Source organism: Peromyscus maniculatus, chromosome 8 (assembly GCF_049852395.1).
Source record: "Peromyscus maniculatus bairdii isolate BWxNUB_F1_BW_parent chromosome 8, HU_Pman_BW_mat_3.1, whole genome shotgun sequence".
NCBI classification, from domain to species: domain Eukaryota; kingdom Metazoa; phylum Chordata; class Mammalia; order Rodentia; family Cricetidae; genus Peromyscus; species Peromyscus maniculatus.
Window position 1 is genome coordinate 84828101 of NC_134859.1, and position 54811 is coordinate 84882911.

General features: G+C 41.5%; 1 protein-coding gene across 5 annotated transcripts; it reads right to left on the reverse strand.

Moving 5' to 3' along the window:
- Positions 1-268: 268 nt before the first annotated feature.
- Positions 269-33645, reverse strand: Fbxo47 (F-box protein 47). 5 transcript variants are annotated; one of them, XM_042282719.2, is made up of 12 exons: positions 33362-33645; positions 30856-30927; positions 29913-30120; positions 28152-28322; positions 21546-21622; positions 16843-16920; positions 13556-13664; positions 11490-11666; positions 7757-7903; positions 6133-6275; positions 5441-5600; positions 269-4233 (listed from the first exon to the last, which is right to left on the reverse strand). In XM_042282719.2, the coding sequence occupies exons 3-12, from the start codon at positions 30094-30096 to the stop codon at positions 4121-4123; spliced, it is 1359 nt and encodes a 452-aa protein (XP_042138653.1). In that variant the 5' UTR covers positions 30097-30120; positions 30856-30927; positions 33362-33645; the 3' UTR covers positions 269-4120. The 5 variants fall into 5 exon arrangements, with proteins under 5 accessions (XP_042138653.1, XP_042138652.1, XP_042138654.1 ...); XM_042282718.2 differs by lacking the exon at positions 30856-30927; XM_042282720.2 differs by lacking the exons at positions 30856-30927; positions 33362-33645 and adding an exon at positions 32873-33027.
- Positions 33646-54811: the final 21166 nt, after the last annotated feature.

Below are 54811 nucleotides of genomic sequence, written 5' to 3' on the forward strand. Positions count from 1 at the left end.
TTCTGTTTTTAAAATCACTGTAGAGCTTAATTGATAGCTTAGCCAGGCATGGTGGCACAAACCTTCAGTTTTGGTATTCAGGAGGCAGAGGTGGATCTCTGTGAGTTTGAAGCCAGCCTAGTCTACATAGTTCCCAGCCAGCAAGAGCTACATAGTAAGACCCTGTCTAAAAAAGGAGAAAAAAAAATTTAACAGTTTAAAGAAAGAGAAGTACATTCAAGAAAATTAATGACTGGAATAATAACAAACTCTAAACATATTTGAAGTATTCCCAGTTTAAACTTAATTTTATTAAGATGAATAAGAAATAAAGTTTAACAAATACAATATTAGGTATCAAAAATGTTTAGCACAACACAATGCTTTTGAGATAACAGTGCACACTGCTAGTGGAGTGCTAATAAGGTTTCCAGTAAGCACAGAGGCTGTCAAAGGCATGTACAAATCTGCATTCATGTGATTGAGTGCTATTTACATAAGGATGCTGACCTTGACAATAATCCCACAAAGAGGGTAGTGTTTATTTCTCAGATATAAAATGGTTCTGCCATTGCACCTTCTCCTGGGCACCTCATGCTGGCTCTGCTCTCCAAAGGTGAGCAGTTACCCTACAATAAAGTCCTGCAAGTGCAAACAGAGTAGCCTAGGAGAAGGAACTTATAAGCAGTTGCTGATGAGCAATGCTGAACTTTGCCTCTGGAACTCATGAACTGCTACTTACTGACTGAGGAGACAGAAGGCATTATCCACAACAGTGTGAGAGAAATATATGGCTTTACACGGTTAAGATAGTCATTATAAGATAGAAACTTCAGTTTCTAAAGTAAGTAGTAACATGTTATGCTATGTGTACAGAAACAACAACACAAGCAATGTAGTGATGGAGAAGGAAAGCCCACCCTATAAATCAAAGCCAAAGGAGGCCAAGGGAAAAAAGACATCCTGGGGTCCTGGGTCTCCGGTGATCATGGAGACTGATCTGGTTTGGAGAGACGGGAGAAATTGTCTGGCTGGTGGAAAATTCGCAGTGTTTTTGTGACTGTTCTAGTTAGTTCTAGGCTAGTCAGTTCTAGTGTTTCAGTCTACTCATTTTCAAATGGTCCATTTTTTGTGGTTAATCAGACTGTCTGTTACTTAAACCATTGAATAAATGCTTCCTAAAATTTAATGTCCCTCTTTAAAACTCAAAATCATTTTATTTTTGATGACAAATGTACTCAGCAAAATCAGCTGGATTACTGAATTATGGAAACCACAGATTTGTTTCCAAATTTATTTTATCTATTAACATTTAAATGAAAAACTTGTCAATTTACTTTTTCTTTCTTTTTTCCAGAGCTGAGGACCGAACCCAGGGCCTTGCACTTGCTAGGCAAGCACTCTACCACTGAGCTAAATCCCCAGTCCCGTCAATTTACTTTTTAAAGATAGAAAAAAAAAAGAAGCCAGGCAGTGGCGGCACTCAGCTTTAATCCTAGCACTCAGAGGCAGAGGCAGGTGGATCTCTGTGAGTTAGAGGCGAGCCTGATCTACAGAGAGAGTTTCAGAACAGATAGGGCTACCCAGAGAAACCTTGTCTTGAGAAACCCTGTCTTGAAAAATAAATAACAAAACAAACAAGGAAGGAAGGAAGGAAGGAAAAAAGGATATATACTGCAGTCTTAGGCTAATTTTTTTTTTCTGATCCAAATTCTGGACAAGAGAGAATAATAGGATTAACAAAATTATGTGAATTTGAAAGAATTTATAGCAGCGAGTTATGCCAACAAAGGTGCAAAGAGTCTCAGATTCCAATAAAAGAAACTTTAAATTATCCAGGATTATAGTTCAGTAGTAGAATGCTCATCTAGTGTGAGGCTGTAAGTTAAATTTCCAGTACAGAAAATAAATTGTTTTAATTAAAACATGCTTCTTTGATAAAATTTCTAAAAATAACTTTTGTGGAGACTTATGTAATTCAAGGAATTAAAACAAACTTCATAATGACACATCTAAGAAAATGAAGCCGGGTGGTGGTGGCGCACACCTTTAATCCCAGCACTCGGGAGGCAGAGCCAGGCGGATCTCTGTGAGTTCGAGGCCAGCCTGGGCTACCAAGTGGGTTCCAGGAAAAGGCACAAAGCTACACAGAGAAACCTTGTCTTGAAAAACCAAAAAAAAAAAAAAGAAAGAAAGAAAGAAAATGAAATAATCTTTTAGAAAAAAAAATTATATTTACTCTATTTGTGTGGGTGTTTTGTCTGGATGGATGGATGGATGGATGGATGGGTGGATAGATGGATAGATGGATGGATGGATATTCACTATATGTATGCCTGCATAGGCCAGAAGAAAGCATGAGATCCCCTGGAACTGGAGTTACAGATTGTTTTAAGTTGCTATGTGGGTACTGGGGATTGAACCCAAGTTCTCTGTAAGAGCAGGCAGTAGTACTCTTAGCCCTATAAAATGAAGTTATCTATTTATCAAAATCTTCAGAGCCGGATGTGATAGCTAACGTCAACTTGAAATCACTAGTGTTTTGAGAAGTAAAAATAGTAATTTTTCCAAAGTGGCTATGGGAAATCAGAGACGGGGGAAAAAATCAATGCTCTGAGGTGTTACTTTGCATTCTGGTACTTGCTGTTACCATAGGCTGCCTAGGCTGATTGTTACAGATCATTTCTTCAACTGAGTTGAAGAAAATGAATGAGGTTTATAAAAGCAAGAATGTTTTGCCCCCTAAATCTTCAAATAAACTCTGGAGAAAAAAAAATCTTCCCACTAGTGGAATTATAATTGGACAAGAAAAAGGCAATTAATTTTGATCCTTCCACATTGAAGGTGTTATCACAATTCTTATTTCTCCACAATTTTCACTACTCCTCAGTCCTATCCAATGTTCAGAGCCCTTTTGCTAAAAATCTATGAATTTTCTTTACACCCTGCCACCGAAGATAATTTCCTTATCTCCCAGTGTTCTGAGGAAAAGAGGACAGCCCCTGAGAAGTCCAGTGGGAGGGTGACAGTGGGCCTGGGATCCAGCTCAGTGGTCAAGTGCGTGCTTAGCATGTAGAAAGCCCTGCATTTGCCTGGAGGGGAAGGCTTCAAGAAGAGGAAGCCAGGGCTCCAGAGGGCCCCCTGCATTATTCTACCTTCAGAGGAAGTGGAGGTGAAGGTAGGTGGTAGGTCTACTGAATGGGCCTAGAGTTCTCTGGGATCCTCAAACACTTTCTCTCCCCTGCCCATCTCCTCTCTTTGTCTACTCTAACCATGTGTGCTTTCAGTTCCCGTCATCAAACCCCACTTTCTGGGACAGGGGAATGTCTTACCAAGAAGTGGGAGTCACTTGTGAAGATTGTTTTGGCAGCAGAAGAGCTATTTACTTTCATTATGTTTTTCTCCTGCTTGCAATTCTCTGCTCTAATCCCCAGGAAGTTACAAGATGATTCCATTATCTGAAGACTATAGCTCACATACACACACCTTCCTGTCTTTGTAGACCTTTTGTGTGATTGTCTTGCAGGAAATACATGTATATGTGTCTATATGTATAAAAAGATACATATATATGTATCCACAATACTTATTTTGGATTTTTTCTGTTAATTCATACAAATATAAATGAAATATAAAATTTATTTTGTAACCATATGCTAAGAAGGTGGTACGGAATGTGACTTACATAATGCACATTCTAAAACACAGTATTACAAATCCTCACAAAATATTTGGGCCATATTTGCTGAGCTGGTGCAAAGTGAACAGATAGCACAAGTTAACGAATGTGAATCTGTTCTTAATGAAGCCAAGTTAGCTCTTGCTTCAAAGAGCCACACAAACAGGTTGAGCTGGCTGCAGATTCTTGGACAGTTAACATTCTGCTTTGGTTTGATGTTGAGTTTACCAAGATCTGGAGAGGCAGAGCTTGTTTTCCAGAAAAGTAGCAACACATTCTTGGGTTTGCCTGTTATTTTATACTAATCAGAGCGAAACAATTACAGCTAAAATCCTGTGCAGCTGGAGTTTCTGGTAATTAGATTATCAAAAGTCCAACAGGTGCTACCCTTGGATGTGAAAAAGTGCCACTCTCTTAAGCGCTAGTCTGCAGACACAATTTTTAAGTGACAAGCTTCTTGATTTAGGAAGAGGAGGCATTCATGGTCAAATACAGCACCTCCTTATGGAAGTTCGCCTGAGCATGCAGAAGATGGAACAAATTCAGGAAGCCTCTGTCATCTTCATCACGCTCTCCTGTGACACACACACAGGAACAGACAGCAGGAAGAGGGAAAAGTTAAACATTTTAAAACATGGCTTAGGAATGTAAGATGTTCTCAGTGTTTATAATATTTAAAGAGAAGAATTTTTGTTGATGATCTTTACTAAGCCAGGCATTAACCACTAAAGCCACAAAATTAGACACTAGATAGAAAACAGAAAAGGACACTGGTCTAAGCTTTAGTATCTTTTAATTTATGACCTTGGGCAAGTCAGGTTATTTCTGTGTTTTCTTTTTCTCATCTATAAAACAGGGCTAATTAGGAGCTGGAGAGATGGCTTATTGGTTAAGAGCACCAGCCAATTCCTTTTTGCAGAGGACCCTGGTTCGATTCTAAGCACCCACATGGTGACTCACAATCATCTATAACTCCAGTTCTAAGGAATCCAGCATCCTCTTCTGACCTCTGCAGGTATCAGGCATGGACATAGTGCACAGACATACATGCAGGCAAAATAAAATAACAGCAAAAGCTAAGTGGCAGTGGTGTACACTTTTAATCCCAGCAGTTGGGAGGCAGAAGCAGGTGGATCTCTGTGAGTTCCAAAAAAAGCTTTTTTAAAAAACAGCTGGGTTGGGGCTGGAGAGATGGCTCAGTGGTAAAGAGCACTGACTGCTCTACCAGAGGACCTAGGTTCAATTCCCAGCACCCACATGGCAGCTCACCGCAGTCTGTAACTCCAGTTCCAGGAAATCTGAGACCCTCACATAGACATATATGCAAGCAAAACACCAGTGCACATGAAATAAAAAAAAATGAGTAAACAATAAAAAAAAACCCAGCAGGGTTTAATTATCATGTTGGCCACCTAGTAAACTAAATTAGTATCTGTTAAAACCTACATAAGGCCCTGTGTGGTAACGCATGCCTTTAGTCTCAGCATTTGGAAGGTGGAGGTAGTTGGCTCTCTGTGAGTTCAAGGCTAGCCTGGTCTACATAGAGAGTTTCAGGCCAGTTAGGTTTACTTAGAGAGAGAGAGAGACTCTGTCTCAAAAAACCAAAATCAAACTCCCAGACAGAGTTTCACTATGTAGCCCAGGCTCAAACTTCAGCTCACCTGCTCAGGCTTGAGTACTGGGACTATAGGTGTGAACCACCAAGCCCAGTTAGTTGCATCTGAGGCTGAGACCTGAAGGCACTATCACTCACTCCTATGAACTGTCTACACTCTTACTTACCAGACATAATAGGCTGCAGCATTTCCATGGTGACACAGGCAAAAGCATTTGCCACGCTCTGCAGGAAGCTCTTTCTCTCTGCTGCAGTGCTGAAGACTTTGCAGACTTTTTGCATCATTCTAACTGTCCAGTCCATGCAATATAGCTCTTTCTCACACACCTGATTCAGATGCACAAAGCACTATTATCAGTCTTCATGTGAAGAAAGCTGTAAAGCTTAAAGTGGTAGTGACAACGACAGCTTATGATTTAGCATAGTTTATTACATAGGATACCCACTGAGTCAGCAAATGGGAAATGCTTAGTAAGTGAATAAAATGGAGCGTGATGGCACATGCCTGTAATCCCAGCACTCAAATTCAAGGTCACCTTTGCCTACATAGAGAGTTTGGGGCCAGCCTGGGCTATATAAGATTCTGTCTCAAACAAAAACAAACAAAATATGTACTTTAATACTTATTTCTTTAATAATATTTTCTGTAAAGTTCAGTTCCTGGTAGGTGTATGTGGTGTGTGTGTGTGTGTGTGTGTGTGTGTGTGTTTGTGTGTGTGTGTGAGAGAGAGAGAGACAGACAGACAGACAGACAGACAGACAGACAAACCTGGGGCTTTGTAAGCACCAGGGAAGCAGCTCTATTGCTGGGTCAAGTGAATGCTAAATAACTTGCTAGAGAAAAATTTAGTTTACTTACCAAAGCCAAAAAGACTATGAGCCTCGCGAGCTCAATGGCCCGTCCGTTCACAGCTTTACTGGCCATGAAAGTGAAGCAGATGTTGTTCCCGCTCAGGATTAGGAGGCGTGCATTATTCTCCAGAAGCCACTCCCGGGGAACCACTTTTATTAAAGGAAGAAGAGTTAATGAGAAATTACACAATTGCTGTAGTAAACATCTTTAGATACATCCAATATTATATTACTTTACTGGAAATGTAATTAGTGCCAAGAGAAATACTCAGAAACAATGTTTTAGGTTTGTTCTTTCTTTTCTTTTTGAGACAGGGTTTTTCTGTGTATTCCTAGCTGTCTTAGAACTCACTCTATAGACTAGGCTGTCCTCAGAGATCTGCCTTTCTCTGTCTCATGAGTAAGCCACCACGTCTGGCATATTTTTTCCATGACAGCATCCAACCAGAGACAGGGATCATCCCATGTCATGGTGCTTTACCACTGTGCTGACAGTTTAGTCAAAGTAGTTCTACACATATGTCAGCAGGCAAAGTGACATCATAAGGATAAAGGCTTTGTAAATGTCAGAGTAACTGTATTTACAGCAACAGGGGGATTTCTTTTTATATAATCTAGAAGAGTATGAATGTGTGAGAACTTGTAAAGTGAGAGTAAGCAAACTCATTAAACTATGAAGTGACCTAATAATACCATGTAAAATTGGGAACTGAATCCCTCCTGGGGAACTGCTGGCTACTGATGGACGCTATGGGAGTTGGAGTCACTGTTTTCAGTTGTGTACCCACTGGGGAGTCTACCAGGCTGCAAGGGACAGTTCTACACCCATGGTCACGTGGACAGCTGTAGTCGGATGTTTCCTGCCCGAACCACCTGGTCCCAAATAAACACACAAAGCCTTATTTAGTTACAAATTCTTGGCCAGTAGCTCAGGCTTGTTACTAACTAGCTTTTACAACTTAACCCATTTCTATTAATCCATGTACTGCCCTGGGCTCATGGCCTTTACCTCTATCCCATTTTGGGTGTCCAACTTGCTCTCCATCTAGCTGGTGACTCCTGACTCCACCCTTCTCCTTCCCATCATCCTAAGTTTGGTCGCCCTACTTATACTTCCTGCCTGGCTACTGGCCAATCAGTGTTTTATTAAACCAGTTTGAGTGACAAATCTTTATAGTATACAAGAGGATTATTCCACAGCAAACATCGTGGTTAAACTTAGTGGGTCACAAAACAAAATAAAAAGACATGACAGAGAGAAAGTCTTATAGAGAGGAGGAGGGGAGTTTATGGGAGTGGGAGAGAGCTAAGAGAGGGTGAAGAGCAAGAGTAATCAGAATGCATTATATAAATGCATGAAATTGTCAAAGGACAAATTTAATTTAAAACATTGGAAATTTAGATAAACACATTCTTACACCACATGTATTTATATACTCTACATACATACAAGCACATACACAAAGCTAAAAATGTTTTGGAGCAGTAACAAGACATACTTAAAACTACATATTGAGCAATTAGTGATTTCTAACACACTCTTTGTTACTTAGAGAATTGTCTGTATAACTTTATAGCTGTATTCTAATACTAAATTTCTATTACTCTATATTAGTAAATACACACTTTACCTGATAGCTCATCTACAAGACTGATAACATCATCTGCTGTCCACTCCTTGGTACTTGTGTCATAGAGTAACTTAATGGCATTAGCCAAACCTTTCAAACTGGATTCGTCTGTGGGCCCTTCTACCATTTCTTGCCAAATCACCTGCCCTAGATTGAAACAAAAAGTAGGCTATGACAGAACAGATAGTTTGTGATAAAGACTTCAGGATTTGTTTAGAATGGAAAGGATTACACAATCCCATTACTTATATAAGCTACAGTCATCATTAAAATGACAATTCTGATTTCATTATAAATTTGAGTTTCTCATTAACTGTGATGAAACACAGCAATAACATCTAAACAAAGTAACTAAAGTAGTCTGAACATGAAGAACAGTGCTTTTGTGACTCTCCGCTGAGGAGCTTGTACCCATGCTTTGGTAGGTCTTCCTTTCAACAATTCTTTGAGAAGCTCACACCTATATTGCCATGTTACTTTCTCCTAAGAAAGGGTTCTCTTAAGTCTCTGCTTAAGCCTATATTAACGTATTTTTAAGTTAATTTTTTTGTTACTGGGTATTATAGTGTTTTTTGTTTTGTTTTGTTTAGTTTAGTTTTGTTTTGTTTTCAAGATAGGGTTTCTCTGTGTAGCTTTGCACCTGTCCTAGAACTTACTCTGTAGACCAGGCTGGCCTTGAACTCACAGAGATCCACCTGGCTCTGCCTCCTGAGTGCTGGGATTAAAGGTATGTACCACCACTGCTTGGTGTGGGTTTTTTTTTTAGGTTTTGTTTTATATTATTTTATGAGTATGAATGTTTGCCTGCACATATGTCTATGCAACATGTGCATGCCTGGTGCCAGAAAAGTCAGAAGAGAGCATTGGATCACCTGGGATGGGAGTTACAGATGATTGTTAGTTACCATGTGGGTGCTGGGAACCAAACCTAGGCCTTCTGGAAGAGCAGTCAGTGTTCTTAACCACTGAACCGTCTCTCCAGCCCTTTATATTAACATATCTTTAATAAGTCCTAACTCTCTTCATAAAAAGAACAGTGCTTCTATCTATTTATTATCTGTATTATCCTTTTCCTGTGTAAATGTGCATGCATGTGGAGGCCAGGGTGTCATTCCTCAGGAATCTTTTATTTTTTTATTATGATTTATTTTTTGAAACAGAGTCTTTCACTGGGACCTGGGGCTCACTTATCAGACTAAGATGGCTGGGAGCCTGAGGGATATGCCCATTGCTACATCCTCAGTGTTGGGATTACAAGTACAAGCCACTACACCCAGCTTTTTACCTGGGTGTTGGGGGTCAAAGTCAGCTCTCCATGTTTGTACAGCAAGCACATTATCCACTGAACTCTCCCTCAGCCTCAAAGAATAGTGCTTTTAGTACAGAAATGACACTACCCTGTAATACAGATTGGAATGTCAACTGCTATAATTTCACTAAAATCAAGTAAAATCTACTGGCATCCTTCTAGAAAGGAGCTTGCCTCTATTAGCATCTTTCAAATATTTGCATCAAACAGAGCAGCTCAGTCACTTTCTTTTTGTTTATTGCCAATCTTCTCTGTGGCTTATACACAACAACATTTTAATTTCAAAATAAAACTCCTGGCTGCTAGCCAATATGCATAAAAACTGGTTATCTACTGATAAAAGTGGAATAAGGAAATGTAAGGTTTTTTTTTTTTTTTTTTTTTTTTTCGAGACAGGGTTTCTCTGTGTGGTTTTGGTGCCTGTCCTGGATCTCACTCTATAGACCAGGCTGGCCTCGAACTCACAGAGATCCGCCTGCCTCTGCCTCCCGAGTGCTGGGACTAAAGACATATGCTACCGACACCCGGCGATTTTTAACATTAATCTAAACACAACCTAGGTAACAAACTTTTTAAAAAGTCATATTATGAATCTGAAAACTTAAAATTAAGTAAATCATCAATTTGGGCCTCTGCTTTGATTTCTCTGCATCATCAGTTCCCTCCAGCAGCAAACATAACCTCAAGTTACATTCATGTTTAAGAGGGAAAAGCAGCACTTTTAGGTAAATAAGAGATGACAGGAGCCAGGCAGTAGTGGTTCATGCCTTTAATCCCAGGATTTAGGAGGAAGAGGCAGGCAGATCTCTATGAGTTCAGGCCAGCCTGGTCTCCAGAGCAGTTCCAGGACAGCCAGGGCTACAGAGAAACCCAGTCTCAAAAAGCCAGAGAGAGAGAGAAAGAGAGAGAGAGAGAGAGAGAGAGAGAGAGAGAGAGAGAGAGAGAGAGAGAGAGAGAGAGAGAGAGATATGGCAGGAATATACTTGGTTCTGACTCAGAGAAGAACAATTTCTGTCTTGAAGCTCAGGGTATGCACAAGTTAATGCAGTATGTTTTTGAAACTGTGAAAGCACACTTTAAACACTAGCAGTGATGGACCTGAGTAAAGACAAAAGGCCTTCCTTGGACCTTCAACACGGTTCAGTGGATAAAGATGTAAAGGTGCTTGCTGTCCAACATGGTAACCTGAAGTCCGTCCCAGAACCCCACAGTATACGGTGAGAAGTGGTTCCTATAAGTTATCCTATGACTTCCACAGACATGCCACATTACATGCGTGCACATACACACAAATAAAATAAATAAATAAATAGATGGTATTTATTTATTTTTGAGACAAAGTCTTACTGTGGTGGTTTGAAAGGTATAGCCCCCAGAGACTCATGTGTTTGAATGCCCATAGATAGTGGCACTATTAAGAGGTGTGGCCATGTTGGAGGAAGCATGTCACTGTGGAGGCAGGCTTTGAGGTCTTATATGCTCAAGCTATGCCCATGTGCAACACAGTTCACTTCCTGCTGCTGAGGATCAAGATGTAGAACTCTCAGCTCCTTCTCCAGCACTGTCTCGGCCTGCATGCCACCTGCCATGAAACTGTAAGTCAGCCCCAGTTAAATGTTTTCCTTTATAAGAGTTGCCATAAGTCGGGTGGTGGTGGCGGCAGCGCACCTCTTTAATCCCAGCACTTGGGAGGCAGAGCCAGGTGGATCTCTGTGAGTTTGAGGCCAGCCTGGTCTACAGAGCAAGATCCAGGAAAGGCACAAAGCTACACAGAGAAACCCTAACTTGAAAAACCAAAAAAAAAAAAAAGAAAGGAAGAAAGAAAGAAAAAAGAGCTGCCATGGTCACAGTGTCTCTTCACAGTTATAGAACCCTAAGACACTTACTATATATCTCTGACAGGTCTGGAACTCTATGTATCAGAATATAGTCCAAGAACAGAGTCATGTAAGGAGAATTCTGAGTGCTTGTAAGAAAACAAGTCAAGTGTCTCAGTTTCTTCAAAATCATGAAATTTTGAATTGAATATGTTTTCATGCTCTTCCCATGTGTAACAGACAGGAGTGAGTTTATTTCAGATTATTATTACAATTAACAATAGTTATTTGTTTATATGCCTCTATGAAAAACATGTTTTTGCCATGTGTAGCTTGCCCTTGTGATTGGATACTTTACTCATGTGACTTTTTTTTTTTTTTTTTGAGACATCATTTCTCTGTCTACAGCCCTGGATGTCCTGGAACTCACTTTGTACCAAGCTAGCCTCGAATTCACAGAGATCCACCTGCCTCTGCCTCCCAAGTGCTGGGATTAAAGGCGAGCACTACCACCTCCTGGCAGTAAGGTTTTTAAAAGGCTTTCCTAAAGCAAAAGTAATTAACTAGGTATATAACACACATCCCTCAAAAAAGAAATGGTGCTTACCATCTTGAGGAGCTGTTGGTCCAAAGATAATATATAGCAATCTTGCCTGATTCACCATTGGCCATGGTTTTAATATTCGAGTCAACCAAAATGCAGAATCACTTCGCTGTGTCCAGTGATCAAGAAGGACATTCCTACAGAACAGTCTAATCCTTAACTCGAGTTTTCGGGAACTTCCTATAAAGAAAAGGTCATAAATAATTATTCTAGAAAAAGTTGCATACAGGTATTAACCACCATGGTTAAAGAGAGATCATAAACTGAGTGTATAAACAGGAAGTCACCAGGAAGTAGAAGGTGCCCTAACTATAGTTTGACTATCTTCTGTGCTTATTTTCCTTATTTAGCTTCGGTAATTTGAATAATGGGTAAATTAAATCCATGCTCAGCTCTACCAGAATCTTATGCAGTTTTAGATTTACATATTTAGACAGGGTCTCATGTATCCCAGACTGGCCTTGAACTCATTTTGTGGTTAATACTAAACTTCAGATCTTCCTGCTTTCACCTCCTCAGTGCTGGGGTTACGGGTGTGTCACTGCTCCCAGTGTATGTGGTGGCAGGTACGAAATGCATCTTCAGCAAGATTTTGGATTTAAAAGGAAATAAATATAAAGACCAGACATACATTATCCACATACTTTGTACTGAAAGTGATACTCCATTTTCTTTCACAAAAATTTTAAGAGTTATGATTTATTTATATTTTTGGCTTAATAATTTTTCAATTGTATTTATTTTTATTTTATGTGTATAGGTGTTTTGACTCTTATATCTGTGTACCACATGTGTGCAGTTTTAAAAAATTATTACATTTTTAAATTTTGTGTGTGCCTACATGTATGTGTGTATATGTGCCATGGCATGCATGTAGAAGTCAGTTCTCTGCTCCCCCATGTGAATCCTAGGGAGCTCAGGTTCAAGCACCTTTACCTGCCAAGTAAACAGCCACAATTTTAGCTTTGTGACTGGTTCTGATATAGCCCCAAATGGCTACAAATTCTGTATATAGCCGAGACTAGCCTGGAACTTCTAATCTTCTTGCCTTCTCTTCTAAGTGCTGAGATCAGAGGTATGAGCTAGGCCTGATTTTCTTAAGTTTATTTAATTAATTACTTATTTTTCAAACAGAGTTTTGTGTATCCCAGGCTGGCCTTGGACTCAGTATATAGCTAAGGATGACTCTGAGCCTCTGATTCGCCTGGTTCCAACTCCAAAGTGCTGGGATGACAGGCATGAGTCATCCCATCAGTTTTATTCAATGTTGGGGCATCCTAGGAAAGTATTCTACCACCATCTAAACTACATCTTCCAGACCCCAAATTGAGTCTTAAAGCATGAGATAGAAAGAAAGTATTTAAGAAAAATGAGAAAATGAAAAAGGTTCCCAGAGGATACTACAATCGCATAAAGGGCATTGGAGACACAGTGAGTAGAAAGAACAATATGCTCAAGTCTAGCTAAAACAGTGGACAGTAAGTTTGATTATTTTTTGAGACAGAATCTCTCCATGCAGCCCTGGCTATTCTGGAACTCAGTATGTAGACCAGCCTGGCCTCAAACTCACAGAGATTCATTGACTCTGCCTCCCTGAGTGCGGGGATTAAAGGTGTGCACCACCACCACTGCCCGGCTCATCACTTTTTTTATAGTGAAATGTTTCAAGTTGACAGAAAAGTAAAAATACAATAACAAATACAGTATGCAAATCAAGTTTAGTCAAAGCCTTACATCTTTCTATGTTTGCTTCAGGGTTTTTAAAATAAGTATTACAAATGTTGAATTTTTAGTTTACCAATTCCAATCACTTTCCCCAGAAGAATCACCATCTTGGATTTGGGGTTTGTCCTTGTCCCTTCTGTTAGTCAGGCTTCTCCAGAGGAACTACCAATAGGAAGCCGATCACATCCACATGGTATCCTAGGTTCTGTGGTGCTGGGATGGAACCCACTACCAACCGAGCTACATCCCAGCCCCTCCACAACTTGTTTCATGTATATTTTTGAACTCTACCTCTTCTTAACATTTCATCTCTACACTATTATCTTTGAAATGAAGCTCTTTACCTGGTTTGTTACAGACAACAGTCTGCATCTTACGGGAGAGATTAGTCAACTCACATAAGTAGTTATAAACACGATGGCACTCAAGTTCATCCCAACCCGCTGTTAAGGTCTGAGGAAAACAGAAGAAACATTTGCACAAGTTCAGACACAAATTGGAAGGGTAGCCACTACTTCTTAATAAAAATAGGCTGTTTGTAGTATATGACATAGGTGATGTACAATTTTTATCCTCAATTCACAAGAAATCTATATAATCACAACCTAGAAATTCTCCAAAATCTTGCTTCTTTTTTGTTAGTAAGAAAGTTGTTTTTGTGGTTTTTTAAAAAATTATTTATTTTTATTTCATGTGAATTGGTGTTTTGCATGTATGTCTGTATGAGGGTGTCGGGTTCTCATGAGCTGCCATGTGGGTGCTGGGAATTGAACCTGGGTCCTCTGGAAGAGTAGTCAGTGTTCTTAACCACTGAGCCATCTCTCTTGCCCCCCACCACATTTTTTTTGTTTTGTTTTGTTTTTGCTTTTTTTTTTTTTTTTCCAAGACAGGGTTTCTCTGTGTAGTCCTGGATGTCCTGGAACTCACTATGTAGACCAGACTGGCCTCAAACTCAGGGATCTGCCTGCCTCTCCTAGTTTGTGTGCCACCAACACTCAGCAAATTTTAAGGTTTTTATAAATTTATTTTGATTTTTGAGTATGTGTCTCTGTGAGGTTATGCCACACGAGTGAAAGTGCTTGTGGAAGCCAGGAGAGTCACAGCTACAGACAATTGTGAGCTGCCCTGATATGGTGCTAGGAACCAAACTTTGGTGTTCTACAAGAGCATCAAGTATTCTTAGCTGATGAACCACCGCTATAACCTTCTCAGTTTGGACCTCACTCACTACTGTACTACAAGTGGTCTCAAACCTGAGATCTGCCTGCAGCAAGTCTAAGTAATAGAACTCTAGTCCTAGTTTTGTGACTCAGCTTTTAAACTTAAATTAAATCAAACTAAATTAAACCAATTATTAATTTATTTTTGTGTGTATGTGTGTATGAGACCACAGAGGACACACACACACAAGGGGATGTTGGGTGTCCCCTTCTACATGCTCCTATTCCTTTGGGACACTCTCTCACCAAACATAGAACTTGTAGTTTTTGGCTATGCTGGCAGCCAGTAAGCCCCTGGGATGGGATTAGAGGTCATTATGGCAATGGAAGCCTTTCACTCGGGTGCTGAGGATTTGAATTTAGGTCTTCAGACTTAGCACATCAAGTACTCTTACCTACTGGACCATCTTTCAGCCTCTGTGGCTTAGTTTTACAGTAGACTGTCTAAGATTTTTACACTTGTCATTTTAATATTGTTTACAAATGATAATGATCTCATTTTAATGTGATAATTGATTATAATTTGCTTGTTTTTAAATAAATGAAAAAAACAGACAAAATTTAATAACTGTCTTGAATATATAAAGATGTACAAACATATAAAAATGAGATTAAAGTAGCATATAATTATATAAATTAATTAATCATGTAGTGTATTTATTTATTTATTTTTCAGACAAGGTCTCACTTTGCAACTCTGGCTGGACTAGAAGTCATTAGGTAGACCAGACTGGCCTCTGCCTCTGCCTCCAGAGCACTGGGATTAAAGGAGTGTGCCATCACTCTTAGCCCCCCATATAAATCCTTAAAATAATTCACTGGATTTCAGTGGTTTAAAAAAATAATCTTCTGAGACAGTGAGATGGCTCATTAGGTAAAGGTGTAACACCTAACCCACAGGTGGAAGGAGCACCAGCTCTTACAAGTTGTCACTCTGACATTGACACAAATGCAAATTAAAAAATTTTTTGATTTATTTTATGTGTATAAATGTTTTGCTTGCATATACGTATGTGTACCACATGTGTGCTTGATCTCCAAGAAGGTCAGAAGAGGGCTGTAGGACCTCCTACAACTGGAGTTTGGATGGGTATGAGTCACCATATGCATGCTGGGAATTGAACCTGGGTCCTCTGGAAGCACAGTCAGTGCCCACAACCGCTGAGCATCTCTCCAGACCTACATACATTTAAAAAAAAATTAATCTTTAATCCCAGCACCCACAATTTAACTTTATTCCTTCTAGATTGAGAGAAATTGCTAAGCAGTGATTATTTCTGGTGAAAAGAAATCAGTAGATGGGAGATAGGCCTGGGAGGGAGACTTTTTACTTTATATATTTTGTTCCTTTTGAATTTTACATGAATGCATATCTTAATACTTAATCCAAAGATAGAAAGTACAAAACAAATGGAAAAAAGTAAAAAATCTGTTTTTGGAAGACTGTTAGTAGGAAGTCCTAGAGTCTGGGTGCATAAGAGCTGGTGGCTGGGAGGCTGGGATACAGCATATGATTCTCAGGTACTGTCCTGGGGAATGTGGTAAGAGCCTAAGGTGGTTATAAGTTTTAAATTAGATAATTTACGAAGACTGCTTAGGACAGTGTCTGGCACATATATAAGGCTTAATAAATGACACTTTTTATTTTTTTCTCTTTATAAGAGATTAGTAGATATTCTTGACATAATAAATTTATTTCTAAAGTCACATTTCAGGAAATTAGCCTATAAATTTAAACTGAAAATACTCATAAAAAAAACCAGGTGTAGGGGCTGGAATGATGGCTCAGTGGTTAAGAGCACCAACTGCTCTACCAGAGGACCAGGGTTTAATCCCAGCACCCTGCCTGTAACTCCAAGATCTGACACCCTCACACAGACATATATGCAGATAAAACACCAATGTACATAAAATAAATAAATTGTTAAAAAAGAAAGCCAGGTGTAGTGGTACACTCCTTTATTCCTAGCACTTGCGAAGCAGACGCAGCAAATCTCTGTGAGCTCGAGACCATCTTTGTTTACATAATGAGTTCCAAGACAGCCATGGCTACACAGTGAGACACAGACTCAAAAAATTAAATAAAATAAAATTATAAACCAATGCACACATATACTACTCTTTTAAGTTGGCTAAGGGCTTGGGTTGCAGCTCTGAGATAGAGTGCTTACCTAGTATGCCTAAGGACCTAGGTTCAAACGCTAGCTCACAAAAAACAAACAAAATTTAAGTACCTTTATATAGAGTAAATAAATGCTAAGCATTTCTCACCAGTTAGAAAACCAAACATATTCTTAAACAAATTTTTACAGTGTTATTTTGCTTTACGATTACTAGAGTGTCTATTAATGTACACAGGAATTCCATATTCTACTTGTTAACAATTCAAAATCATTCATTAAACAATGTACCTGTAAAAACATCCCATAACATGGTAATCCCACACATTGCAAAGGAGCCGAACAGCCACTGAATTTAAAACAGGAAACCTGTAGAGAGAGCAACTGTTAGTGGATCTATAAAATAACTTGATATTCAGGTTTACTGGAGATAGCTTTTTGTTGTTGTTGTTGTTGTTGCTGTTTTGAGACAGGGTTTCTCTTTGTAGCTCTGGCTGTCCAGGCTGGCCTTGAACTCAAAGATCCACCTGCTTCTACCTCCCTCTGCTGAGATTAAAGGCATGCACTACTATGCCTGGCTACTGGAGACAGACATCTTGAGACAGGGTCTAGCTCTCATTAAAGAAACTCTGCAACAGAGACCATTGCAGAAAACCTCAACAGATCAAAATGCAGAGGAACAAGAGATTCTGTGGTGCCCAGCCCCACCTGATACATCTCCAACACAAGAGATCATGTAGGGAGAAGGGATGGAAAGACTGTGACAGTCAGGGGAACAGGAAGTCTGCTGTGAGAGTGTGTTTCCTAGAAATACTAGGGAAACTACACCCATGAAGTCATGAAATCATCAGCATGGCTGCATAAATGAGACCTGAACAAGGAAGACACTAATAGACATGTTGACATGGAAGGGGGAAATCTCTTGGGGCCCCAAACCTAGACAAAAAGGGCAACTAAGGAATGCTGAGAGCAGGAGAGAGAGTCTTCCCCAGCGAAGAGCCGCCAAACTGGTTATCCAATAACAAGTAGTCAGCCCTGAAACAATGTCTATACAAATATCAGTATATGAACTGAGCAGGCTGTCTTTATATATTTAGGAGTGTGTGTGTGTGTGTGTGTGTGTGTGTGTGTATGTATGTGTGTGTGTGTGTGTGTGTGTGTGTGTGTGTGTGTGTGTATGTAACAGAGAAACAAGAAGGCATGAATTTGAGATAAAGAAGGGGGTATATATGAAGGGTTAGGAGAAAAAAAGGGAGGAATGGCATTATTATATTTTAATTTAAAAAATTACTAGCCAGGCAGTGGTGGCGCACGCCTTTAATCCCAGCACTCGGGAGGCAGAGGCAGACAGATTTCTGTGAGTTTGAGGCCGGCCTGGTCTCCAAAGCAAGTTCCAGGAAAGGTGCAAAGCTACACAGAGAAACCCCATCTCGAAAAACCAAAAATAAAATAAAATAAAAAATAAATAAATAAAATAAAAAATTATTAATAAAAAATTAGTGTTGAGCGTGGTGGGCACACCTTTGATCCTAGCTCTTGTGAGGCAGAGGCAGGCAGAATCCCCAACATGCATGTAAAAACAGCTGAGTGTGGTAAGGTGAGTCTGTAACTGCAGTGCTGGGGATGACTCTGGAGAGGGACAGGTAGATCTCCAGGGCTCTCAGGTCTGCCAGACTAGCTGAAACAGCAAGCTGGAGCTCCTTATGTCTCTAAAACATAAAGTGAAGTCAAGTGTGGTTGCACACACCTTTAATCCCAGCACTCAAGATGCAGAGACAGCCTGACCTCCATGAGTTTGAGGCTTGCCTGGTCTATATAGAGTTCCAGATTCCCTAAGACTACATAAATAGACCCTGTCTCAGAAATCAAATAGCCAAACTAAAAACCAAAAACCAAAGAAAAAAAGAAAAACTCCCCTCCCAAAACAATAAAGAAACATAAAGTGGAGAGGCTGGAGGGATGGCTCAGCAGGTTAGAGTACCTGCTGCTCTTGTAGAGGGCCCTGGGTTAAGATCCCAGACCCCACACGATGACTCAACCATCCACAAGCTCCAGTTCCAGGGGAACCTATGCCTTCTTCTGACTCCTGCACTCAGCAGGCATGTGCACAGTACACATATATACACTCAGGCAAAACATTCATAGTGGAGGGCCAGGTTTGGTGGCACACACCTTTAATCCTAGCACTTGGGAGGCAGAGGCAGGTGGATCTCTGTGTTTGAGGCCAGTCTCAGTAACAACAACAAAAATGTAGAGAAGTTTTCTGACATCAGCTTGTAGCCATGATATGCACATACAGGTACACACTCGCACGCACGCATGCACGCACGCACGTGTACACACATACAATTTCAGCACACATACAATTTCAGCCTAAGGGTATAACTCAATTATAGTTATATACACATACAATTTCAGCCTAAGGGTATAACTCAGTTATAGTTATATACACATACAATTTCAGCACACATACAATTTCAGCCTAAGGGTATAACTCAGTTATAGTTAAATAGCATAAAAGAGGCCCAAGTTTCATCTCCAGCACAGCAAAACAAAATAAATATTGCAAATCTTTATTGTTTAGTATACTTACATAAAAAGAGTTAAACACTTAGAAATTATTTCATTTTAATAAAATACCTAAATCATTAGTTTTTTGTTTTTTTTTTCTTTTGAATCTCATTAGCGTTTAAAGGAAAACCACCCAGGGCAGGCAAGCTATAAATCTCAGCAGCTGAGGAGGAGAATGGAGGAGAAAAAGAAGAGAGGCCATGCCATTTAAGCTGGCACAAAGGTCTGCCACATGCAGACAACCAAATGGAGGGGAGCCAGCTTTAGAGAAAAAAAAAGGTAGGAGCCCATGGGATCCAAAAAAGCTTGCTGAGGCTGTGGGAGAAAGACAGATGAGGAAAAGCTGCACCGTTCTGACTCCTCAGCCAACTCCATGGTGGCTCATAAGGACTGCTTTGTTTTATTTATTTTTTTTGTTTGGTTTGTTTTTTTGTTTTGTTTTTTTTTTTTTTTTTTTTGGGTTTTTCGAGACAGGGTTTCTCTGTGTAGCTTTGCGCCTTTCCTGGGACTCACTTGGTAGCCCAGGCTGGCCTCGAACTCACAGAGATCCGCCTGCCTCTGCCTCCCGAGTGCTGGGATTAAAGGCGTGCGCCACCACCGCCCGGCCTGTTTTTTTTTTTTGAGACAGGGTTTCTCTGTGTAGCTTTGCACCTTTCCTGGAACTCTCTTTGGAGACCAGGCTGGCCTCGAACTCACAGAGATCTGCCTGCCTCTGCCTCCCAAGTGCTGGGATTAAAGGCTTGTGCCACCACCGCCCGTTTGTTTTATTTTTGAGACAAGGTCTTGAACTGGTTATACAGCAGAGATGACCTTGATTTCCTGATCCTCAGCCTCTGCCTCCTGATTGCTGGGACTGCAGGTCTGTGCCACCACATCCAGCTTTTTGTTTTTGCTTTTTTGAGGCAGGGCCACCTATCTCAAGATGATCTGGAACTCACTATGTAGCTGAGGAGCATGACCTTGAATTTCTGATGCTTCTGCCTCAGTTTCCCTAGTGCTTGGATTACAGGCCTGTGCCCCTGTGCTGAGTTTAAGAGGTGCTAGGGAACAAATCATAAGCAGACAATCTATCAACTGAGCTGCAGCCCCAGCCCCTAAGTCACCACTTTTATGTTGTTGCTTGTTTTTGAGACAGGGTTTCTCTGTGCAGCCGTAGCTGTCCTAGAATTTGCTCTATAGACCAGGCTGGCCTCGAACTCACTCTCAGAGACCCACCTGACTCTGGCATACACCACCACCACCCAGCCTCTAAGTTTTAAACAACTTTGGCAGCTGTGAGAGCAATGGCTCAGCAGCTAAAGTGCTTGTGTCACAAACGTGAGGACTGAATTCAATCCTGGTACCCATGTGAAAAAGAGGACTGCCAACCGGGTGGTGGTGGCTCATGACTTTAATCCCAGCACTCTGGAGGCAGAGGCAGGAGGATCTCTGTGAGTTCGAGGCCAGCCTGGTCTGCAAAGCAAGGTCCAGGACAGCCAGAACTGCTACACAGAGAAATCCTGTCTCAAAAAACAAAAAACAAACAAACAAACAAAAAACCCTTCAAAAAAAGGAAAAAGAGGTGTGCACCATGGTATACATGCCCTGCCACAAATAAAAATAAATATTACAAAAAACTACTAACTGCCTTATTATTCTTGTATGGTATAAAATATATTGTAATTTATTTATTTTGGTTTTTTGAGACAGGGTTTCTCTGTGTAGTCCTGGCTGTCCTGGAACTTGCTTTGTAGACCAGGCTGGCCTGGAACTCAGAGATCCACCTGCCTCTGCCTCCCAAGACGTGTGCCACCACTGCCCAGCTTTATTTTTGAATATATATTATTTTGAATGATCTGTATGTATGCAGGTATGTGTGGGTGCCTGCAGAGACCAAAGGTGTTTGATCACCTACAGGTGGAGTTACACCTGTAACACCACTAAGGTACTGGGAATCAAAGCTGGGTCCTCTGCAAGAATATTATGCACTCTTAACCACTGAGCCATCTCTTCATATGTTTTTCCTAAATGCATATAATGATGATAAGCTTTAAATTATAAATCTAATCTCTTTTTTTGTCTTCCATGGGTACCCATAAACAGAAACACACACATACACATAGTTAAAAAAAATAAAAATCAATCCTGTTTTTAAAAGATAAATTTGGGGCTGGAGAGATACTTGCTTTTCTTGCAGAGGATCCATGTCTGACTCCCAGTATCGACTCACAATTGCCTGTAGATCCAGTGTCAGGGGATATGATGCCTTCTTTTGGCTTCCATGGGCACCAGGCACACACATGATGCATATGCATACATACAGGCAAAACATTCATACATATAGAAAATTTAAAAGATAGGCTTATGAAGACTATATGACATTAGTGATAAATTATCTTCACTGGGAATCAAGAACATGAACTAATTCTGGCATATGATCTTACTTCTGAGAGGATCTTGTGAATGTACTTTAGTCTGTCCTTGGTGGGAAGCAGCAAGGTGCATCTTTTAAACAGTAGACCTGAGAAAGGAAAGAGACATAAAATGACAATGAAATTAAATAAACTTATCAGCAGCATAGCATAGCAGGCGTTCTTGGACCACCAGCCGCAAAATCATGACATGGAGACATTATTAGTTATGAACGCTTGACCTTATCTTATGCTTGTCCCACTAGCTCTTATAACCTATTTTAACTCGTTTCTTTTCATCTACATTTTGCCTCGGGGATTTTACCTTTCTTTTATTCTGTATGTCCTACTTTCCTGCGTCTTCCATGTCTGGCTGGTAGCTGCTGGGCTGGCCCTGGGCATCTCCCTCTCTTTCTGCCTGTGTTCTCTCTCTCCCCTCACTCACCTTTAGATTCCTCCTATTATTTTCTCTGCCTGTTAGCCCCACCTATCCCTCTACTGCCTGGCTATTGGCTATTCAGATTTTTATTAGACCAATCAGGTGCCTTAGGCAGGCAAGGTGAAACAGCAATATATCTTTACACATTTAAACAAATGCAGCATAAACAAATGCAACACATTTTTACATAGTTAAAGTAATATTCCACAACAGCATAATACAATATTCCCTTAAAATTAAGTATGCTATATCACTGTGGACTATGATCTAGTTTTTACACAAATATTTTGGAGGAAGAATTAAAAGTAATATAGTGCATGACAATCACTAAGTGGTGTTGATGTCCATCTAGCTTTGGCAAGAGCCAAAAACTTGTGATATAGATAATATAAGCCACATATCAGACTATTTGATTTAAAAAGATACAATAATAAGGCAAAAAGATATACTAGGCAAACTTTATTCTGCAGGAAATATATTCTAGTATCTCTTGGGATTAACCTTATACCAACAAAGGAAAACATTATAAAAATTGTGTAAAATATAGGAAGAATAGGGAGATTTTGTACTTTTTTATCCAAATAAAAAATTTTTAGCTGGGTGGTGGTGACACACACCTTTAATCCCAGTACTTGGGAGAGAGGCAGAGGCAAACAGATCTCTGAGTTCAAGGCCAGCCTAGTCTATAGAGCTAGTTTCAGGACAGCCAAGGCTACACAGAAAAACTCTGTTTTGAAAAACCAAAAGAGGGGGAAAAATAATAAAAAAATAAAAATTTAAAGTCATGGGACTGGAGTGATGGCTCAGTGGTTAAGAGTACTGGCTATTTTTCCAGAGGACCAGGATTCAATCCTTAGCACCCACATGGCAGCTCACAAATTGTAACTCCAGTTCCAGTGGATATGATGCCCTCTTTAGGTCTCTAAGAGCACTTCATGCATGTGGTACACAGCCACATATTCTGGCAGAAACACCCATACACACACAAAATAATAATGAAAAGAAAAAGTCATCCAGGAGTAGTGATGCATGCCTTTGATCCCAGAATCAAAGGATCTTGACTTGGGAGGCAAGGGCAGGTGGATCTCTGTGTTTGAGGACAGCCTGGTCTACATACTGAGTTCCAGGCCAGCTAGGGCTATATAGGGACTCTGTCTCAAAAAAAAAAATTTTTTTTTTTAAAAATGTCATTAAGTATTTAAAATTTCAGAGGTTAGAAGTCAGTTCTGCTCACATAAATTATATATATATATATATATATTTATAAATTTGCTCACATATTGGATTAAATATCTGTCTCTCTCCAAAGACTGTAGCTGGAAGTTTTCCTGTGTCCTGCCTGGCCCTGAGGTCCCAGTGTCTTATAAAATAATCATTCAGAGGCTTATATTAATTATCAATTGTATGGCCTATGGCTCCAGCTTATATTAACTAGCTCTTTAAACTTAATTCAACCCATTTCTATTTATCTATGGCTTGCCACGTGGATCCATGGCTTACTGGTACTTTCACATCTTCCTTCCTTAGTGGCTGGACCATGTCTTTCCTGTCTCCATCCTTCTCTCTCTATCTCTTTAGCAATAATTTACCTGGCTGTAAACTTGCTTGTCACAGGCCAAAACAGCTTTATTAGCCAATGGGAGAAACACATATTCACAGCATACAGAAAGACATCCTATAGCAAAAGACTTACACTATTTTTTCTTTTCTTTTCTTTTTTTTTTTTTCTTTTTTCTTTTTTTTTTTTTTGAGAGAGTTTCTCTATGTAACCTTGTCTCCTGGAACTAGCTATGTAGATCAGGTTAGCCTTGAACTCATAGAGATTTGCCTGCCTTTGCATCTGAGTGCTGGGATTAAAGGTATGCACCACCACACTTGGCTTTATTTAACTTTTATGTGTATGAATGTTTCACCAGCATGTGTTATGTGCACAGGGCATTGGATCACCTGGAACTAGAGTTATAGACAGTTGTGAACCACCATGTAGGTTCTGGAAACCAAACCCCCTAGTCCTCTGCAAGACAGCAAGTACTCACTCCTAGCCACTGAACTATCTCTCCTCTAAGATAGTTTACAGAGCGTGTATGTTAAAGTGTAGGATTCTGTGTCATGACATTGGGAAAAAAAACAACCTTCCAATTTCTCAGTAAGATGTTATTTGAACTATACTGGAGGAAGTGTATGATTTATTTCCCCTAAGTATTCTGCTTTCCTAAAATGGCAATACATTGTTAACATTCCTGTAAGGACAAATGGCATTCACTAAAAATGGTGTGTGTGGTAGGGAAAGATACACTTGAATATCACCACTTTCTCCAGTTTTTACTCTTTATATAATATAATCACCACTTCTCTACATTTACTCTTTACATAATAAAATGATTATATAACCCTAAAGATCTATAGGAATCAAGCTTATTTTTAGAAGTTGCTATGTTTGGGTAACACATGACCAGAATTGAATTTTAAACATAAACCCTCCTTATTTTTCTTATAGGAAGTTATTTTCAGAGTTTGGCTTTAGTCTGAGTTCTTTTCCTTTCATGTTTTGGCATTGTGTCTCATGTTATATCATAGCTGGGACTGCAAGCTAGAATTGCCTTTTTTACTGGAAATCTCCTATTTTTTTTTTTTTTTTTTTGGTTTTTCGAGACAGGGTTTCTCTGTGTAGCTTTGCGCCTTTCCTAGAGCTCACTTGGTAGCCCAGGCTGGCCTCAAACTCACAGAGATCCGCCTGGCTCTGCCTCCCGAGTGCTGGGATTAAAAGCGTGCGCCACCAACGCCCGGCCGAAATCTCCTATTTTTAAGGGTTGCAGTTTACCATAAAACCCTCCTGTTTAGCTGACTTTTTTTTCTAAACACAGGTACTCTTTTTCAGAGACCAATTTCTTTTAAGTTCTCCCAGGAAAATAATGTCAGATGCAGTATTCTTTCTACACTGGCCATCTGTTCTGTTCAGTATGAAATGCAAATTAAATTTATAATCTTCAAAGTTAAGATTCTGAAAAATGTTATTTTAATATCTAAAAACAGGAACAGATCAGATAGGAAGGAAAGCATGGGAAAATGTTGAGTGTGTCAAACATTTACCAAATGAACCAATCACAAAGCATGTATCTACAAAAAACTGAATGGAAAATTAAAGCTAATATATTAATCAGACATTTTTTGAAGATTAGGTGTTAAGATCAACCTTTATATATTTTTAACTGAATTACCCATATAATTATTGTTTTTTGTTTTTAATGTGGTGCTGAAGATGGAACCTAGGGCCTTTTTTATTTATTTGTTTGAGACCATCTCAGGTAGCCAAGGCTGGTCTCATACTATGTAGCTGAAACTGGCCTTGAATTTCTCATTCTATGGCCTTCACTTCCACAGTGTTGTGATTAATAAGCTTGGGCCAGTAGGTAGGCAAGTACTCTACCACTGAATTCAATTCCCAGACAATGTCATTGGGTTTGCTTAAGCAGCTAAGATTTGATCAGGAAAATAAAAATTCCTTTGGACTGAACCCAAAAGACAATCATCTAATACTTGCCTCATTCGTTCCAGGATTTATCAAATCTACTTAAAAACACTGAAACCAACAACACCGTCTTCATTTAAAAAAAAAAAAAAAGACTTATTTATTTGTCTATATGTTTTCCCTGCATGTGTGTGTGTATATATATACCTGAGGCAGTCAGAAGAGGGTGCTGGATCCCCTGGAACTGGAGTTACAGACAGTTGTGAGCTGCCATGTGGGTGCTGGGAACTGAACCCAGGTCACCCAGAACAGCTAGTGCTCTAAACCTCTGAACCATCTCTCCAGCCCCAGACTATTTTCTTTCCTTCTTTTCTTCTCTCCTTTCTTTTTCTTTTTTTGTGCATTGTAGACTGAATTTAGGTCCTCACTTCATGCATGCTAGGGCATGCTCTGCCATTGAGTCTCTCTAAATGGCTCATGTTGGCTTTGAACTCCATAGTACAGGCAGACCTTGAATTCACAGTCCTCTTGCTTTAGCCCCCCAAGTAACTGTTACTACAGGCCTAAACCACAGGCCGTTATTGAGGAATTTACATATTACTCCTCTTTTTTTAAAGCTAGGCATTCTTGTGTTTCTAAAAGACAAGATTCACTCAACTTACTATCATATCTTTATTTAAATCCCAATAACATCCTGATATTTGGTTTTATTGCCATGTTTTGGTTAATTATATTTTAGTTTCATAGTTAAATTGGTTTCATTAGTCAAACTGAAATTAGAATTTTATTTCAGCACTCTAGGGAAAATGAAATCAATGAATGGAGTAAAAGATACAAATTATTTCATATCAAGAGAAGTAAAATGATATAGTATTTCCTTTGATAAGGTGAATTTAATTACAGTATAATATAATGACTTATTAGTAAATATGTAGAGTACTTAAAAAAGAAGATCACAGATTTTGATAAGAGAATAATGATTTTCCAGTAATGTGTCTAAATTTATACTTTTTTTTTGGTTTTGTTTTGTTTTTCGAGACAGGGTTTCTCTGTGTAGCCCTGGCTGTCCTGGAACTCACTCTGTAGACCAGGCTGGCCTCAAACTCAGAGATCCACCTGCCTCTGTCTCCCAAGTATTAGGATCAAAGTCATGAGCCACCACTTGTGGTGATATATTGTGTATCAAATTGTGGTGATATATTTTGTATCCTAATAAACTTGCCTGATGATCAGAGGACAAAGCCAGCCACTAGATTAAACATAGAGGTCAGGTGGTGGTACACACCTTTAATCCCAGCAATTGAGATCTCATGCCTTTGCTAGGGAAGCACACTGTGAGTTTAATCCCAGCAAGTAATATGGCAGGGCAGAGAAAGGTATATAAGGCATGAGGAAACAGGAACTCACTCTCTTTAGACTGAGGATTTTGTGGAGGTAAGAACTAGTGGCTGGCTGTTCTGCTTCTCTGATCTTTCAGCTTTTACCCTGATACTGGTCTGAGTTTTTTATTAAAAGACCATCTAAGACTGGAACATCAAATAAAGCTTGCCTGAGGATCAGAGGACAGAGCCAGCCAATAGATTAAACATAAAAGCCAGGCAGTGATGGCACACACCTTTAATCCTAGCCCTCGGGAGGCAGGGATCTGTCTGGATCTCTGTGAGTTCAAAGCTACATTGAACTACATGAGATTAATTCAGTCTAGGAGAGAAACAGACACACCTTTAATCCCAGTACTGGGAAGCGCGCGCGCGCGCGCATACACACACACACACACACACACACACACACACACACACACACACACACACACACACACACACACACACACCTTCAATCCCAGGAAGTGATGGCTGGTTAAGAAAGGTATATAAGTATCTGCCCCTTCTACCCAGGAAGAGGTTTCATGAAGGTAACTATAAACTCACTATGAACTTGAACTTCTGATCCTCTTGCTTCCACTTCTTGAGTACTGAGATTACAGGCAAGTGCCACAAACACCCAGTTCATTTGGTGCTAGGGATGAAACCCAGGGATTCATGAATGCTGGGCAAGCACTGGCCCAACTAAGCCACATCCTCAGTCCTATAAAGTTTTTTGGTGCAGAGTCACACCTTTGTCCAGGCTGACCTAGAACTCAGGAACTCACTATGAGGTACAGGCTGGGCTCAAATTATGATTCTCTGGTTTTGGTTTTCAAATGCTAGGACTGCAAGCGTGAGCCACTGTGTTCAGCTTTCATCTTTAAAGTATGTAGGACTACTGTTAAGATCTTGACATTGAAAATAAAAATACCATAGAAAAAAAGAAAATCTCAGCCGAGCATTGAAAATAAAAATACCATAGAAAAAAGAAAATCTCAGCCGAGCGGTGGTGGTGGTGGTGGTGGTGGTGGTGGTGGTGGTGGTGGTGGTGGTGGTGGTGGTGGTGGTGGTGGGTTGGAGGGTGGGTGGGTGGGTGGGTGGTTGGTTGGTTGGTTGGTGCACGCCTTTAATCCCAGCACTCCGGGAGGCAGAGGCAGGCGGATCTCTGTGAGTTCAAGGCCAGCCTGGTCTCCAAAGGGAGTTCCAGGAAAGGCACAAAGCTACACAGAGAAACCCTGTCTCAAAAAAGAAAAAAAAGAAAAGAAAAAGAAAATCTCCAGGAAATATCTACAAGTCACTAGCCTTACAGAATTATAACAAAATATAGGTAGGGTATTTCTTGTTGCAGTTTGCATTTCATAAATTACCTAGAGCTCTGTAGTGATCTAGTAGACGAGTCTCTTCTTTTGTGCCAGACAGATCAAGGTTATGAAAGTTCTGTATTAAAAGTCTTCTACTTCCGGATGAGGTTGAGATATAATTAATTATGTGCTGGCTGACTGTTTTGGATACCATGCTTAACATGCCAATATCCTTCACTATCAAAAAAATAAGTAAATTTAAAACAAGACCAAAACAAAAAAAGAAATAAACTTACATAAAATATGGGTACACATGATTATAACCACTGATAGTATACTCTATTAGCTTATGTTAACTCACTAATAATACAAATGACTTAAATATAAAATCATCACCATTAGTACAGTTTATTAACTTACAAATTAAACCTAGTGTCAGATGTGTTGACTCACAGCTGTAGGTTCAGCACTTGGGAGGCTGAGGGAGGCAAATAACCAGGTGTTATAGAGTAAGTTCTAGGACAGCCTGGGCTATGAGTGAAAGCCTGTTTCAAAAAAACAAAAATAAACAAACCTAGTGCTTAAAAAGATCTTAATTCTGTCTTAAATCTAGTTCTCAATAGAAACATGGTGGGAAATAACAATCAAGCTACCATATTATTACTATTCAGATACTTTAGAGGTGGTAGTAGTTGTTCTGGGTTTTGGTGGATTTTGTTGTTGTTTTGTTGTCTTTTCTTGAAACAGGGTCTCTCTGTGTAGCCCTGGAACTCACTCTGTATACCAGGCTTGCCTCTGCCTTTAAGTGCTTCATTTAAAGGTGTGTGCACTACCTGCTGGCTGTTGATTTTTTTTTTTTTTTTTTGAGGCTGGATCACTCTATGCAGTCTTGTCTGTTCTGAAGCTTGCTATGTAGACCAGGATGGCCTGGCAGTCAAAGAGATACTCTTGCTTTTGCCTCGCAAGTGCTGGGATTTAAGGCATATACCACCATGCCCAGTAAAGTTTTTCTTTGTTTGTTTTTGTTTTTTTTGACAGGATCTTGTTATGTAGCCCAGGCTGGCCTGATATTTGTGATCTTGCCTTAGCATCCTTGGTGCTGAAATTATAGGTGCGTGCTGTATCCTGCCTACAATTTCTTTACAAAATTTGAACATTATTGTGGGCAGTCTTCATGGTAATGCCAAGCCAGCTGACTTTTATAGTCTCATAAGTAAACTTTTCTGTTGGAAAAAGAGACAGAGAAGAGGGAGCAAGAATGGAACTTTACACTCAATCTTAGCTAAAACACAGAGAAGTGGTTGGTGGACCCTCAGAAAATAAACTCGGGCTGGAGAAATGGCTCAGAGGTTAAGAGCACTGGCTGCTCTTCCAGAGAACCTGGGTTCAATTCCCAGCACCCACATGGCAGCTCACAACTGTCTATAACTCCAATTCCAGGGGACCTGACACTCTCAATGCACAAAAAATAAAGTTAAATAAATTATTTTTTTTAAAAAAAAAAGAAAGAAAATAAACTCTTTTTTTTTTTTTGTTTTTTTGTTTTTTTGAGACAGGGTTTCTCTGTGTAGCTTTGCGCCTTTCCTGGAGCTCACTTGGTAGCCCAGGCTGGCCTCAAACTCACAGAGATCCACCTGGCTCTGCCTCCCGAGTGCTGGGATTAAAGGCGTGTGCCACCACCACCCAGTGAAAATAAACTCTTTATGAATGTTATCAACATTCCTGAATGGCACTAACATAGCTGAATAAAGAGAACAAACTAATACTTGGGGAAAATTATAATATTCTAATATCTTAAATAACATACTTCTATCCCCCAAACCTCACCTGACAAATATCTTAAAATTATGTGGAATATTTCCAATGGTAAGACCTTAAAATTTCCAAGCGTAGATAAGAATTGAGGATCTAAATCTGGGGTGTTGCAAAAATAGCTGGGTTGATGGTTAGTACGTTGTTTACATTTCTGGTTGGGTATCAAAGTGAAACTGGTATTTACTCTGGACGCCATCTTTTCTTATCCCATGGATTTATCCTGGTTAGAAAAATAAAGCACAAGACACAAAGAAAAAAATTAAGGCAATGAAGTTGTTTCTTTTTAAGTTAGGAGTCACACTTTCTGTTCTTCTTCCTTCTTGTGTTGCTGATCAAACCCTGAGCCTCAGGCATGCCAGATAGACACTCCACCAAGTGAGGTACAGTCCCAGCCTAAGGTGCACACTTTGATGGGCAACACCTGTCTTTCCACATTACAAAATATTTACTATGATGTGTAATTATGGTACACCCATCAGGAGTCTACTTATCCATCTCAGCATTATTTGAAAAACTTGTTAAATCCTTAACACCTTTTAGCATCCTATCTATTTTTAGGTAGAATAAGACTTTTAGTAAGAAAATAAGCATTTTTTTTACAAACATGGGGGCACATGTTTGTAATTCCAGAGGTGAAAGCTAAAGGATCACAAGTTCAAGGCCAGGCAGGGTTGTTGAAACCCTGTGTGAAAAACAAACAAAAAAAGAAAGAAATGAAACATGTAGTTGGCTGAAACATATTCTAAGAAAAGAAAAAAGCAAAATAGCAAAGTGGTAAAAGATTTAATATAGTTTAACTTGTGGGCAGACTTATAGACTAATATAAAATAAATCCTTTTGCAACCTGAATTCACTGTCCAATATGAATATTGATAACTATGAAGGAACATGGTGGGGGAGGAAAGAGAAAAAAAACTGACACAAAATACATTACAGCATAAAATATACTCAATACCTATGAGGGATGGAGTGCAGCTCACTGACAGAGTAATCACCGAGTGTTTCAGCCCCTGGGTTTAATCTCAGCCTTACAAAATTAAAACAACAAACAAAGTCCTATAATGCAACATCTATCATCAGAATATTTCATTTATTATTTTTTTTCAGAGAGGGTCTCTTTCTCTCTTAGCACTGGCTGTCCTGTAACCCTCTGAGTAGATCAGGCTGGCCTTGACCTCACAGAGATCCACCTGTCTCTGCCTCCTGAGTGCTGGGATTAAAGGTGAGTGCCACCGCCCGGCTCAAATCAATTATTTTTTAAGGAGATTTGGGAATAGAGTTTATCGCTGTGGCTGGTCTCAAACTTGATATATTCCTGCTTCAGTCTTCCCAGTACTGGGATAAAAGGTATGTTACTACTGCATCTTGCTTAAAGTTATAAGGTTACATAGGAGGTGAATAAAACATTTCCCTCCTTTCCAGTTTTTGTTAGTAACAGTTACAAATAAGTCTTAGGAAAGGCATATGCAATTTTATTTTACAGTCCTTTCTTAAAGGGAATTTGTTAAATATGGTATTAAAATCACTGATTATTTGCTTACACAAAACAATAACACTTTAAAGGCAAAGTAAACATCATACAGTGCTTTTGTGTCATTCCATTGTTCTAGTTAGAAAATTGTTTGGTAAATATGTGTATAACTCCAACTTAAGTTCTCTGAAGGAGCCTGGAACAACAACTGAGACATTCCGTCAAAGAGTCACCATATTGAGCAAAATATAGTTTCTCCCTTCTATAGAAAAAGAACTAAGAACCACACCCATACTTACTATCTTGTAATGTTAAATCTCAGTTTACATCAAGTCAAAATTAGTTACACACTTGAAAACATGACAAAGAACTTCACTTCTCAGTTAAAAACATTATCTGAATTTCCATTAAGACTAGAACAGCAAATCGGGCAGTGGTTGCACACTCTTTTAATCCCAGCACTTGGGAGGCAGAGGCAGAGGAGTATCTCTGAGTTTGAGGCCAGCCTGGTCTACAGAGCCAGCCAGAGCTTCGAAGAGAAACCTTGTCTCAAAAAAACAGAACAACAAAAGGACTATAACTATATTTTGCTTCACATTCAGTGAAATTTTAAATTAGTAATTATAGAAATAATAACTAAAGTCACACAGTATGTCCAATGTTTATAAAATATAGCTAAATGAAAGATTGCATTTGGTGTTTATGTTATTGTGAAAATGAAAATTTAATAATTTATGTATTTATTTTTTTAAAGGTAAGTATTCATACTATATTGTAATCTTATTACAATTTAATTATATGCCAATACATGTTTTTCTACAAGAATATGTATTTTAGCATCTTCATGAAATTCCAAGGGGAAAAATTCTGACTGAATTAATCAACAAAGCTGTTTTTAAATTTAACTTTTTTGGTTTATTTTGCTTTTCCGAGACAGAGTTTCTCTAGGTAGCCCCAGCTTACCTCGATTTTACTCTGTAGACCAGACCAGCCTCAAACAGCGATCTGCCTGCCTCTGCTTCCTGAGTGCTGGGATGAAAGACCTGTGCTCCACCACTGCCCAGATTAATTGTTAACTTTTAACAGAATTTTAAAGTATTTTCACTATAGTAAAATATAAATTTGACCTAGTTTCTGATTTGTGCCTCTTCTTCCAGGAACTTCTACCCTAGTAGAAGGCTAGGGTGGGGTTTGTGGACCCTTCAAACACTCATTGACCACTTCCTTCCAGGGGTCTTTATCATCCACTAAGGGTGTAGACATACGTGTATATATAAATTTTAATTTAAATCTCTGAAGGACTAAAAATAACTTAGTGACTTCAAAACTTAAGTCTCAACAAGGCAGTGGTGGCACACATCTTTAATCCCAGCACTCAGGAGGCAGAGGCAGGCAGATCTCCGAGTTCGAGGCCAGCCTGGTCTACACAGTGAGTCTCAGGGCAGCCAGGGCTACACAGAGAAATACTTTCTCGAAAAACAAAACAAAAAAAACCCCAAACCTTCAATCTCGCATTTTCCTCCCCCGGACCTAGTTTCGAGGGGGCGGAGGGCAGGCTTTTCTGAAGATGCTAACGCTGCCCACCAAACCTTTCCCGGTTCCCTCTCCGCTCCCAAACCCACATGACAGTGAGCTAGGGTTTCCCTTAGGGGCCGCGGGCGTCGAACTCGGGGACCTCCGGCCCCCCTCAGCCTCCGAGCGAGCTGGGGGACGGGACCAGCGCGTCCCCCGCCACCGCGGTGGGAGGGTCCAGGGCCTGGACGCCGTCCGTCCCTGCCCCGCCATCCCCTTCCGGAGGAGGGGAGAAGACACCGGCAAAGCAGCGGGACGCGGCGTAACGTCCCGACGCCAGCCCTGGACGTCCCTACAGATGGGGTCCCGGGGGGCCCCGGGAAGAAACGGGGCGACACGGAAACCACGCCGGAGGCGCCGGGCACCGCGGCTTTGCTTCCACAAGACGGGACCGGGGCGGGGCGGGGGGAGAAGACACCTTTTACCACAGACTTCGACAGTTCCCCGGCTACAGTGTCACAGGGCAGTGGGACTTAGTCGTCTCGACCTCCCATCCTCAGACTCCACAACACTTAAAAAAGGGAGGAAATCGCCTCAGGCTTTTCCCGCCAGAGACGAGGGCAGCCGCCGGCTCCGCTCCGCTCCGCCCCGCTCCGGAGCGGCGTCCTCGGCTCTCGGGCGCCCCCCGCGCCTCAGGTCGAGTTTCGAATTCTCCCAGGAGCCCCCGCGGGAGGAGGCTCCGCCCCCTCATGAATGGCAGGCGGCCCCGGCGCCTCGGCCCGCCCCTCACGGGTCCTCCCAGGAGCCCCCGCGGGAGGCGGCTCCTCAGCCCCCCCTCAGGAAGGGCAGGCAGCCGCGGCTCCTCGGCCCTCTCGCCTCACGATACTCGGAGCCCTCCCAGGAGCCCCCGCGGGAGGAGGCTCCGCCCCCTCGCGGAGCGCCAGAAGCCCCGGCTCCTCTGCCTTCCCCTCATGAAGGCTCCGCCCCTTCCCGGGACACACCCCCAGGAGGCCACGCCCCTTGGCGAGGAGGCTCCCGCCGTGCCCGCCCCCTCTGGAGCCGTGTTCAGAGGGAGGCGCTGGACGCCGGCACGTTAAACACCAAGCTGTGGACCATTGTGGTCAGGGCGGCGTGAAGGTGTGAAAGAAGATTTGGGGGAGAGTCACGTGCCTACCGCTCCACGTAGTGCTCTCTCTCTCTCTCTCTCTCTTCCCACACTGGGTTTCTCTGTGTAGCTCTGGCTGTCCTGGAACTCGCTCTGAGACCAGGCTGGCCTCGAACTCACAGAGATCCCCCTGCCTCTGCCTCCCAAGATTTGCACCACCGCCGCCCGGCCCCTATTTTGTTCTTTATACTCGGTTTTAGGCAGTTTTTCGATTCCCTCTGCTCTCAAGTTAACCAGCTTTTTCCAAACGTTGTTGGATGCCAGGTGTGATGGCACATCTGCATAATCCCTACACAGAGAAGATGGAAACAAGAGGACTGGCCCAGCCTGGGCTACCTGAGGGCCTGTTTCAACCTCCCTGACCCCGACCCCCCAATGTTAAGTTCTCAGTTACAGATCCTATGGCTTTCTCTCTCTCTCTCTCTCTCTCTCTCTCTCTCTCTCTCTCTCTCTCTCTCTCTCTTTCCCTTCCTTCCTTCCTTCCTTCCTTCCTTCCTTCCTTCCTTCCTTCCTTCCTTCCTTCCTTCCTTCCTTCCTTCCTTTCCTCCTTCTCTCCTTCCCTCCTTCCCTCCCTCCCTCCCTCCCTTCTTTTTTTGACAGCGCTAGCCTGAACCTCTGACTAGCCATTTAGAGTACTGGGATTTATAGGCATGCGTCACATGTGGGCACTGATTCAGTGTCCGTGGAAGCCCACGGTGGGACAGCTGTCCTGGAGGCCTTAGAAAATGATACATGTGTTTCCTGCTCAAGGGAGTTTATTAAAAGCTATCACAGTACCCAACAAAGTAGCTACAAATGGCACCCACGGGTTACGGAGGAAATAAGAAAACAGAGCCTGACCTGTGTTGGAGGAGGAGCTAGTGTAGATGGACTGGACTATAAAGGTCTCTTTGAGGAGGGTGATATTTAATTTGAGAATTTAATGGAGAAGGCACCAGTTAGGAGACAGGCTGAAGGAAGATAGAACTATTGAAAAGATTCTCCTATTTGGGAGGGATCAGCTTCATGTTAAAGCCAACAAAAGTTTTTAATGTATAAACAAAATATGCACATATGTGCACACACACACCAAACTGTGACTTAAAATTCAGGATTAAAGTTGGGTGTAGTGGCAGTACACATCTGAAATCCCAGCACTGAGGAGGAGGAGACAGGAGAATCAAAAGTTCAAGGCCATCTTTGGCTACTTAGTAAATTCAAGACCAGTCTGGGCTACATGAGACTGTGCCACAAACAAATCTGGGTTGATTCGACATGCTGTCATATCATTAGTACAAACATTTATCCATGACTTTTTTTATTGACTTTCTCTCTCTCTCTCTCTCTCTCTCTCTCTCTCTCTCTCTCTCTCTCTCTCTCTCTCTCTCTCTCTCTCTCTCTCTCTTCCCTCCCTCCCCACCTGCCTTCCTCCAGGCAGGATTTCTCTGTTGTGGTAGGTTGAATGTAACTGGCCCTCATAAACCCAAAGGGAGTGACACTATTAGGAGGTGTGGCCTTGTTGGAGTAGGTGTGGCCTTGTTGGAGTAGGTGTGGTCTTGGAGGAGGCAGGCTTTAAGATCTCATATGTGCTCAAGATACCACCCAGTGTCTCAGTGTACTTCCTGTTGCCTGCATATCAACATGTAGCAGCCATCTGTCCAGCACCATGTCTGCCTGCATGCCACCATGTCCCACCATGATGATAATGGACTGAACCTCTGAATTGTAAGTGAGTCACCCTAATTAAATATATTCCTTTATAAGAGTTGCCATGGTCATGGTGTCTCTTCACAGCAATAGAAATCCTAAGACATCTGTGTAACAGCTCTGTATGTCCTGGGACTTGCTCTGTAGACCAGGCTGGCTTCAAACTCACAGAAATCCACCTGCCTCTGCCTCCTGAGTGCTGGGATCAAGGGCATGTGCCACCATGCCCTGGGCCTGCTTCTCTTTTTCTATCATGTGGGTTCTTGGGATGAAACACAGGTCATCAACCTTGGCAGCAAGTGCATTACCAGCTAGTCATCTTGCCAACTCCATTTGTCAATTCTGACTTTGCATTATTTTGAAGCCAATTATTTTTCTCTTGTCTGATAGGAGTACACAGTAAATATAAAGATCATGAATGGTAAAGATTCAGATTTTATCCAAAGTGCTATGGGAACTTGTGGTGATATATTGTGTACTCTAATAAAATTTGCCTGGAGATCAGAGAACAGAACAAGCCACTAGATTAAACACAGAAGGCAGGCAGTGGGGACTCACACCTTTAATCCCAGTATTTGGAAGTCACACACCTTGAATCACAGCACTAGGAAGGTTGAGACAGGAAGTGATGGCTGGGCAGAGAAAGGTATATAAGGCAGGAGGATACAGGAACTAAAGGCTGTTCCACAGAAGCAGCCCTTTCAGCTAGAGTCTTTTTGGGCTGGAGCTTTTTGGGTGAGGACTCAGAGGATTTCAGTCAGAGGATTTGTGGAGTTGGCAAGGTGAGAAGTAGCTGTGGCTTGTTCCTTTGTCTCTCTGATCTTTCAGAATTTACCCCAATATCAGGCTCCGGGTTTTTATTTTATTTATTTATTTATTTATTTATTTATTTATTTATTTATTTATTTATTTTGGCTTTTTCTAGAAAGGGTTTCTCTGTGTAGCTTTGGAGCCTGTCCTGGGACTCACTCTGTAGATCAGGCTGGCCTTGAACTCACAGAGATGCACCTGCCTCTGCCTCCCGAGTGCTGGGATTAAAGGCATGTGCCACCACTGCCTGGCTAGCTTAGTTTTTTTTTTAAGGTTTATTTATTATGTATACAGTGTTCTGCCTGTACCCCATAAGAGAGCACCAGATATCATTACAGATGGTTGTGAGCCACCATGTGGTTGCTGGAAATTGAACTCAGGACCTCTGGAAGAACAGCCAGTGCCCTTAACCACTGAACCATTTCTCCAGCCCCTGTAGTTTAATTTTGATATTCATAAATAGCAGATGAAATATTACCTGAAGGAAGGCATGGGTTCAAGTCTGTCATTCCATGTACATGGGAGGCAGAAGCAGGAAGATCTCAAGTTCAGTATGGCAGTTTCTCAGAAAATTGGAAATCAATCTAACTCAAGACCCAGCCATACCACTCTTGGATATACCCAAGAAATGCTCAATCATACCACAAGGATACATGCTCAACTATGTTTATAGCAGTATTATTCGTAATAGTCAGAACCTAGAAACAACCTAGATGCCCATCAACTGAAGAATGGATCAAGTTCAAGGCCTCTCTAGAAGATACAGGGGGAGGTCAAGGCCAGTCTAAGAAAGTTGGTAAGACTCTGTCTCAAAGTAAAAAAAAGAAAAAGAAAGAAAAGAAAAGGGATAAAAGGCTGATGTAGCCAGGTGGTGGCACCTGCCTTTAATCTCAGTACTTGAGAGGCAGAAGCAGGTGGATCTCTGTGAATCTGAGGCCAGGTTGGTCTACATATCAAGTTCCAGGACAGCCAGGACTACCCAGAGAAACCCTGTCTTGAAAAACAAAACAAACAAAGGCTGAGGTAGCTCATGATACAGTACTCACCTAGCATGTGTAAGGCCCTTGCTTTTTTTACTAACAAAACCAAACAACAATCAAAAAATGAAAAAAAAAATAGCTGATGGGGTCTGAAATAGCCAATTTCAAATATTTGTTCATTTATTAAGTTTATTAATAAAGATTTTAATGAAAATTATAGGTATAGAATAATAGGTTGTATTATTCCCATGCCTTCTGGCTCAGTGTTTCCTGACTGTCTCTAATTAAATACAGCTTGATCTCCAAGGTCTGCCTCTGAGTGGCTGCATTTGAGGTCTTCTGCCTTTTTTCCCCAGACTCTTCCTATTTTCCTCTAAACTGGATTCCTGGCTGTCTCCCTGGTGTACTGTTCAAGCCAAGGTCTCCATTTGGGAAGCTCTCTCTTCCAACTCCATATTTTGACACCCTAGAATATCCTTTAAGGCTACTGCTTCTGGAAGAGGGGTCCCTAGCTCAGCAGTTAACCGAAAAGCTTTTTTTTTTTTTTAAATGTCAGCGTCTTACTTTCTATCTCTATTTTGCATTTAAAGAAATATTTTTAAAACCCATGACAGACCAAAGTACAGATACCAACTAAGTCTAGCTTGATGAACCTGTTGGGTTGGAGCCTCCAGCTCACCCCTGCATAGTCCTGGACCATTTCTCTCTCCCTCTCCCTCTCCCTCTCCCTCTCCCTCTCCCTCTCCCTCTCCCTCTCCCTCTCCCTCTCCCTCTCCCTCTCCCTCTCCCTCTCCCTCTCTCTCTCTCTCTCTCTCTCTCCCTCTCTCTCTCTCTCTCTCTCTCTCTCTCCCCCCATACCCTGCCCACTCAGAGAGTTTCCAAACAAAGGAAAGGCTCCAAAAAGCCCCATTCTGAATTCTTGGTGACTATTGCAAATTCTTTCCCTGACTCCAGTAGCCACTCAAGTCCCCATCTAATCACTCAGCACCCTGTGGCCACCAGCTGCTGTTCTGCCTATGCAGCCACTCTCCCCTCTGCCTAGGCCAAAGTCTTCACCTTATGATAACACCTCCCTCCACCAAGATCCTTGCTGCTGCTACTCTCCCACCTTAACTTGTGTGATATTTTGTTTGTGTTCTGACAAATAGAGCTTGCCTGGAGATCAGAGGACAGAGTTAGCTTAACTAGTTAACCATAGAGGACTAGCTAACCATAGAGGCTGGGTGGTGGTGGCTCATGCCTTTAATCCCAGCACTCGGGAGGCAGGGAGAGAAAGTGATAAGGCCAGGCAGAGACAGGATCTTGGGCTTTTGTGGCGGGAGGATCTGAAGAGGTAAGAAGTCATTGGTGGCTGTTTCTCCTCAGCTTCTCTGATCTTTCAGGTTATTACCTTGATATCTGACCAGTTAGGCTCATGCTTCATTGACCCTTTCCTGTCCTGACACTGCCCAAGAAACTGCTGAATTAAACTAGCCTGTATACTTTAAGATGTGTTGGATTCAGAATAAAATTCATAAGATATATTATGCTTGGGAAAATTATGCTTGTGTTTCCACAGGGGAGAAAATATATGGTTTCCTTCAAAATTAATAAAGATCAGATTTGACTGGGGGCAGAGAGGACCTGTAGATGTAACCGTCTTGTTAAATAAGAAACACAGAACTGCCGGGCCATGGTGGTGCATGCCTTTAATCCCAGCACTCGGGAGGCAGAGGCAGGAGGATCTCTGTGAGTTCAAGGCCAGCCTGGTCTACAAAGTGAGTTCCAGGAAAGGCACCAAAACAACACAGAGAAACCCCGTCTCAAAAAAAAAAAAAAAAAAAAAGAAAGAAAGAAAGAAGGAAAGAAGGAAGGAAAGAAAGAAGAAACACAACAGAGCCAATGCAAAGATGAAAGCCCAGGAGGTCAGAGCCAAGAGCTAAAAACCTTACCCTTCACTGCTGCTGCTGTCCTCTTCAGCCAAGAGACCTACTTCCTGTGTATCTGTCTTTATATAGACTTTCTGTTCTGCCTTCTCATTGGTTGTAAACCCAACCACATGACCTCCTCGTCACTGTCCATCTATACAGACCTCCAGGTCTTCTATGGTTGGTACTGAGATTAAAGGCCTGTGTCTCCATGCTGGCTGTATCCTTGAATACAGAGATCTGCCTAGCTCTGCCTCCTAAGTGCTGGGATTAAAGGCATGCACCACCACCGCCCAGCTTCTGCTATGGCTTGCTATTAGCTCTGACCCCCAGGCAACTTTATTTATTAACATACAAATAAAATCACATTTTAGTACAAATAAAATATCACCATAGGGACCTCCTAAAGATCTTGGTTACAGACACGAGGGAAAAAGCCAAGACTACAGAGCTGGGTGGTGGTGGCGCATGCCTTTAATTCCAGCACTTGGGAGGTAGAGGCAGGTGGATCTCTATGAGTTTGAGGCCAGCCTGGGCTACAGAGTGAGTTCCAGGAAAGGTGCAAAGCTACACAGAGAAACCCTGTCTCGAAAAACCCAAAAGACAAAAAAAAAAAAAAAGCCAAGACTACAGGACAGATGATGTGTATGCTGATCCCTCTACATGAAAACAGTCCTGAGACTGGGTGACAAATGTTACAAGTAGTTTTCTCAGGACTTGGTCATTATCTCAAATTTTTTCAAGATAGATAGTTTTTGGTCATTCAGATTTGATGGGTTATAAATATTTGTCATCATTTAAGGGGGTTGGTTACACATTTATTATTGGCCAGGGTAAGAAAAAAACTACTAGTCTCAAGTATTTCACATTGGTATGGAATTTCATATATTGATACAAATTTAAGGTTATTTTTGCTATTATATATTTATATATATATTTACTTTTGTTTAAAGTATTGTACCTATACAATATTCTAAACTACTAAAAGAAATCACAAGAAAGACTTGGTGAAAGTTTTCATGTTGTCTGAAAAGCAAGACAGAAAGCACATGCAGACAGAGCACCCAATCCAAGAAAAAAAAAATGGCTTTATGGTTAGATAGAAAGTCTATTTTTTCAGATGAGATCACCAAATTCCAAGAATGTAAATGTCTTTCCCAACGCTTTCAGCCATTTTGAGCACATTAAATTTGGATGGAAAATGGTATTTAAAAAAAAACACTATAAAATAATATGTATAGTATTATGCCATGCAGTATAATACTGTACATATTATTTTATAGTTGTAATGTGCTGGTAATCCCAGTACTTGGAGGCAGAAGTGGGGGAGGGGAATACCTCTGTGAATTCAAAGCCAGCCTGGTCTACAGAGAGAGTTCCAGGACAGCCAGGATTTCATAGAGAAATCCTGTCTCAGAAAAACAAAACAAAACAAAAGATTAAGAGAGATTTATGTTTTTCTATGCTTCATGTCTGAATTTTCTAAACTTGTTCCCGGCTTAGCCCATAATGTTTTATCTACTAGGAAAAGTATTTAAACTATGTTCTGTTGTGCATTACCACAAATGGAAGAGATAGGGAAGGGTAGGAAAGTATTTTGGAATATTTTTAAATGAATGTCATCATAAATTGCAAGAAATGAGAGTATTAAAATATGGGGGTCAGTGACAGCTGTCTGGGAATTCACAGGGCAGTGGGACAAAGAGCAGAGCAATGAGTGGGCACTGGGTGTGGCCTGCTTTCCCAAGGTCTTTTCCTGACTTTCTTTCAAAAGAACTCCCTTCCCAACACACATTTTTTAGAAAAATATAGGGTTTGTATCTTGAGGTAATGGGAATTCAAGAACTCCGGTCAGAAAGTCCACTCATTCATTTATGCATGCATTCATTCATCTTATATATTAACACTTCGGTGGGAATTCTGGAAAGAATGTGTTTTTGTTTGTTGGTTAATTCATTTGTTCTTGGAGACAGAGTCTCATTATATAGCCTTAGCTGGCCTGGAACTCACTATGTAAACCCTTCTCTGTCTCCAAAGTATTGGGATTACAGGTACGTGCCACTGCTCCAGGCAGGAGTTTTATTTTAAAATTTAGGGACAACAGGAGCTGGGTGTGGTGTGTAGAGGACTATGTCTCAAAAAACAACAAAATGAAACAAAATAAAAAGCCTTAGGGATCAACTAGCTGGGTGTGGCAGTGCCTGTGTGTAATCTCATTTGGAAGGTGAAGGCAGGAGGGTCAGGAGGGCAAAATCATTCTTAACAGGCAGAGGCAGGTGGATCTCTGTGAGTTCAAGGCCAGCCTGGTCTACAGAGCAAGATCCAGGATAGGTACAAAACAAACCACAGAGAAACCCTGTCTTGAAAAAACAAAGCAAACACAAAAAAATCATTCTTTACTATGTAGTGAATTTACAGTCAGGGTGGGATGAATAAAAGACCTATCTTAAAACAACAAACAAACAAACAAACAAAACAATCCTTTTACAAGAAGAAAACGAGCAATTTGTCAGGGAAAGGTGATGCATACCTGTTAGAAGTTCAAGGCCAGAGTCTGTTACATAATGAATTCAAGACCAGTTTGGCTACATAAGCTTGTTCCCAAACAAGCAAACAAACAAACCCCCAAGAGTCTGGGGAGATGGCTGAAGAGGTAAAACACTTGCTATGTGAACATGAGAACCTGAGTTTGGGCTCCCAGGACCCAGGTAAAAAGCCAGCTGTGGCTGTTAGTTATTATGATGCAGCGCTGTGTTATTCAATAAGTGGCTCTGTTACTGTGCGAGAAAAGCCACGCGAGACACAACAAAATCCACTATGAGTTTATTAAGAGAAGGAACAGAGGGCAATGTGCTTAGGCCTATGGAGATTGTGCAAGAAGAGAGAGGAAGAAGAAGAGGGGGGAGGAGTCTGTGACCTGCTTTTTATGGATCCCCTGGCACATGCACATATGGGCTTACATAGCTGTGCCACACATGTGTATAGATCATGTGATCACGCTGAGCACAAATTACATGACCATGCAGTGCATGGATTACGTAGGATGTAAAGCCCTGGAATGACTAAACATCTTGCCTGGCTACTGAACAGTGCATGTGTGATCATGTAGCTAAGGGAGTGGTCAGGAATTCAAACAGTAGCAACGTACTATGAAACCCCAGAGCCAATGGGCAGAGATAGGCAAATCCTGAGGGCTAGCTGGCCATCCAATCTAGCCCAAATGGTGAGTTCCAGGCTCTCTGAGAGACTCTGTCTTAGAAAATAAGGTGGAAAGCAATAGAGGATATCTGACCTTGACCTCTGGTTTCCACATGTGTGTGCACAGAGCACACATTTGTATATATAACATATATACATTTAGGGCACACACACATAAAACAACAGCAATAGGAACTGAAAAGATGATTCAGTGGTTAAAAGCACTGGCTGCTCTTCAAGAAGTTCTGAGTTCAATTACCAACAACTACAAGGTGGCTCACAACCATCCATAATAGGATCTGATGTCCTCTGCTGGCAAGCAGAGCACTCATTCATGAAATATAAATAAATAAAAAATTAAAAAAACAATAACAAAAAAACCCTTCATAAAATGACCAGTACAATTGAAAAAAAAAATAACAGAAGATTTGAACAGACACCTACCTCATTAAAGAAGATACACAAATGGCAAATAAACTTGAAAAAATGTTCTATATTAATAGGTTGTCTGTCCCCCAATAATAGGTTTCTCTGTTGATGCAGTAAGCCAGATCAAGCCGAACTGAAAAAAGTATAAGAACAGGTTTATTTGCACAAAGGAACTCCCGGATGGGTTCTCCAGTTACAGAGATCAAGACTGGAGAAGCCATGCTCCCAAACTAAAGCAGGGAGATTATATAGCTTGTAGGCAAGGGGTGACGTTGTGTCTGCCACAAGCTGGGTTTGGGCCTGAGTATGGTCAAAAGCCGAATGCTTTAGGCAGGGACATGGACTACTGGCAACTGCAGGGGAACTGGGCTTTTTGGTGCCTTCCCTTTGTTTTGGAGATTTTCTGAGTGGGCAGGGTTTGAAGAGACAAAAATGGTGTTTCTCAGACTGTACAGGAGCGAGCTGGAGGTTCTAAATGAACATATATCATGTTATAAATATTGAAAATTTTTATTTATTTATTTATTTTTGGTTTTTCAAGACAGGGTTTCTTTGTGTAGCTTTGCTCCTTTCCTGGAACTCACTTGGTAGCCCAGGCTGGCCTCGAACTCACAGAGATCTGCCTGGCTCTGCCTCCCAAGTGCTGGGATTAAAGGTGTGCGCCACCACCGCCTGACAAATATTGAAAATTTAAGGCGCCTGTTTCACAAACATGAGGGCCTGAGTTGGGATCCCCAGAATCCATGTGAGAAGCCTGGCCATGCAATGCACTGTGTCCTCAGTGCTGGGCGTGGGGGTTTGGGGGAAGGTGAGTGTTAGGATCCTGCCCTCACCCCTGCACAGCCTCAGTTCAGGGTCATCAGATGCCGCTTGTGTTCTGAGACAGTCTTCCTATGTAGTCCAGGTTGGTTTCAAGCTCTAGATTTCCATGCCTTGGCCTCCTGGGGAAATGGAAAAATAATTTTTAAAAATAAGAGAAAGGCCAGGCAGTGATGGCACACACCTTTAATCCCAGCACTTGTGAGGCAGAAGCAGGTGGATCTCTGTGAGTTCGAGGTCAACCTGGTCTACAGAGCTGCTGTGGGATGTCTTTCTATATGCTGTGAATATGTGTTGCTCTGATTGGTTGATAAATAGAGCTGTTTGGCCTGTGGCGAGGCAGCTTAGAGGCAGGTGGGAAATCCAGGAGAGAGACAGGAAGAAGAAAGGCAGAGGCAGAGGAGACACCATGCCGCCATCCAGGAAGGAGCATGTAATGAATGGCACACAGGTAAAGCCATGGAACATGTGGTGATATAGATAAATAGAAATGGACTGAGTTTAGTTATAAGAGCTAGATAGCAAAAAAATGGAGCCATATACCATGGCCATGCAATTCATAATTGATATAAGCCTCTGTGTGTTTACTTAGGTCTGAGCAACTGCAGGACCGGGCAGGACACAAGAAAAGTTCCAACTACATAGAACTAGAGTGAGTTCCAGGACCAGCCATGACTACAGAGAGAGAGAGAGAGAGAGAGAGAGAGAGAGAGAGAGAGAGAGAGAGAGAGAGAGAGAGAGAGAGAATAAATGAAAAAGAATAAATACAAAGCAGAGGAGTATTTCAGAAATTGTTGTTGGTTCTGAGGTTGAGTCTCACAATGTAGCCCAGGCTAGCAAGAAACTCCTGATCCTCTTTCTTCCACTTCCTAAATGCTATAGTCACAGGCTATACCATCAGACCCATCTTCAGAAATCTTTCAAAGATAGTTTAAAGCCAGGTGTGGTAGTATTTGCCTATAATTTCATTGCTTGAGAGGCTGGGGCAGGAGAATTGCTGTGAGTTTAAGGCCAGCCTGGTCTATATTATGAAACCCTATGTGTAGATGTAACCAACTGTCTTATTAAATAAGAAACACAGAACCAATGTAAAAGAGAAAGCCAAGAGGTCAGAGCTCAGAGCTAAAATCTTACCTCCTGCAGTGCTCCTACCTCTCTGAAAGAGAGCTACTTCCTGTGTGTTTGTCTTCAAATAGTCTTTCTGTTCTGCCTTCTCATTGGTTGTAAACCCAAACACATGACTGCCTCATCACTGCCTGTAAGTACCGCCCTCCAGGTCTTAAAGGCGTATGTCTCCAATGCTGGCTGTATCCCTGAACACACAGAGATCTATGGGATTAAAGGCGTGTGCCACCACCGCCATACTCTTTCTATGGCTCTAATAGCTCTGACCCCTGGGCAACTTTATTTATTAATATATAATTAAAATCACATTTCAGTACAAATAGGATACCACCATATTTCCCATTTTCTATTTTAATAAAAAGAAAAAGTTTATAACTAACAAAAGAAAAACTATATACAAAAGTACAACAACTATATACAATATATACAAGTAATAAATACCTAAACAATGTCTAGTCCATTTGTATTTGACAAATCAGAGAAAATAATTCCATTATCTATCCTATTTTGGTAAGTCCAAAATGTATCTAATTCACTTTCTATCCTAATTAATCTTCAACTCTAACTAACTAATCTTCAATTATAACTAACTAATCTTCAACTCCCTCAGAGACCCAAGAAGGAAATAATATTAGCTAACAAAAATAAAAACAGGAAGTGCATGCAAGCAACTTCCAAAAAATTTGTGAGTTGACAGAAACAGCCAGCTGCCTGGACAGTCACCTGAGATGTCTCCACAGTGTTGGGGCATCATCTTCAGCCTATAGGCTTAGCATATCTGACAGACTCATTTGTGAAGTAGGATGTACACAAGGTCAACAGTTCAACCTCACATTGGGTGAGAGCAGTCCATGTACCAGAAACACCTGAATTCCACTAGTGTCCTGTCATGATTCAGGATTTTAAATTCTGGAAATTGTTGATGGTTTTTGAATTCAGCTGTCCATTCTTCTTGGCTGTGTATATATGGCTTCATCTCAGCATCCCCTTCTTCTCCACATCCCTCTATTAAATACCAGTCTACTATCGAGAGGTGTGAGCTTTCAGCTGCTGTTCCATTGCACAACAGAAGCCATCGGCCCACTGCCTGTTAAGCTGCCTTCGAAGAAGAGGGCACTGAACCTTTTCCGGATTGCGAAGGCCACTTCAGGGATGGTGCCATATTGTCCTGGCCTCAGAAGATGTCTTTTGATAAAGCCATAACCACATTTGTTTTAGCAAGAATCAGTAGTCCTTTGTTTCGTGTTCTGTCTATTCTGTCCTGTTGATTTGAGGATACTTTGTTGTCCAGTGGCTAACATTTGCCACAATGAAAGTTAACTCCATATGCAATTTCTTCAATGCCCATATTTTCTCTGAAGTAGATTGGTACTGCCAGGAGCCGACATGTCTCAAAAAAGAAAAATTTCTAAGTTATTAAAACATTTTTTTTTTTTTGGTTTATCGAGACAGGGTTTCTCTGTGTAGCTTTGCGCCTTTTCCTGGAACTCACTTGGTAGCCCGGGCTGGCCTCGAACTCACAGAGATCTGCCTGGCTCTGCCTCCCGAGTGCTGGGATTAAAGGCGTGCGCCACCACCGCCTGGCTATTAAAACATTTTAAATGCCATATTCTGTAGATCTCTGAAGGGTTTGGAGATGACCTGTCTATCTAAAATATATCTACTCAATTTTTAAAACATATCTAATATGACTACAAGTTCTATTGTAATGTCTAACTACTAACTTTCATTTCTTTATATCCTAATAGTTGGTAATAATAACGTTCAAAGATCAGAAAATTGCATTACATTGTTAAATGAATGTTATAAATACAATTAGAAATATAAATATAGCATTTTCTAACAATATCAATTTCAAATTTGTATCCAATATAAAACAATCCAATCCAATGTAAAGTATTTAAAACTAGTAATTGTCTTTTTCTTTTCTTTTCTTTTTTTTTTAAACAAGAACCTTAAATCTAATCTCCTTTGCCTAGCCTTTTTCCTAACCCTTGACAACAACTTGTAACCAACCCCCTAAACAATGAAAATTATCCCAGACCCAAAACCCATTAAAAGGACCAAAAAAACACTCACCCCACACCTATGTGAAAAAAACAACAACAACATAAACTTTAAACAGTTTTCTTCTATTCTTGTAAGTTATTAAAGCAATTTGAGTCAACTTGGCAAGATGGTTGCTGCGAGACATCAGACAATATGAAAAATACTCCAATATGGGAAAAACTGCTAAAATATTAATTTCCAGATGGGCAAAGTTCAGGCTTGACTCATTTGAAATGAATTACAAACTAGAAACTCTTAAAGATGGAAAACCCAGAAAATGATAATTCTCAGGAATTGGCTGAAATCTTAAGTAAACAAGCCACAGGGACCGTTGTCACTGACAACAGGTTGGGAACTGTATGTGGCATCATGTCCAGCAGGTGGCAGAAGAGAGCTGTGTAAGAAATAATGTTCTCCAGAGTCGGTGGAATCTAAAAGGCAGAAAATTGGCAACCTCTGCGTTGACTCAGACCCACAGCATCCTCAGTTTATGGAGCAAACAGCTGCAGAGAGAGACTGCCTAGCTTTCTTTGCTTTCGTTTGTTTTAGTTTCAGTTGTTTTTGATATTAGGTCTAAATGGGAAGCCCTGGCTAGCCTATAACTCATCTACCTTTGTTTGTTTTAAGACAGCATCTCCCACTGGCTGGAACTTATCAATGAATCCAGTCCTGGAAAGAGCCCAGGGCCTTGAGCATGCTAGATAAGCATGCTACCAGGGAGCTGCAGTCAATTTTTAATCTTTATTGGTTTTTAGTTTATTTTCAAAGAGCGCGCGTGCGCAGGTGCCTGAGGAGACCAGAAGAGGGTGCTAGGTCCTCTGGGGCTGGAGTTACAAGCTTTGTGAGCCCCTCATGTGGGTGCTGGGATCCAAACTCCAGTCCTCGTCTTACAGCAGCGAGGACTCTTCACTGTTGAGCCCTCTCTCTAGCCGTTTCGTTTGGTTGCTTTTGTTTTTTGAAAATGAGTACAGAATGCTACTCTACAGCCAGACTTGCTTTGAACTCAAATTAATCCTCTTGGTTCAGCCTCCTGACCTTTTTTTTTACTTTTTGAGTCTTATCTTTAAATTATACTTTTAAAATTAATTATTTTTTTCCTTTCAAGACAGGGTCTCAGTTTATAGCTCTGGCTGTCCTGGAACTCACTTTGTAGACCAGGCTGGCCTTAGAACTCACAGAAATCTGCCTGCCTCTGCCTCCCAAGTGCTGGAATTAAAGGTGTGTGCCACCAACACCTGGCATACGTTATACTTTTTTTTAAAACCTGAAATTAAAATTTACCTAGTGTTCTGCATTTGTTCGTTCAGTTTGTCAGCCATTAACCCATAGGACACAACAGGAAATGTAGGGCCCAGTATTTGCACATGTCCTTAAGTCTGTATAACAAATGTCTTTGTTTCAGCTTATTTTGGCATCTTTTTTACTGTATTGTAGTCCCCCTGGGTGTGAGGCCAGTTATCTAAAGGGTTTTTTACTGTGTTTGTGATGGGAAAGAACTCAGGGTCTTGCCTGAGTTCATTAAAGTACCACTAAGCTATAGCAAAGGCTGAAGATCTCAATTGAGGCTCCTTGTGACTATGTGGGTCAGTCAACATCCCTGTGAGCTCCCAAGATATCAGGCCTTGCGTACTTTCTAATACAAGAGAAGAGATATCTGGTACTTTAGCCTAGAAATGTCTTTCTTGTGAAAGATGACAGGCAATTTTTATGTGACTGTGTTTTATGCATTGTTGGAAAAAACAAAAACCCAAACCAAAAAACTAGAGGCATTTCTTAAATGGGCTGAATGCAACCAGAAGACAGAGTGGCTCAGTTTGTAGGTACTCGGGAACCTTCGAGAGACTGACAGAACTCGAAAGGAGGATGGGTTCTCCTTTGGCCAGGGGATTGTGTAAAGAAGAGTTAGTTTAATATACAGAGCTTTTGACTCGTAGTATTAAAAATGTCTTTTCTGGCTACCGTGTTTACTTAGGGACTTGGTAGGACCGAGATCGTTGGGTGAGTTTGTAACCCCAGTCCTGGGAGATCTGACAGCCTCTTTGGGCCCCCTAAAGCACCAGGGACACATGGGGTGCACAGACATAAAGGTCGGCAAACCACACATAAAATAAATAATAATTAAAAAAGGCAACAGGCTGGGCACGGTGGCGCACACCTTTAACTCCAGTACTTGGGAAGTAGAGGCAGGCAGATCTCTGTGAGTTCAAGGCCAGCTTGGGCTACAGAGGAAACCCTGCCTCAAAAAACCAACAAAAGCACAGAATGAAATGAAAATAGCAATGGTAGCACAGCACGTGCACTGAACGATACAGGAAGATGTGTGTGCCAAAGCTGGCCGTGGCATGGCAAGCCTGTAACCTCCCAATTCCAGGCAGGAATGGGGAAGGGCTGGGGAAGTCCAGGAGTTCCAGGCCAGCCTGGGCTACAAGGCTTTGTCCCAGAAAAGAACAACTTTAAAAACAGCAATAAAATGAACAGGAATGAGTTAGTGGCCAGCCAAGAAAGTCAACAGCAGCACATCTGGGAAGTCACGGGAGGATGTATCACCAGATGCATCTCCTCCCTCCATCCCAGAGACGATTGTTGTCTGCGGTTTTATATTAACCGTTTTTTATAGTGGGAAAGTACACATGACATAAAACTCATCATTTCAACCACTTTTAAGTGTTCAGTCCTGTGGCAACTTTTAAAATGTTGTCCCCTGACCTCCACATACACACCATAGCACACAAGTCTATGTGAGCAAGCATGAGCGCACATACATACACTCTGATGATGATGATGGACGACCCAGACCTCCTATAGACTATTCTTAGCTGTCTCTTTTTGTTTGCTTTTTAAAGATTTTTTTTTTTGCATGTATATGTGTGCATCTGCGTTAGTGTGTGCCACATGTGTGTAAGTGCCCTTGAGGACCAGAAAAGGGTGTTGGATCCTCTAGTGTCGGAGTTACAGACTGTTGTGAGCTGCCTGATGTGGGTGCTGGGAATTGAACCTGGGTCCTTTGGAAGAGCAGCCAGTGCTCTTAAGCGTGGAGCCCTCTCTCCACTAAATGCTGGGACTAAAGGGGTCTGTCACCACTGCCTGGCTTAATACTATTTTTTTAAAAGATTTATTTATTTATTATATATACAGGAGAGGGTGCCAGATCTCATTACAGGTGGTTGTGAGCCACCATGTGGGTGCTGGGACTTGAACTCAGGACCTCTGGAAGAGCAGTCGGTGTTCTTAACCTCGGAGTCATCTCTCCAGCCCCCCCCCTTTTTTTTTAGATAAAGCCTTGCTAGATTTGAGCCTAGATCCTTCTGCTTTCTGTGTAAGATACTTTCTCTGTGATAACTTTTTATTCTCTCTCTCTCTCTCCTTCCTCCCTCCCTCCCTCCTTGGGGATAGGGTGGTGGGGTGGGGGCGTCAGAAATCAAACTCGGGTTCCTCAGGCACTGTCTGGCTTGGAGGGTGTTTGTTTGTTTGTTTGGCAATGGGAGTCTCACACCGACCTACAGATCTCTCATTAGGTGAAGATGACTCCCTACAGAGCCCAAGGGATCTGCCTGTCTCTGCCTCCCCAGTGCTGGGGTTATAGGCGTGATCACCATGCCTAGCTTTTTCTGTGGGTGCTTGGGATTGAACTCAGGTCGTCATGCTCAAGCAGCTAGTACGTTACCCACTGAGCCAGCCCTACTCTGTAGTTTCTTAGTGGTGTGTTTTGAAGAATGGACGCTCACCAAGGCTGATGCGGTAGAACATCTCAGTCCTGTAATACTGACATGTGTGGGAATCTCTCTCTGGTGTTTGTGGGAATGAGTGTCCTGTGGATTGCAGGAAGCTTATAGAGCCCACAGTCTCTCTACTTAAAACCAAAAGCACACATTGGGCCCAGTTGTAACAACCTAAACTGCCTCCCGATAGGGGCAGATATTCCTTGGAGGTAGGAACCAAATTGCCCCCGATTGAGATAACCAGTGAGCTGGTAATTTTTAAGAAACCCTCTTTTCCTCTGAGGTCATGAAAACATTCTCTTCTAAAATCCTTATGGGCTGGAGAGATGGCTCAGTGGTTAATGGTGCACACTTCTCTTCCAGAGGACCCAAGTTTGGTTCCTAGTGCTCACAACCACCTCTAACACCAGGGGATCCAACACCCTCTTCTGGCCTCCTTAGACACCCACATACAGGTGCCGGACACACACATACATATAAATAAAAACGAATCTTTAAAATCATTCCTTTCATCTTTCAGTCTCTTGGACTCACTTGGAAGAGAATGGTGAGAAGTAGGGTACCAATTTTTATTTTATTTTCCTGTGTAAAAAATGTCCCCTGTCGTAAGGGGAGGGTGTGGGAGGGGGGAGAATAGGGAAACCCATGGCTGATATGTAGAACTGAATGGTATTGTAAAATAAAAGAAAAGAAAAGAAAAAAAGAAAAAAAATGTCCCCTGTCTGCCCCACTTATCTGGGAGACTCGGGTGGTCATGGAGCACTGTCTGTCATGGCTGTTTTTCTGTCCCTGCTCTGGTGTCACACTGCTTTAGACACTGTCGCCTCTGGAAAGGCTGGATCTGGGATGGAAGTCTTGTTTTTTTGTTTTTTGTTTTTGTTTTTGTTTTTGTTTTTTTGGTTTTTGGAGACAGGGTTTCTTTGGCTTTGCGCCTTTCCTGGGACTCAATTGGTAGCCCAGGCTGGCCTCGAACTCACAGAGATCAGCCTGCCTCTGCCTCCCGAGTGCTGGGATTAAAGGTGTGCGCCACCACCGCCCGGCTGTTTTGTTTTGTTTTGTTTTGTTTTTTATCTTGGCTATTCCTGGCCTTCGATCTATTATGTTTTTTGAATAAGCTTCTCATATTCTTTACAATTTTTTTCTGTTACTGAGATTGTATTGATTCAAATTGAGAGATGTGGCTTTTTTTTTTTTTTTACAAATGTCAGTCTTGATATATGTGAACATACCATAATCCTCTATTTATTTTAGTTTTTGTAGGTAGATTTTTATTTTTTATTTTTTCAGAGTGCATTGGTGTTTCACCTGCATGTGTGTCTGTGTGAGGGTGTCAGATCCTCTGGAACTGAAGTTACAGACAGTTGTGAGCCGCCATGCGGGTGCTGGGGACTGAAAGTGGGTCTCGTTCACTGCTCTTACTTGCTGAGACATCTCTCCTATAGTTGGTTTTTTTTTTTTTTTAATTTTTTAAAAAAAGTTTTTTGAGGGGTTGGAGAGATGATTCAGAGGTTAAGAGCACTGACTACTCTCCCAGAGGACCTGGGTTCAATTCCTAGCACCCACATGGCAGCTCACAACTGTCTGTAACTCCAGTTCCAGGGGACCTGACACCTTCACATCAACGCACATAAAATAGAATTCAAAAAAATTCTAAAAAAAAGTCACATACCTTTAATCCCAGCACTTGGGTAGCAGGCAGAGGCAGGTGGATTTCTGTAAGTTCAAGGCCATCCTTAAAGGCGTGCGCCACCACTGCCTGGTTATACTGTTTTTTTTTTTTTTGTTTTTTTTTCAGTATTCTGTCCCTTAAGTGTGACATGCACGCTGAATTTTAGCATCTGAGACCGATAGGTGATGAAGAATTATGTAATGTTAGCCGGAGAAAAATACTCAAGGGCAGCTGAGGTCTGCAACTCAGTTAAAAAATTTTTTTTCCTGTTCTTGTTTTCTCTTACGGTTTAAACTTCAATTTTGAAATTCTCCTAAATGGCCCCGTTGTTTATTTTCCCTGTGAACATTTCTGGTAAACAGAACAGTTTAATGATTATCAGAGGAACGTTCTTAAGGACAGCTTGATCATATTGGATGATCTCTGTCTGTAGCTGTCTAGTTTGAAGTACACAATGGAAACATTGGAACGTCTGACTCAGTGCCTTTGTTAAACACCGTGCTGTAGTTTCTGTGAACTACTGCTTACCGTAGCCAGAGTCAAGCGACACAGAATAGAGGAGGGGAGGGGAGGGGAAGGGGGAGGGGGAGGAGAAGGGAAGGGGGGAGGGGAGGAGAGGGGGGAAAGGAGGGGAAGGGGGGAGGGGAGGAGGAGGAAAGGGGAGAGGAGGGGAGGAGAGGGGAGGGAGGAGAGGAGGGAAAGGGAGGGGAGAGACTCCATTGCTCTTCCATTCTTAGTGCAAAAGGGCCTCCTTTCTTTACCCCTTCACTAGGAAAGCTGTTCTTCCCAAAGGAAGCAAGTGAGCGCCCCCGCCCCCCCATCCTGTCTCCTTCTCAGTAGCACCTTCTCATGTGACCCTGGGTCTCTGTGTATTTGATAGAGGAATCCTTTTCTCCTTTCCTTCTCCTACTACTTCTCAGTTTCCCCTTTGCACGGCTCTTCTCTTCCATCTACTCCATAAATGCCACCACTGCTCAGAAGGGGGGGGGGGCTTTGCTGTCTTCACCCCACAAGTGGCTCCAATCTCTACCTTATGACAGGGACTCCCATGCAGCTCCGCCTCTCCCCGGAGTTCCAGACCCTCACATCCACCTGTTTGCCTAACACTTCCTACTGGACATCCAAAGGCTTCTCAACCAAAGCATCCTGGATTTATTTCTTCCCAACTCCCCACCCTGTAGTATCCACTTCCCCATTCTGTTTCTGTTCAAACCAGACCTAGTAATCATGCTGTCTGTCTGTCTGTCTGTTTTGAAACAGGATCTCATTCTGTAGCCTGCGTTGGCCTTGAACACAGTGTAATCCTTTTGCTTCAACTCTCAGTTGCTGAGACTACAGGAGTGAACTACCATCTACATCAGCTTGGACGCCTCTGAGGCTGGTCAGTACTGTCTTCATGTGTATGTATTTATACTACACATATGTGTATGTTTATATATGTGAGTATCTGTGTGCATTAGTTACTTTTCTATCGCTTTCTTTCTTTCTTTTTTTTTTTTTTAAAGATTTATTTATTATGTATACAGCATGTGTGACTGCAGGCCAGAAGAGGGACACCAGATCTCATTACAGATGGTTGTGAGCCACCATGTGGTTGTTGGGAATTGAACTCAGGACTTCTGGAAGAGCAGTCAGTGCTCTTAACCTCTGAGCCATCTCTCCAGTCCCTATCGTTTTATTTCTAAAACACCATAACCAAGGCAACTTACAGAGGCATTTAGGCTCACAGTTCTGGAGGCGTGCGAGTCCACCATGGCAGAGTGGTGGCTAGACCTGGAAGCTGAGGGCTCACATCTTGGGCCCCAAGCAGGAAGCAGAGCGAACTGGGGATGGCACAAGGCTTTGAAACCTCAAGTACCACCTCCTCCCCAGGACATACTTCCTGCAGCGAGGCCACACCTCCTAACCCTACCCAAACAATGCCATAGTGGGATCTGAGTATTCAAATGCCTGAGACAATGGGGGACATCTCATTCAAACCATCACACTGTGATATGTATACACACACACACACATACTTACTATGTATGTACGTAAACATATGAATATATAATATATAATATATATATTCATTCTCTATTGTATTACAAATGCCATTGCCTCAGTCCATCCTTTCTTGCCTAGGCTACCATACCATACTGTTCCTGGCTCCTTGGCTTCCCATAGTTCTCCATCCATCTAATCTCCATGCTGCCCCCAGGAGACCTCCAAGGCTATTGCCCTAGAATGTAAATCAGATACTTTTTCTTTGCTTGATCAAGGGAAAAACATTGCAATTCTTCAGCACAGTGTGCCATTTTCCTCCACCCCGATCTTGGCACATTGCTCTCCTGTACCCAGCCACACCTACCCTGTGCTCTGGAAGAGGGAAT

What these genes read in the sequence shown, in the direction of transcription:
- Fbxo47 (XM_042282718.2), bottom strand. Translation starts at nt 30,096, where the DNA reads ATGGCGTCCAGAGTAAATACCAGTTTCACTTTGATACCCAACCAGAAA. An exon ending in GTTATGGGATGTTTTTACAG is followed by an intron (nt 13,665 to 16,842) that starts GTACATTGTTTA and finishes TGTTTTCCTCAG; the next exon opens with ACCTTAACAGCGGGTTGGGA. An exon ending in TGTTGTCTGTAACAAACCAG is followed by an intron (nt 11,667 to 13,555) that starts GTAAAGAGCTTC and finishes TTTTCTTTATAG; the next exon opens with GAAGTTCCCGAAAACTCGAG.